The following is a 54731-nucleotide window of genomic DNA, read 5'->3' as shown; positions in this document are numbered from 1 at the left end:
CCCTAACTCCAGACTCTACGCCGCTAATCCCACCTGTCCGTATCTAATTGCCACCCCGGCCCACCGTGACCTTGGGGCCCGATCCTTCGGTTTTCCCCGACAGCTCTCTGTTTCCAATCTTCACTTTAGGGAGGTATAATGTTCCTTCACATACAGAGCAACTCCACAGGCAACTGGTAGGGGGTGCATGGGGGTGCCGTTCTTTCCAACGCAATCCTTCCTATACAGGGTGTATTCCTCTATGCTTGTGGTCCAGTCATGGGTGGAGTCCACCAGGTCTCTGTGATCCCTATGAGAACATATTGGTTGTTGGTTAGTAGGAGGGCCAGTTCCTCCTGCTTGTTTCCCATGCTTCTGGCAGGAGCGTATAGGCATCTAAGCCTGCCGTTGGAGGCCCTAGGCTTCCGAGTGAACAACCTGTCCATTGGATGGTGCCAGCGGCAGCTTCCTATTGTAGCCTGGGATACTGGTTTTGAGGCTGCCATTTCTTGGGTTTGTGCTAGCGGTTGATGGCCCATCCCTCAGCAATCTTAATTTAAAGCCCTATCCAGGAAGTCCACCATTCTAGCTGAGGGAAAGCTTCTTCCCCTTTGGTGTGAGGTTGATGCCATCCCTTCCCAACAGGCCACACGATGAAATTGATTCTTTTTGTGTTGGTTGATTTGTCATACTTAACTTCATTTAAAAGAAACTTGTTCCATTGTGCTATCTTGTACATATGTACTAGGTTTAAAAAAATGCTATTTAAAGCACTTTGGAATGGCTCTGACATTTGTTCCTTTTGGAAAACACACTCAGCATACTTCAAAAAAAGACTTTCAGTTTGTATGTCTTTCTGAACTATGAAACTCAAAAGGAGGAGACTGATTGGTACCCTAGACAAACTCAGAAATGAAGGAATTTGGTTTATAGGTACAGAAGATGGTCCTAAGTACTGCAAAGAAAGCTTTTGTAGTATTATTGCTTGAGTTATTTTCCTTTTACATGCTTCTCTTCAGGGCATCTCACACCCCAGCAGGAGATCAAATGATCCCTGAGTGACAGATAACTAGTTTCAATTTCCCAGTGGTTGAAAAGTGGGAGTGTAGTGAGACAGCCTTTGAAATGTTAATGCACATTTTTACATCTTCATTCTGCCTTGGATACTATAATAATTTTCATTAGCTTGTAACCATTCATTACAGCATCTTCTTCAGTCTTTGGCATATTGTTGGTGCCTGACCCAGACCAGAGAGTTAGCTCCTCCTTTGCTTTTTTTTTTTAATTTTCCAGTTGCCAGTCCTGATGTCAATATTCCAAAATTACCAGATGAAAAAGAAAATGCATATACTAGAGGTAAGTGGTTCCAGTCATGGTCTTTTGATTTGTCTTCTGCGTTATGAGCTGTTTTATGGTCACATTTTCAAGCTTTTCTGTTAAGTTACAAGGACCAGAAGCTAGAAGTCTCATATAATCGCATGACTTCAGGTACTGGAGCTCTAAGAGACACGACAAGTAGCATGAAAATTTCTGTAATGTGTTGAGTTTTGGTGGCATAGTACTGGCTTTTTCAGTTAGTCACATAGGTAAAATGTGTGCTAATGATCCCTGCAGAGCCATGGCACCCTGGGGTTCCTTGATGTCCTTTCAAGGATGCCACAGGTTGCCATGCGATATTAGCACCGTTGGGTATGAAAACATACTTCTGTTGCAAGGAACTCAGAAGAATTGTTCTATTATTTTTCTTTAGTGGAAAAATAAGCAGCAGCTAAGAGCTGGCATTTTTAGAGTGCCTCATGTCTAGTGAGGAGTTCATTGAGTCTATTAAAGAATGCTGGGTGTCTAAGAAGCTGGAGAGCCACTGCTTAGAGGGAGGTATCTAGTTAAGATTCAGTGTTCTTTCAGACTGATATGAAGTAATGTGTTCACCTGTTTTGCTTATGCCTTGTATGCGGTGCCGGAGATGAGTCCTGTATTGGCAGGCTTGAGAGCCTGACCCTTCCGAAGACCAGGTCTTATAGATTGATAGTTTGGCTCTGATGCATCCCATTGCTTACGAGCCACCCTCCCAGTCTCACCTGCCACGTCTTGGTCTTATTCAATGTGTGGAAGGCTCCTGGCTATCACGGGGCTCTGTGTGGGTGTTCTGTGGGTTCTTCCTACAGGGCTCCATAGGCAACTGGTAGGGGGTGCATGGGGGTGCACATGCCCCCCCAACGGCTGACACTGATGCTGTCAGTAGGGCTGGTGCCCCCCACCCCCCGACAGGGCCACCGCCATTGGTGGCTTCTGCAGGTGCCCCCTCAGATTCAGGAGGCACCAGTCACACATGCTGGGCTCCTTCCTCCCCTTCACCCCATCCACGCACCAGCTGGCACTTAGGCCTGCAGATTTGGCTTGGTTTGCAGGGTGAGCCGTCTGCACCCTTTGCCCAAGGCTTGCCTGCGAGGGCAGTCGAGAGAACAAGCCTCTACATTCTGCTGGCATTAACACTAAAATGCCTCCCAGGCTCGCACTGAAGGTCAAGCAAATGCGTTACAGTTCATTTTGCTTCAAAATGAATCTATGCCTCAAAGCCAGGCTCAGTAACGCCTCAATTGCTTGCAGTCAGTTTGGTCCCTGCTTTATGGACTTGGTGACTCTGGCCAATTATTGTCTCCTGTAGCCTTGTCAATCAATTACTCCTTAATGCAGTAGTCAAGCTCCACCTCCCACATTAATTAAACTTGCATACTGGTCCCTCGGACCTGCCCCTCCAAGCTTTTCCTTCCAAAAAGACAAAAAAGGCTTACTGGTGCCACTCACTCCTGAAGATCCAGTCCCCGGCACATCTACTGCTGCTATGAGTCTCTGCCTGTTTCCAGGTGGGGAGGGAGAAGCTTCCCACACTCCCTTTCCCTTGCTGCTCCTGGAATCACACGCCAAGGATCCCTCTGAGCTGTCGGGCCTCACTGGTGCAGAGGAGTATATCCCAGTGCTCCACGTATAGGGTATACCACCCTCCACCTCTGTGCTGCACCTGCTCCACACCACACTGCCCCTGGTGATTGCTGGCACCAGTTGTCCTGAGTGCCTCCAAATGTGCAGCAAGCACATGCTTACGAAGCATGCCTGCTGCCATGCCTGCTGCTCCTGCTCTGCTGCTGGCACTGCCCTCATTCCTACAAGTATGTAGGAAGTGCCTCCAGCCCTTACCAAGCCATACTGCTTTTCCCTGCTGTCCAGCAAAGGTTTCCCAGGGATTCCTAGGGGAGCTGTATACCAGATTCCCACATGCCTGTATCTCTGTTGCTTCCTGAGATACCCCAATCTTCTGTGTGTGCTCAGTAAATGGTGTCCAGCTTCTTGATGGAGGATTAATTCCTGCTCAGTGAAGCAGACCAGCAACATCTCCAGGAACTGTGGGGTGATGAGCTGAGTCAAATGGTGAGTACAACATCCAAGGTTCATTTACTTGCAAATCTACCAACCTTATATACACCATCGCTTGCTTACAATGCCCATTTGCTATATATGTTGGATAGACAGAGTAATCTCTGTATCTACGAATGAACACCAATCAGGCATCAACTGCAGAAAGAAACAAAACCCTGTGACACAATATTTCATCCTCACTGTCTCCAGGATTGCTATTCTTAGTCGGCAAAATTTTAAAAACCAGTTTGAGTAGGAAATTGTGGACCAAGAATTCATCCACAGACTGGACTGTGTTAAGTATGGTTTACAGGGACTATAGCTTCTTATCCCATTACCTGGATTAGTTTTTGTGACCTCTTTGTTCCTATGGGTTCTTTGTTTGTTTGCTTCTCATGGCACTCCCTGTCTCCCTCCCTCCTGCTCTGTGCTGTTCTTTCACAGCACCTGATAAAGTGAACTTGGGCTCAGAAAAGCTTGTACTCTCTCTATCTTATTTAGTTAGTCTATAAAGGTACATATCTACAGTATCTTTGGACTGATTTCAAACCAACTAACCTCTCTCAAGGTGAGTCATGTTTTGTCACAGAACAGATGACCTTGTGCGACAGACAGGCACCCTTGGTGGTGGTGAAGCAGATGACTTTGTGTGGCATCGTTAAGGGCCGTGCTGGCTGGCTTTTAAGGGTGCTGTACAAAGTTGGCTGCTCCTGCCTGGTGTCCGTAGAGCAGAAGAGCTTGTATGGCAACCTTGAGGCCGATAGAACAGATGACCCTGCGCAGCACTGTCAAAAGCCACATTAGCTGGTCCTTATGCATACCACACAGGGCCATCTGCTCTGTACGAGGAGTTGGCCCCAGGTAAAAGTCTGCTGTGATTTTTATAGTTCTTTCTGGGGGAGGGGAAGGATGATCTTGACAGTACAGGAATGTGCATGTCAAGCAATCCTGGTCTCTCTCAGTGGGGTTACCACCTGCGTGGCAGAAGTAGGGTCTGTGTGTCACGCAGAACACCAGGTCCTATTCCTGTGTAGAGCTCACTGCAGGATCAGATCCTAGTCTCTTTTAGTTAGGATTGCAGGCTGTGTAAGTGGCTTTAGAGGGCTACTGTCAGTTTAGAAATCATTGGGCCAAATCCTATAGATCTTTCCTATATTTTGTCAAAACTTCCAGTCAAGTCTGATGCTTTGGTACAGTGACTTGTTTATTTTTTTTAACAAGTTTTCCCTATTAAAAGGTCAACAAGAACCAGTATATTTTTGTTATAGTCTGGTTCTTATGCTGCACCCATTGCATTGACCCTTAACAAGTCATCTTTCAACACTGCATTAAATATAACTAACATCTGTTGTATATGATTCATTAATCCTTCCTCTTGCCTCAAGTAAATTTGTGTGCAGATTTAAAATTAAAAAAAGCATTAAAATCATTATTTGGTGGCTGATGTTCTACGTGCATGTCATTAATGAAAGCAAAGAAGAAGAAATGTATGTCGTAAAAGGGCATCAAACTCTATGTTTGTTCTTGAATCCTGATAGAGTATCCTGCCACTTTGGACCATGCCAAGATGTCTACCTTCTTCACAAACAAGATTTGTCATCTTGTTAATAATACCAGCAGATTAAAGCCGAGTGTTTTTTACCAATCTAGTTTACTTTTCATAGATCATGTTGCTTACTTGCTTGCTTTTGCATCACTTTTATTTTGGATGATAAAAATAACCCAGTAAATATATACACTCAGTTCCAATTTCAGATTCTCTTGCATTAGCACAAATGCTGGCATGTTAATTTGCAAACACTGTACAGATTTTTCTTTATATAAAAATGTTTCTGTTAGAAATTTTAAGAGTTCCTTGGTCATTGGAAGTAACATTTCTTTACTTGAACCCTAAAAGCAATAAAATTGCTCTGAGAAGCTTTTACAAATCCCAGTGGAAAGATTTTTGGCTAATAAACATTTATAAATCCTGATCTATGACCCAGATTTGACCTGACAGTACTGTGTCCTTTTGAGTAAAGCCTATTCACTGAGACGTGCAATTTGTTCTCAAGCAAATTATTCATGACTACACTTTGCATACACAAATACAAAGGCTGAGGGTAGTGTGAGAAGGTGCCTGCAGTGTTAAGATGCAGTTTAAACAGCTATTGGAAAATTCTTCTTGAAGAAAAAAATCACAGTATATGCAATTATTTAATGTATGTTGCTGCTGCCTTCTTTTTCTTTTTCTTTTTCTCCTTCCTTGAGAAAACATAAACTATTAGATGTTGCTTCAGCTGCTGGGTATAAAATTGACATTTTTGAGACGTGTCAAGCAAAGGAAGCTAAGATGTTTTGATCTGTCTAGGCAAGGTTGACGGCAATCTAAAGAAGATGTTTTTGTATGTGGTGAGATGTCATAGCAGTCAGTTGATGGACAGGAACACTACTAGTGAAGTAGCAATGTATAGTAAGAACTTTTCGTAGTATAAAAATGTCTCTGTAGGTAGAGTATAACTGTATCTACCTCTAATTAGGAGGTAAATAAAAAGCAGTCATTTAAATTATTATAATAAGTTAAGGAATAACTGTTAGGAGATATACTTGAGACTTTGAGAACCTGCCAAACTCTAGTTCGTTTCAACAGATTTCATTTAAGCTCAAGAACAACTGTTCTTGATCTTTAAATCCAGATACTTTTACTTTAAATGCTGATTAGTTGTAGGGTTTTTTGGGGATTTTTTTTGTTTTCAGTAAAACATTTTCTCTAGCAGTAGGGTAGCTGTACTTTGTAAACCTGGAAATGGAAAGCCTGGCTGGCCTATATATTTATATATAAAAACTGGTGCCTAGATCATTATAAATAGATTCTTCCTTTCTTTCACAAGAATAAACCTTGACTCCTTTCTGCCTTCTGCTATCTGGCCTAGTTGTTTCCTATGCAGAATGGTGACCCAGTAAATTGAGTTCTAGCTGCACTCTTGAACCCAGAGCAGATTTTAAAACTGGCAAGAGTTTCCACATCCTCAGCCCATAATGCTTTTTCATATATCTTACTGTACTACAGGCTCACTTCATTACATTCAGAACTAGTTATGTTAGACTGCAGTAACAAAGAGCCAACACTAGATAGCATTTTATGTTTATTTTGTGAAAGAGCCCTTTGTTCCTGCATTGAGATCTTCACTAATGTCCAAAATACAGTAGGCCAGAAATTTTATACCTGATTTGCAACTGACATCTTATTTGTCTCTCCTAAAACCAAAACTGTGAAGAATAAAATTTCATCTTTATCCATTTTGAGATGCATATAGTGCTGTATCAATATAGAATATATATGCATTCCTAATTTACTAGCCATGATACTCTGATGCTGATACAAGAGACTCGTATTTGCCCTCTATAGGGGCCCTGATTCAAAACCAGTTAACATCACTGCAAAGATTTCACTAGGCTTTGGGTTTGGCCTGAATATTCAGGTATTGTTTTGAGGTACGAGATGTAGGTTCATGTCCCTACTCCAAATCAGGCAGGGGAAGTATTTAAATCAGAGTTTCTATAATCCCAGGCAACTGCACTAGTTACTGCCATAGTAGAGGGACACTACATCTACCTGGTTGTGTTTTGTGACCCAATAGGCACATTATGGGAACACGGAGCATCAGGCAAGGCAGGCAGAGGAATGTCTAGTTTGTGAAGTTCATTAGGATCTTGCTACCAAGCAGTTTGGTACCAGAAGGACTTAGATTCTGGTTATGCAACATAGCTGGTAGTACAAATGTAGATGTATAGAGGCTTTTTGGGTAGAAATATAGGCCCATAGGGAAAGTAGGAACCTCTAGGGTTAGGTGGAGCCGAGTAAGATTTCTGGAGGCTTATATTTTGGATATAGGTGCCTGAAGTGAATCTAGCCCAAGGGTTAGTTAAGACCAAAGCCAAAATGTTCGGATTTGAGTTCTTAGAATTGGTTTTAGGGGCATAGGGTGTTTTTACACATGCCTTGGGGTGGGGGGGGCCAGGGGCATTTTAATTGGAGTGGCTTTCTGGAACCGCTCTAATTAAAAAGCTCAGTGTCTCATGCATTTATCATCCTGTGTTTCAAAATGGTGGTACAGGCGCGTTAAGTAAAGCCCATTACACAGGCAGCCCATTCTCCCCTCCTCAAGACAGGCAGCCTGGCTCTGGTCCCTGCCCCACTCTGCCATGTGCAGCCTGATTTTGCTTCCTGCAGCTGCATGGGGAGCTCAGATCCTCCAGCTGCCATAGCGCAAGAGTAATGGGAGGAACAGTGGCCAGGCAGGAGCCCATTGGCCATATATTAGCCCCTTGTGGCCTTAGAGCATTTTACAGGGAGGGCCTTATGTTACTGAGAAACTGGAAAATAACAGTAAAAGCATTCTGACCACACAGGGCCTTGAGACAGTCCTACCACCATCTCTGACAATAGTTAGTTGAGCAATACCATAGCTGTTCTGTTTGTGCACCTCTTCCTGTAAATCTAGATAGCAATTAAGAGCGTATAGAGTTCAGTTTCTTTGAGCACAAAACAAATGTTTGTTTCCTTGGCAAGGCTAGTAGAAAAACCAGTATGTCTAGGGAATAAGATACTGAAAGTGGGGTCACCATGGGAAAAGATTGAGAAGTGTTCACTTAAATAATTTGTTACTTACTGAGGGACACAAAGTAAGTGGCAAAGCCTGGAAAGAACTGCAGATTTTGGATTCTAATCTTGTGTTCAGCCTGCTAGTCCTTGCTGTCTTTCTAATGGTAAACCTGTGCATGCTTGCTGCACTTCTTTAAAAGGGTCTTTGTGCTCTGTTTATTCTCAAATGTAGTTAATAAATTGTGAGCTTAAAAGAGGTCAGCAGAATTGGTTCTAAAATGCATTTTGTTATTCTTTTAAACCAATTATATAATTCTGCATCAAGGTCATTAACAGGTTACAAAGACCTATACATTATCTAAAGAAAAAAACATTGATTTGATGAACAACTAATTGGACTCCGATACTTTTCCTTAACTTGTTTAACAAGTACTATGTTTAATAACAGTGGTTATACTTAAAGGTGTGGCTGCTTCAGTAGCCTGTATTGTAGTCTTGCAAGAGTACAATTTTACAGAAAGTGGGTACATCTACACAAGACACTTTACTGTGCAGTAGGCTAATTTGCTGCACAGTAAAGGCCTCACCATCTACATGTGCACAGCAGTTAGAGCACACTAAACTAATTTACTGCACTGCTGGATAGTCCCAGTCAGATACAAGTGGTATCCAGCGGTGCGCTTAAATTCACATGTCGATAGTGACATCAGGAGTAGTTTACTCTGGCTCAGATTGAGCTGAAGTATATTCAGTCTTATTAATTGTGCATGTAGATGTGCCCAGTGGGTTTACATTTCAGGTACACACTTATATTTGGCTAATGATTTCTATTACTTATAATATTTAACAGGTTTAGAATTTTGTTTTTGAAACCATAGTATTTTTTTAATTTGGACTGTTATTTTTATTTGTTTAATATTTGAAGACATTTTAAACTTCTCTCAATGTACAAACTCTGTGGACTTGCTTTATCGATACAACAATTTTACTTTCAAGTGTATACTATTTAAATTACAAGTATGTACTCATATATGCACTCAGGATCTTAGGATGAAAGCTTTAGGGCATCCATACACAAAATCTGAACTAAGCTTGCACTCAGCAGTGGGACCCTGTAGCAGGGGTCTCATTTTTGGAGCCTCTCTGCGCATGCGGCTCCGGACTCCTGCAATGGGTCCACCACCCGCCTATTCTCGCCTGCCACAACTTGGTCTTACTCATAAATAACTTATGATGAAATAAAGTGGGAAGCTGCCCATTTGTACACGCCCTGATGGCAGGGGGCGCTGTCTGCGGCTCCTGTACCTCCCCTGTACCGCAGCCCAAGCCTCGCCGATGGTGTTGGAATACTCTAACTAGGGACATGGCACTAGGTCCCGGCCCTTTGTGTGCTCTCAGGGCTCCTAGTCGCCCCTCCTCGCTCCCCGGGGTCTCTCACTGCCCCGCGCTCAGCCCCTTCTGGGGACTTACCCTCGCTTGACCCCGCTCACGCTCCTGGCACACTCTACGCCCCACTCTGGGGCCTTGCCCTCTCAGGGCCTCTACTGCGCTCTTCCCACTTGGGGCACAGGTGGCCACTGCCGTGCCCGGCCTCTTGACCCTTCTCTAGGTCCGTTGCCCCACCGGGCAAAACAGCACCCTTATGGGCTGGGGTCTGCAACCCCACACACCACGCCTCCCTGGCACACTACGGTGCCTCTCCAGCACCAACAATAGTGCCCTGCTGGCACTGCGCCCCTACTGGGCACCGGGAACCCCAAGCTGCTGGGGAGCCCCCCTGAGACCTCCTCACTCCCCTACAGCCTCACCCGTTCCTCCGGTGTAACTATAACCAAAACACCAGCCACCTGGCTTCAACATAAAACACAGAGCCTCCTGCTCATAACATAAACACTGAGCCCCCACCAGGGCTCTGAATCCTACCTCCCTTAAGGGTGTTCTTGTTCCCAGCATCATCACAGCCAGTCAGCGTGGTAAGGCTGCAACCACCCACCCAGGCTGCTCAGCTCTGCCGCAGAGCTCCTACTCCTGCAGCAGCCAGAAGGGAACTGCTGCTCTGGCTCAGGCCTGGGCGGTTTATAATGGCCCGGCCCTGCCCCCTTCCGGTCACCTGACCGGCTGGTTGCCTTAGCAACCAGCACCTGAGCTGCCCTGGTGACTGACAGTTCTGCCAATCTCACTTACTCCGTCACGGGGCACCTATGTGACTCCATGACAGACCCCAACCCTCAAAAAGTAAAGTCCCTGCAGACTTTGACTTACAGCCTGCAATGCAAATCATTCAGCTGATTCTTTATAGATTGGGCACTCTTACACTAAAAACAGAGACATCGCACTGATCTAACTACAGCAGTTTAAGGGTTTGTCCACATCAAGGGATCAAACATACCCTTAATACTTAAAATTGTTTGTCATATGCTGTTGATGTTTTTATGCAAGCCATGTTACACAAAATCTGTGACACGATCTAGTAATATTCTCTCATGCTGTTAGTTGGTATTATTACTTGGACAGTACTCTCAAAAATGCAGTGCTTGTGTTGCAATTGAGTATAATGTATTTTACTGTGGCTGGAATCCATAAGGGATGGCTGGATGCCACAAGCTGCAGTAAGGGCTGAACAGGGGATGAAAGTTTCTGAGTATGCCTTGTTCACCCCTCCTCCTTAGCATCTACTCTCTGCCACTGTGTAAGACGGGATACTAGGCTAGATGGACCTACATTTGACCCCCTAAATACCAGTTCTTTTGTTCTGCTCTTATATGACCTCCCTAATTTAATTAAGTTACAGCCAACATCATTCCCTGCTTTTAGTGTTATGATTCATATATTTCAGTGAGCCAATATATTTATTCATGACCATATTTGTCTTTGTTAAATATGCAAAACTTTGCCCCGTATTTTTTTTTTTTATTAATGAACTGCCTAGGAAACAGCTACCCCAGTATCACATATAATTATTATTGGGCATGTGAAACTTAATTGCATAACTGGATTTGTTATTAACAACTCCAGTCTTGCAACAATTATTCATTTAAATAGTTTCATCGTAGTCAGCAGGGATATTCGTCTTGTTAAGATGACTGGTATGAGAAGGGATTTTTAGGTTTGTTTCCATTGCCCCTATGATAAAGAGGTCATCTATCATTTCATTAAAGTCTGAATACCTTTAATGAAATTATATTGTTTTAGTGTGAGGTGCTAGGATAATGGACTCCTTAGCATTTCATGGCAATGCCCAGTCTCCACACAGGGATGTATTGATGCAACCAGCAGCGATCTTTCCAAATTGATTTATTTAAACTGGTACACCTTTGTGTGCGGGCATTCTTGTTCATTTAAGGTCTGTAATTCGAACCTCCATTTAGACACCAAGATAAAATAATGTCATCAAGCCTAATAATGTCATAAAACCTAAAGACTCTCCTCTACTAAACTAAGTGTCTCCACATGCAGACTTGCACTAAAATAGCTACAGATGTGACTCAGCTGATTTAGATAGTTTTGTTCCTGTTTCCTCCTAACTTTGAGGGAAGTTAGTACTTGTTCCACTTGCCAACCTACTAAGTATTCTGTAGCTTAATTTAGCTTAATATTTATTTTATTTTTAATAAGCTGTGTTCTTGAAAAATAGATGTAGTGTAGAGAATATAATCTATGAACAGGAACTATGTACATTCCTACATAGTAGATAACATAGTGTTATAGTCATAGGCTCCCTCTCTCCATCTGTGAAATGAAAGCATCAACAACTGATGTCTCAAATGAATCTGGCATTTACTGTCAAAGCTATTTATTTAAACTCCCTGAATGCAACATTATGGTTTAAATGTACTATGTCCTCTTCCCCTTGCAACTCTTCCCCACATTGTGCTGCTACATTAGCTAAATTTGGAGAGCTAGTTCCATAAGATGTGAATATCAGCATGGGCAAAACTGGTGTGTGGGTTTATAGAAAGTGTTCAGAAAACAGTACATAAACAATCGTGACACAACAGTGTTAGACTGGAGGAGATAAGAATCTGCAGTGCAGTGTGTCCCTTATGGTGTAAGGAAAGGAGACATTTTGATTGCTCAAGAGGCTCAAGTTATCGCTCCAGAGCTTTCAGTCAGCATAGAGCAGTTCATGTTATGAGTGGAGGAAGAACCATAAATATTACTTTAAAGGAAAGGTGCTCAACCCACTGTCATGGCCTGCATGTTCTGGCCTGCTCATTCAGAAATTTTATGGCAGGAGAGCTATGGCACCACTCCCATGCTGCCAGCTCTCCTGGGGAGCCCAGACTCTGTGCACTGGAGCGGGTACACCCAATCCCAGTGTGCAGAGCCAGGTAAGGGCTGCACTGGGCCCCAGGCCCCAACCTTTATGTGGGTGCCAGGCTTCTGGGACCCAATCCCAGGGTAAGGGGCATGGTAAGGGGTGGCACCAGTCCCCTTGAGACCCAATTCTGGCATGCAGGGGGCATGTGGGAGTGATGCCAGGGTCATTAATAAGGGGTTTGGAAATGGGGCTTCTATTGCTATCCTGCCCTACTCCAAAAGGCTTCATGTCTCACAGTAACAGACAAACATCCCAAAAGGTAAGAAAAACAGACATCCCAATTGACATCCTAAAATGTTAAATTTTCATCCTTCCCCATCTATTCATATTTCTGCCTACTACCTAGGAAAAATAAACCTTACTTCTCAACCCTCATTCACATGTAGGTATACAAAATCTCTTCCCACTTCCAAGTTCTCACTCCCCTGCCTTTGGAGTTGGGCAGGACAGGCCAGACCCAACACTGCTCTTTGGCACTCATGGGGATGCATGTAGGAATACTTGGGTCAGGTGGGGCTGAGAGAGTGCAGCCTAGTGGGTACTGTGGGCATTCACCAAGGGGAAAACTCAGAACAGAGCCCCCCCTGATACTGCACATCCTGGCAGAGTGTCTGTGGGCCCAGAGCGCATCAACAGGGGATTGGCAGCACTGCAATATTTGCGTAGGCATGGTGTGGCATGTCTCATGGTATTACCATACCTGGCTGTGCACTTGGATGAACAGAACCCAAACCAGAAAGCTGGCCCACCTGGAGGCACCTCTAACCTGTAGGTGGGTGAGCGAAGGGTGTGCCAAGCCCTGAGGCACCTATGCACATAAGAAGAGTGCTTTGTGTGGGGGCATCATTTCTATGCCCACCATACCACCCAAACTATTTAAGTTGGATTTTCTGTTGCATTGTAATTTTCAGAGCATATGGGACAGCAGCAAGACTCCCTGCAGCCATCATCTTTAGTTGGCCACAGCACAGGAGAAAACCTTGTCACCACGTCTGAGCATCACCCAAGCTGAACATAAAAACTTGAGTGGAAAGGGGTGGGTGTGGGGGAGAAGGAGCCCCAAAGACAACATGTCAGCAGAGTCACCCTGGGCCCTATGGGAACTACTGATTACCACCTCCATGGTGGGTGAATAGACCCAGGTACGACATAGCTCAAGGGGTAGGGCATGCCTGTTAGCTTGTATGATGGTCATGAGCCTGCCACACCCAGCTATATAAAGCTTTACCTGTGATGATCTCTTTGGGAACGGTCCTACTTTCAGCAGGGGTGTGGACTAGATGACCTCATGAGGTACCTTCCAACTTTAATTTTCTATGTTTCTATGAATCTGTGAGTAACAGCTTTCAGTCCCTACCTCCATCCCTGTTGAAGGGCAATGCCAAGTTATATAACAACCTAGAATTAAGCCAAGTTCCATGTGTAACTCTGGCATTTGCCGGCAATTTTGGAGGTACCGGGGCTTTTTTGAGTTCCTTTATCTTTGATCTTGTATGTTTCCTCTATTTTCACTTGCATACATAAAAGAATAAAACAGAACAAAAATCCTCAATTAAACCAAACTAAAAACCAAAATCAGGGTGAGGTGGCATATAAGACACCAAAGAAAAACAGTTAGCTGTGTTTGTCTGAAGTCAGACACCAGAAAAGGTAATTTGTACTTTATAGAGATATTCATGAGAAGTGGCTTGCTTGTTAGCATCTGATGAAGTAAGCTGTTGCTTATGAAAGCCTATGCATCTCTGATTTAGTTACTCTTTGAGGTGCAAATCTATCTACCTTTCTGCATGAGACAGTAGCCCAAGTCTTAGACTCAAAAGTACAATCTCTACCTATATACTGAATGTAAAAGTGCCCGTGATTTCAAGGTAGTCTTGTTTAACCAGTGTGGGATATAGAGTCCTTTTCACATTTTGGCTGCTTTGTACCAGCCTAGCAAAGGAAGCCAATGGCAAATCTGTTTAAAGGGCCTATTATGCGTGTCACTTCCATATGGAAAACTAACGAGGTCTGAATACATTTTCTTCCAAATGGCGAAGAAATAAAGAATTAATATACTTGATTATCAAGAGGTGTTACCTGTTGCCAAATAGTTTGCATCCCTCTCATAGTAACCTATGAAAGCAGCAAGGCAGTACAAAAATCACTGGTTATCCTGGTCCAAGAAGAATTTTCGGATGAACAGCTAACAGCTATATATAAGAAAAAAATCCTAACTAGTCAGTCAAGCCCACTGTGTACATCACATTTTTTCCAGAATATTATTTGTAGTAATTATTGTTTACGGGTTGGTGAGTTGACTCTCTCCATTTTGCTCCTTACAATGTTTTCTGTAGTTTAAAAGCAAAATAAGAGTTTATTTAGTAGCTTAAGCAAAACCAAGAACTTTACCCAAGGCTTAAAGACTGGGAACATATTGTTGAACTGTAGGGGGTAATGTTGCTACACACACTCTTCCTGCCAGCTGCAAAAGGGAGATAAAGCTATTGACTGTTTGTATTACAGTATTACTTGACAGAAGAGATCTCTGTGGAAAGAATAAAAAACAAGGTATTACTCTTAGCAACCTCCTCCCACTTCCATCGTGATCATTCATTTGCAAGGGCACTTCAGCTCCCCATTCCTCAGATACTAAACTGCCCTAACGTAAGTTGACTCATGATTTTTGTCCAGAACTTCTGTACACTTTTAGTTTTTAGGGTCATGCTTTGTAATATCCCTATAGTTATTGCTCACAACTGACACTGATTAATAGCAAGGTGCCTGATTTGTGTTATTTAGCAGGGGGCCAGAAGGCCTGGTGTAGGGCGAGGAAAAAGATGTATATGTAAATTTAGAGGCCCAGTGGGTTGGAAAGGGCCATCTTCTGGGACAAAAATGCTCATTGGGCAGGAAGGGTAAAGCAAAAAAGTTAAAAAGGGGAAGGGAGTGAGGGGCCAACTGGAGGGGTTAATAAAGTACCTTGATAAAGAAAACAGGAAAGCAGCAGGTGAGACTCTCCTGCCCTTTTCTCCAGTTGGATAGGGTGAGTTAAATCTTCAATTTCCCTTCAGATATTAGACAGCAGCGCAAGACTAACTGGAAGGGACCTCCTGGGTCACTAAGTGCAGTTCCCTGCTATCACAACAAGCCATGTCATAATTTCTTTCATCAATTAATTAAGTTTCATCTTCAAACCAGGTAGAAGGCACAGCTGGAAAAATGTCATGGCAAAGAGAGCAAAATCCAATAACAGAAAGAAACTGGAGCAAAGAATAACTAAAATAAAATTAAAAGTGCAAATTTCCATTCTGAAAATGAAGACCATGCTGCTTTTTGTAAGTCTGGGACCACTGAGAGAATCTAAGTAATTCCCAAGGATTTACTTGGAAAGGGATAAATGCTAATCAAAAAATAAATAAAGTATTTATATGGTGCACAGAACTATAACTGGAGCACTGCTGGTTTGCACTGGCTAAAGATTAGTCCATTAAGGCTGGTTAATAGATAGCATATGATTTGTGGAGCCCCACAAACACTTGCCGCAAGATATGAGTGGTGTATGTGGGGAGGGGAGTGCTGGAAGAGAGGAGAACAGACCCAGATCCCTGGTGGCTAGAGATGGGAGAAAAATCCCACCTCTGACTTCTTGCTGCCAGCCCCTCTCCCCAGTGAAGAAGAGTGGCCTTCTAGAGGAGGATAGCTCTACCCAAAAAAGGGACAAGGTTGCTTCTGGAGAGGAGAGAGGTAACAGTATATGTTGGTGCTGCTGTTGGATGGAGCAGGTGCAAATATAGCCTGAATTTGGGTTAAGGAATGAACCAGGAAACAAGCTGAGGGGCTGATCATAGCGAGGCCAAGGGAAAGCCTAGATCCAAAAGAGAAGTCCTACCGAGCATAGAGAAGGACACTGAATTCATAAAAGTTTGAACAAGAATCGTCCTTTCTCTGAAGTGAGCATGTATTGAACACAGCAATTTGCAACCTCAAGCAAACAATAAAAACAACCAAAAATCTTTGCCTAAGCTAAGATACAGCCCAGTAAAATGCAGAGCACACAGTTGAGTCTAGCTTAAAATGGGATGTAACAAGCCAAAAAGACAAGAGAAAGCCTTGCATAAGTCCTACATAATCCCAAAGGCAGGTATTCGGGAAGTCATTCTTGGGGAATCAGCAGGTGGTCTTAGGTGCTGGAAGATCCCACGGGCCTTACCTCTACTTGGGATTTTACAGGTGCACTTGCACCCCGTTCTCCCCCTTGACATGAGTATGCTTGTCACCTATAGCACCTTTGGCAGGACTCCCATGCGTTCAGTGTCTTTTGTCTCTGCTCTGGCGTTCCAGGCTCCCACCTTGTACAGGTTCTGTGTTATCATGTAAGTGTACTTCTCTGCTTTCTTTCATCACACCACCTCAAGCAGTCTGGGACCCCTTCTGTTCCCTTAGCTCTGTCTCCAGCACATGCATGTGATGATTGTGCCAGGTCTTCTGCTCATGTGGGGGAAAAGTCTGGCAGGGGCTGTCCCCTCATCCCCTAGGCAGACCTACCTGTGGTTCCCAGCCAGGTTACCACCCCCTACCTCCTTGTCAGCCAGCTCTCACTGCTTCAGCTAGCCAACCCTGCTGTCTGGTGCAGATAGCACAAGCCCAACCCAGGGCTTCAAGGCATCCTGGGATGCTTTGGGCCTGTGATTTAACTTGAACCAGGAAGGGATCTGGGACCGAAGTTTCATAAACCAGTTTGACCTCAATCAGTTAAGTCTGATACTACATTCAACCAAGTTTATCTTAAACCAGTTTCAGATCTGGTTTATACACATGGAACTTCTGTTCTGTTACAGGTTTAAACCAGTTTCTGATCACTTAAACCAGTTTGTGTAACTTCTGTCTTTAGCCAGGGCAGTGCAGCACAGAATAGGATTTATTTCTCTGCGCTGCACTGCATCCAGTGCAGGCTTCTGCAGGAAGCAAGAGGTTTGCCTGTTTGGGAAATAAGAGATTACAGCTAGGGAGGGCTCCTTGAATGAGTGTATGAAACCATATCTTTAGATGTTGGGGACTCAGTGCATTTTATTACCATATTTATATGCATATCACATACCCTGAAAAAAGACATGTGCCTTGTTAGGTACATACCACGTGCCCCAGAAAAACACATGTGCCTTGTTTTGGGAAGGCAGATTGTAAAGAAAGAGTTTTCCTTGAAAAAAAGTGGGGGGAGAGAAGGCAAGTGGGCAGAATATTTCTTGCCACTGCACATGCTACAGGCTTCCTCCATGAGGAGCAGAGGTGGGATCCGCTCATCAGCCTCACTCTCCTCTCTGTGAGTGAGACAGCTGCTGCAACAACTACAGTCACAGCCTAATAGTATGTTGAGAGATGCTGCAAAAGCCTTAAGTGGCTGTGAGAGGGTTAAACCATCTCACAGAAAGGGGAAGGAGAGTGAGACTGAGGAGGGGAATCCTGCCCCAGGTGTACTAAGCTACCTGGCCCTGTGGAAATCAGGTTCCTTCTTTAAGACGTGCCCCAATTTTGACATGCACCAGGTGTGTGCAGTATGGGAGTAAATACAGCATTGCTGGAGTGGACGTTAATGTAAGGCAGTGGTTCGCAGCTTTTGTAGGCTCCAGAAACTCATGGTTAGACTCAAGGCACCGCTTGGAAAGCTCCTAGCTTTTGCTTGTTTTTTGACTACAGAGAAATCCTAGACCAATTCTTCTGGTGCAGAGAGCTCAGAAAGACCACAACAAGTCAGGATGTTTTTTGACACTGCGGATTCCTATTTGAAATCTCTGGGTTTATCTTGCGAATCGTGTGTAGATGCTTGCACCCTGTGGCACTCTTAAAAGGATCTCCTAGGGACTTCTAAGAGTCCCCTTAGGCTAACAGAGAATGTGTCTATGCCCAGAAAAAAGTGCTGGCTTATATCTGAGTGTGGTATTTATGTCTGGATTTAAATCTACCTTTCTCAAAAAGCTGTAGTAGTGAACCAAGGGGTTTGGGCTGTATGGGAGGCAAGTAGGGTTTTCTCAGGCTTGGTTTCTGAGATCCACTTAAACTCAGCTGGCTCCTTTTACAGATAGATATATGTCTTAAAGATGAACACAGTTGTATAACTATGTACTTGTAAGGCATCAATCTTTTAAGATCCTATTTGAAGTGACAAGTTCAGTTGCTGCATCAAGAAGCTCATCTAGTATGGCATGTTCTAAAATCCCTAGAAGCACAAAATAGTGAAATATGACAGGCTATGCATGCAAGCAAACAAGAAGAGAAGCCTGAAGACATTTGATTTCACTGAATTCAAAATGCAAATTCCAACTCCTTTGTTTTATCCTGCAGTGTATTACAACGAGTTACAACAAATCTCTAGTACAGCTGCTATGACGTGACAGAAAGAGAGTTTACCATCATAAAATAATTTTAAAAAGTGATTTGCCTTATAGAAAAAGGGGATTTGCTGTAGGGGTGACTTCTGCACTTATATCCCTTTGGGCATCCTGGAAGGAATTGCTTGACACATCTGACAGCATCCATTGTAATTTGAAGGGATTGTTTTGTATTGCCAAGGACAGTCAGATTTCTAAAGTACAGTATTGTTGTTTGCATGGGGTTTTGACTGGCTTTACGCTATGTACTCTTGAGAGTTAGTGGGGTTACAGCCAGCCATAATTGCACTAACCCAAGGGCTCTCATGGATCTGAGCTTACTCATGAAGGCCGTTATCTTCAATACAGCCAGAGTTCAGTGCATACGGGGTATTGCTCTGGTTGTATCAGTGAGATAAAGGTGCATGAGGCTAAAATGGAAAATTGTATAATATAGACATTGTTTCCTCTCCTATACATCTTTTGCCTGATTCTCTTGGTTACACTGCCATACATACTGACGAATTGGATTGGAGCTAATGGAATTATACTGGGGTAAAATCAGTGGGAGTGTCTGTCTACATGTACTACTGATGTGCTTTAGGCTTACTGCGCAGTAGGGGCACTTTTACACATGCTCCGGGGGTGAGGTGTGGGTGGCACTTTAAACAGAGCAGCTCCAAAAGCTGCTCTAATTAAAGTACGGCAGCATCTTGTGTTTCAGCATCCCTGTGCTTGAACTAAAGCTGGTTGGACAACCCTTAGTTTAAGTGCCACCACCAGCATTTTGAAGCGAGGGAATGCTGATACATGAGACGTAAGAAGGCTACTGGAACGCTGTAATTACCCCGTACACCCTGTTGGGAGTGAGTGGGATGCTGGGGAAGCCAAGCAGGTCCTCTGCAGCTTGGAAGCCGCTGCAGCTGCCCTGGGGGGCCTGCTTGGCTTCCCCAGCATCCCACTCACTCCCAACAGGGTGTACGGGGTAATTACAGCGCTCCAGTAGCTCTAATTGGGAGTAATTCACTCCCAATGGGAGCAGCCTGGTACAGGGCTGCTCCTGTCCTGCTCTGTCCCCCTGGAGCAGGCAGAGGGAGCTCCAGGTACAAGTGGAGAAAAGCAGCATGGGATTACAGCACAGTGGAACTAATAAAACCCAACCCGTCATTTATGCCTTTCCAGTGTTGTTCTTTTCAAGGTACATTTTTTACTTTACAATGTCACCTGCATTATACGTGAGCCTGGCATTGTTTTTCTTGTATTGCTGACTAGAGCTGGCTGGACATTTTCTGATGAAACAAGGTCCTGTCCGAAAATGCCAGTTCATTAAAAAAAAGGTTTTGTTCAAAATACCTTGTGTTTGACAGACTTTTGAAAAATCTAAGGCCTGGTCTCCTGGCAGGTCCAGCCCAGGCCCGGACACACTGAAAGCTGTGGGAGCTCCTCTTGCAGTGGTTCTTCAGCACCACGTGCACCCGCAGGAGAGGCTCAGTGACTGTGTAGTAGCAGCCTGCTGTGTTCACAAAGCTGATAGACTGTAGGAAGAGGTAGTTCTCCCTGTTAGTCTGAAGTCAGCCAGAAAGCATGGTAGGTATGCACTTGTGTAGACTGACTAAATAAGCTATATAGAGAGAGCACAAGGTTTTGTAAAACCCAACTTCACTTCATCAGATGCTGTATCGGATGAAGGGAACTTGGCTTGTGAAAGTTCATGTTCTCTCTATATCTCTAATTTATATGTATCTAAGTTAATCTATAAAGGTGCATATCCACCTTTCCTTCAAACTCTAGGAAGATACCAGGAAAAGATACCAGAGTTAGCAGGGATGGTTGTGATTATATAGTCAATCCCCTGTCATTCATTGATTTAAAGGCCAGAAGGGACTGTTGTCATATTATCTGACCTTCTGTATAACACAGGTTGAAGAATTTCACCCACATGTCACTGTACTGAGGATCAGTAAATTGTTTGACTAAAGTATATCTTTTGGAAAGGCATCTACTCTTGAAGCTGTTAAGAGCTGAAGAATTCCCATGTCTTTTGACAGTTTCTTCTTCCTCCTTACAGTTACGTATTTATGCTTTATTTCTAAATTGAATGTGTCTGGTTTCAGTTTCTTGCTGTCGGTTCTTGTTATGCCCTTCTCTAATATGTTAGAGAGACCATTAGTACCTGCTGTTTTCATGAAGGTACTTATATACTGTAATCAAGTCACCGTCTGATTTTTTTTTTTACAAGCTAACTGTGGAGAGAGAGACTCGGGAGGAAGGGTGGAACCCGAAGACAGCCTGCCCTTGTCACTTACCTTAGATGAAGTGGAGGACACGGGCATGAAACAGGGCTCAGCGTAGCACTTCCCAAGTCGCTGTCTCCTCCGGATTGGCAGCTGGTAAACCTAGAAAGGTATCTCCGGCTCTGGGGAGGGGCCACCAGGGAGAGTCAGGAGCATCATGCTGGAAAAGATGCTGGAGGACTTTCCTGTGGGGAACGGCGTGCAGTCAGTGGCAGCGAAGGTACACGGGCTGCGCATTTGGCTGATTGGCATATCACCAGGAGAGACAGACACTGGGACCCAGGATGCTACAACGATGGTGCAAACTCTGCGGTACAGGCACCTGTAAAAAAGATTCAGGTCAGATGTGGCTGGGATGAGCCAAGAACAGGGGAAGGGCCTCTGGGGGTAGGAACCAGTCAAGTGAGGTTTGCCCTGCCCTTAAGGACTGTGTTGGGTGTGGGAAGGAGGCCTCTCAGAGAGGTTGGTCTCTCTCATACAGACAGGTATTTGAATCCTACAGGAAGCAGCCCAGAGGAGGCTAACTTTTTTCTGTTGAGGGTGCTAGATAAATTCAGGAGGGAAACTGCCTAGAGGGGGTTACCTTCCCTCTAGGGAAGATTTCCTAATACTGAACCAGTCCAGAGAGGCTGCTATCACCTACGGGACTGAAAAATTAATACCTGAAGGGGAACACTTAGATGTTTGCTATTTGTGTTTTGTGCAAGGTTGGACCTCTCATTTCTTGCTTTGTTTTCCCCATATTCTTGGTTCTTTTCAGTGACACTGGTAGAGGTGCCCTGACTGTCCTAATTTGCTTAGATGGGCAAGGGCGATCTAAAATAACAAGTGCAAGAGTTAATTCAACTTCAGGCATGTGGTGGCAGTAGAAGCAGGGGAGGGTTGGACTCTGCTCCCTCTCCTGTCAAGACCAAAATACTATCCAACATCAAGGAGGTGATAAGGGTGAGGTGTAGGGGAAGCAAACTCCAAAAAGAGACTTCGTTAGCTGACCTAAAGTGTCACTCAGAGAATTGGTTTCCTGGTAAAGGAAAAAAACAAAATCATAGCAGGTGAGAGGGAAACACCCCAGAGCATCTGAGTGATATGGTTGGTGCCCCCCACTCATCACTTAACAGAAGGACATCAGGCTGAAAAGGATCTAGGACCTATAATACCTACAGCTGACACTAACTCATCTTTCCTGCTCTCGGATCATTTTTATGCCTCTTGTTTGCACTCTCTCCAATTTGTTAATGTTTTAGAAAGTATATTGAAACAGAAATTTCATGCTGTATTCTAGGAAAAGTCTCACGAATGTCATATATTATCCCATGCCGCTATTCACCTGTTTATACATTCATGTTAGTTCACTCTGAGCCCAAATTCTTTTCTATGTCTACTGCTTTCTAAGTTGCAAAGCCTATCCTGCATTTTTTGCTTCTAGGTAAATAGCCTTGCACTTAGCCATATTAAAATACCCTTTGACTGCAAGTCACTTTTGTGCCCCCATAAAAAGATCTAAGAAGTTACTTTTGTGCCCCATAAAAATGTTTATGGGGGTGAAAGCAAAAGCAAACAAACATCCACACCCTTTGTTGAGCCACAAATGCCTGAATTTGTGGTCACAAAAAAAAGGTAATATAAACGTGTGCTATTTTTGCAGATCACATCTCTTTGTTTTCAAGTGGGATGCACAGGTTTGTACCCTTGAAGCCCTAGGAGTGCCTGCCCAAGTTTTCTGAGGTGCACCTCAGTTCCAATTCAGGATGCTCTTCTGCAAGCAGCAAAATATTGCAGACATTGGCTAGATCCAGTCCTCCAGGTACTTGCATCCGGGCCATAGGCACCCACCAATGAATTGTACCCCACCCAGCCCTTCTGCCCATGAGAGTGGGAGCAAGACACCCACATATACACCCCCACCCCTCACCAACAAACCCTATTGCACCTCACTCTCATCCTCGTGGGTGGAAGGGCCTGGCCCTACCAGGAGCAGCTTCCAGCCAGCTTCCAAGCAGCAGCTTTCAAGCTGCTGCAGCTGCCACAGGGGGACCTGCTTGGCTTCCCCAGCATCCCACTCACTCTGGGCAGCAGGTAGAAAAGCAATGAGGGTAGGGGCAGAGGCAGGGGTAGCTGCAGCTGCATGGGGGCAGGAAGTGTGGGGCTGGGGCTGGTGGCAGCACAGAGCTCACACCCAGGGGGGTGGCAGGAGTGTGGAGCTCTGCTGGGCAGGGTGTGGGTGTGAGGGAGGGTGGGGGGCGTGTAGGTAGGGTTTGAAATATGAGAGGGCTTAGGGGGACTGAGCCCCCCCATAAGATGAGAGCTCCCCCATAAGGAAAAAGAGTTCTCTATAAGCCCCCCAGCCTGTCCCATGCCTTTCTAAGCATCTCAGGTGGTGGTGGTTGCGGCAGTGGCTGCTTCCAGCTGCCACTGCTGCAGACCTCCCTAAGAGTCAGAGTGTCATTCAGACCCTGGGTGTGGGGACCCCCCTACACACTCCTCCACATGGTGCACAGCCCCTGCTACCAGTGGCAACAGCAGGCAAGGGCACTCAGGGTGCTTGTGCCTTGCGCAGACAATGATGCCTGGTGGTGCATATCTCTCACCAGTGCTTTGTGTGGAGGCAAGGAGCACAGCCTGCCTGGCCCACCTGTATTGCAGGGGCTCCACACAGTGCGTGTGCAGCTTTCGCACATGCATAACACCAAGGGAAGCCTTGTGCTGGAGCTAGATGCTTTCCCTGCCCCCTGCCACACAGATCCTAGGACTCCATTTGGAAGTGGGGGCTGGGGCCCCCTCCACTTCTGGAAGAGTCCTGGGACCTTCACGGCAGGGGGTGGGGAAGGCAGCTAGCTCCAGTGCAGGGCTTCCCCCAGTGCTGCACGAGTTCGGAAGCTGCACATGCACTGCACAGAGTCCCTGTGATAGAGGCATCCCGAATTATCATCCTGACAACCTTTACTCAGCTGCTGCCGAACCCCTATCTCTGATGTTCCCCTGACTCTTTGCATTCCTGGAACTTCCCCAGTCTTGGCAGAGCAAAGCAGCTCAGTGTCTAACTTATACCTAAGCCCACTGGGATTCAGCAATGAAGCCTTCTTCTGCCGAAGTCCTTTAATGAAGCAGTTCTCAGCCTTTTTGATCCTCCAACTGACCTCCAACTCTTTCTACAGCCCTACAGTTCCCTTCCCTCCACCCCAAACTGCAGCATATTGGCCCATGCCTCCCATGCTTCCTTCCATCTTTTCACTCCCAAAATCCTGTCTGCCTCCACCTTCATGGTCTGACTCCTTCCTTCCACCCGCCAAAGGTCAGCCAACTCTTCTACATTGTAGCCATCTTTGTGGCATGTCTATAGCTCCTCTGAACTCAGCAGTTGAGGACTACTGCTCTAATAGGCCCAATCTAGAGCGCCTTCTCAGAAACTGCCTAAAGTACTGTCAGGGTTGGGATCCTTTCTGAATGCAGTAGCTTCTGCTTACTTTTAAACCAAGGGTGTTAAACTCACCCCTATGCCCTGGACCAGATCCAGCAACAAGGCTCCTCACAGGCCAGATCCATGTGGCAAGCAGCTGCAGTGTGGTCAGGGGCAGCAGTAGTGATAGTGGAAGCAACAGTAGTGGGGCCAGTGGTGGAGGCAGTGGGGCAAGTGGCCACTTGCCATGGCAGGGGTGGTACAAGCAGTGTTGACAGCAGGGCAAGCAGCTGTGGGACAAGCAGAGTTGTGTCAAGAGCCCTTGCTTGCCCACTTGCTGCTGATGCCCGTGTCTAATGGGGCACTGGGGCCCCAGATTCTGTTGTATTCCTCACCCACTATGAGCCATACCCCCAAATTCCTTGACTTGCTAGTAGCCCAGTGGGCTGGATCCAGCCCATGGACTGTATATTTGACACCCATTTTAAACCATATTTGGAGGAGAAGCCACTATATAATTGCCTGGTGCCATATTTATTTACCTGCGTGTTTCCACCGAAAACAACCCTCCAAAATTGAGGTGTATGCCTGAAGTAGAGAAGCTGGCTTTCTTTGCTGGAATCGAAGAAGCATGTATAGTATGCTGTGCTCTAATGGTTGCCAAGATAGCAGCTGCATCCCTCAGCTTTGAGTTTAACGACGGGTGCCTTGAGTATAAAAATGTTGAGCACCGCTGCCCTATGGGCTATCTCCATGTGGAAGTGAAGCGGTCTCTAATAGAAGTACTTGCCAATTCTCAGTCCTTTCAGAATGATGAATTCTCAGTGCCTGCCCTTGCCCTGTGCACAGATCTGAGGGGCACATGCTCCCCCATGCTTGCCCAGGAGTGCACACAGCAGCTGGAGCTGCCTTCTCCCCATCCCTGTGTCCCCCAGAATGAGCCACTTGTGGCTCTGTCCTGCACCCCACCCAACTGGCCAGCACTTGTTGGCGTCCCTTCACTTTGGCACCCAGGGTGGTCAGCCCTCTTGCTCCCTCCTTGTTATGGCACTTGATGCAGAGGGAAGTGATGGAATGACAGTTTCCTATCCTGATGCTGCTGATGGGATGTGATATCCTTTCTGAGCAGCCAGGGGGGATTGGCAGTTTCTGCAAACTGATCAAGCTGGAGGGATCTGGTTGCCTGCAGGAGGAGCTCTCACACTTTTCCTGCAATTTTCAGGTGTGGGGACATGGACAGAACTCAGTGCAAGGGCTCTCATTCTGGCCCTAACAGCAAAATCCCCATGACTTCATTTGTTCAGTGGCTTCCCTTCTGCCTGGGATCTAGGCAGAGGAGAAGCCCTTTACGAGGAGGAGGCAGGGAAGAAGGGAGTTAGAGAACAAGTCCCAGGCTGTTGGTGGGGTGGATAATTAAAACTATTTTGGGGATGTCTAGTCAATTAATTATATTACTTAAAGAAGTAATTTTATTGTCATTATTGGATAATTCTATATTTAAATAGTGGATTAAACATATACAAAGAATTATATTTTGTAATATTTAGAACGTGAGGGGTTTTTTTTATATAAAGGTATATAAAGTATTATTAACGTACCAAGTTAGAGAGATCTGTGCTTGGTTTAGTGTTTCCAGCAAGTGGTCAAAGATGTAAAGATATTCTTGCATGTAAGGAAAGCCTTGTGCAGAAGAGGAATACTTTGTGTTTCTTGGAAATTCATTGTCCATTTCCACTTCCATTTTATAACTCTTAAACAGGAGAAAAATACTGGGGAGGTTGGGAAAGTGAAGGCGAGAGAGATAAGAGAGTACAAGGGAAGAAGGGCTAGTCCATTTTACTTAGTGGTGAGCAAAAAGGGGAAATGGAATCTCAATTTGAGTAGACAGGGAAAAGCATAAGTTGTGTGTGTGATAAGGGATGAGTTTTCTGCCTGACATTTTTGCACACAGAAAGGGAGTTAAAGCTAAGAGACAGGCTGAAAAGCATTTTCAGTACTTGTGTTTTTTTAAACATGATTTTGGGGTGCAATTTGATATCGTTATCTTTGATCTCCTGAGGTTGGGACTAACGGTACCTATATATACATTAAAGCAGTCTATGCTGTTATTATTTATTTCCATTCTGGTAATACTAAGGAAACTGATTCCTCAGCCAGGATCTCATGGGCCAGGATTGTGCTAGGTGCTGTGCAAACACAAAACAAAAAGTCCCTGCCTCAAGGAACTTAGAATCTAAGACACGTGCTTGGGCATGGGAGCAGGCATTTTAATTAGAGTCATTCTTGCAGAGCCTCTTTAATCAAAACACCATAGTGTCATGTGTATTAAGCCTCTGCACATTTAAAAACGGCTGCAGGATGCTTTAACTAAAGCTCACTCAACAAGCTTTAGTAAATGCACCTCAGTGGCCATTTTTAAACCTGAGGGGGTTTATACACATGATGCTGCGGTGATACTAGAAGAGTGTTCTAATTAGTTCTAATCAAGTCTATTCTGACACATTCTAACTAGAACATGTTGGAGCAGATGTATAGGCACCCTAAGACATTAAATGGGTATAGACTGATGAGGGAGTACAAGAAGGCAATACAGTACTTTAAAGATTTAGTGGATCTCAATATAAAGTCAAACCAGAGCTTTGATGTTGGTTTTATCTCCTTCTCATGGTCACTCCCATCTAGACAACATAATCCACTTGATTTACAAAGCCTGCTAAGGTGGTTTCATATCACCTAAAAGCTATACATAAGAACAAGATGATGAATAGTTAACAGCATCAACTTGTGTTCTTTATATAATAAATACATTAGTGCTACCACTAGATTCAGAGGGAGACATTCTTTACCACTCAACAGCCCCATCAATTCTTGATTTTGATATAGAAAAACTCAGACTGAGAGCCTTGCATCCACTCCAGTCCCTTTGTGCCCCCTTGGTATCCTGGGTGAACATTGCCGTGGTAGTATGTAGCGCTCTTGCCTCCTTGCTACCATGCTGTGACATTTCCCTGAAGGAGACGAAGGTTGGGAGGAATGGCAGATTCCTTTCTGTCCAGTTTTGCCACTCTATTGTCTTCACCACTTGGGCTGTTTCAGGCAAAACTCTTTCAGGGCCTGGACACGTGACACCTTTACACCTCTGTGCTTTTTTTCCTTGGTTTTATAGTTGCTCTAAATTATACCAGTAACAGTGATGACTTGCTGTTTCAGGATATCTGTTTGCTGCAGGTACTGTTACAGCACCGTGCCAATAGATGGCAGGGAACAAAGGGTGTGTGGACAAAATGACATTTCCTGTTTATGCTGATGCAGCTGCATTTGTGTTTGCATGACCTGGGATTTCCCACCATTCTAAAATCCATTTAGTGCCTTAAACTAACACCACTCAGAGATGTATTAATTTGCAGTGGTCTCCAGTTACGCTGCTCCAACTGTTGATTTGTTTGTGCAAACAGCCAAAGACTCCAAAGACTTCTAATTAATCCCCTTTGCCATGAGGAAGTGCTGTGTTCCAGCCTTCAGTCAGTAGGTGCTGCTGTGTGTTCTTTTTTTTTACCCTCCTTCACTCCTCCCTGCTCCCTCACAGCACGTAGTTCAGGTTGGGTTGGGTCTGCTTAGACAAATTATTATTTTAAAATGGGGGGAGGCAAATAATCGCCTAATTTTCTAACCCCTCTTAGTTCTTCCACCCCTCTGCCACTTATAGTGTATATCCTCCCCCCCTGCCCATGTACCTTCTGTGGCAGGGCACTGTAGGTGCCTGCCACTTTAAGGGCCTGAGCCAAGTTGCCAGCAGGTGCCTGATTATGGCAGCCATTTTGGATCCCTGGCTGCCTTTATAACCAGATCAACAACATTGCCTGGTTGCAAGGCTACTGGTATTATCCTGGAGGTAAGGGCGGGAGCTGTAGGGAATATGACCTGTGATTCCCCCCACACCCTCTGTCATGTGCTGCCATGACTGCGGACATCGCTCGTGACGACAGCTGCAGCATCACCATGGTGGTAAGTATTTTGCAAGTAGTCTGAAGCTTTGGAGTGGTTAGATGACTTCCTTCAGTATTGCAAACCTTCTGAACTTTATCATATTCCATTTCAGAACCACGACCAAAAGTCCAGGGGCAGCAGGATACTGCCTGCCAGACCCAATGCCCAGGATATGCAGCGTCCCAGGTGATATTTAGGTAATATGTGCCACTAATTTTGTGAGGAGGGACAAAAGTCCAGTTTTTCGACTGTGAACCATACCCTCCTCCTTTTCCTCTTCTTCCTTTTTTTCCCCTTGCTCACAGAAAACTTTTGAGGTGGAACTCTGTGAGGTGGCAAACAGCCCTCAGCCCAGTGAAGAGGAGAGTAGAGTGAAGATAGTGAACAGGAGTAGAGTGAAAATATCTTCAGATTTTTAATTTATTTTCCTTCCTTTCACAAGTCAGAGAAGAAACTCAAGGAGACAGAAACCTCCAGGAGACAGTGGTGGGTGGGTGTCAGAAGACATGTACCTCAGTCCAAATTTGCTGAGACACGGCCAGTAGCCAGGAGGAGGGCGAGAAGACTATATGAGGTGGGCCTGCCGAGCTTGTGCAAATTGAGCTGATGCTCAGACCGAAGCCAGCGAAGAAAGCTCAGCTTAGCTTCCTTAGTTGCCAGCAACAATTTGAAAGTTACTAGGGTGCAATGGAGCAGTATAAGGCAGAGGTGGGCAAGTGGGGCGAACAAGGGGTTATCTGGTTTGGAACATCTCAAGAAACTGATTAATAACCAGGAAAAACATAAGATTAAGGAGTAACCAGACACTTAGGAGTCAGCTTGAAATTCTTATGAATAGAAGATATACTGGATGGGATACCACACTGTTTCTTCTCAGATGGCTTGCAGCATCAGGGTTTTGTAGTTTACCTGTTGTGAATAAGCTTCAATTTAGCATGAGTGTTCATAAACTGTAGGGAGGACTTCTACCAGTCAGCCTGGAAAAAGTATGACAGCATTTGTGGTCAGGGCTCCAACAGACTGGACATTGTGATGAACCCTTAACCATTGTTCAGATGTTGCCCATGCCCCCTCTGACTCGGTCTTTTGCCTCAGCATTCCCTAACCCGGCACCCGAGTTTTGGTAGTCAATCAAGTTTAAATAGGCCTCCCATAGTGGGACTGGGGAATGTATGGCCCAAGATGCCTATTAAACTTTTCTTCTGCTTAGTTCTGGTTAAATGAGGTATGGGAGTGTGTGTGTGTGTGTGGGGGGGGGGGAGTGGGAATAGAAAAAGTCCTTTGTAAGTCCAGTAAGCTGGGTGCCAGGCCTCCCTCAGGAAGACAGAGCTGACAGGTAACAGCTTCCTTAATGGAAGGCCCAACGTGCATCCTGAGCCCTCTGCAGCAATGAAGGAAATGCACTTGCAGAACTTGTCCAGGTCATGCTGATACAGGACAGGGCCAGTAACCAGGAGGAGGGCAAGAAGACTATATGAAGTGGGCCTGCAGAGCTTGTGCAAATTGAGTTGATGCTTGGGCCAAAGCCAGTGAAGAAGCCTCAACTTCTGCCACTGCACAACTTCCTTTGTGGCCAGCAACAATGCAAAAGTTACAAGGGTGCAACAGAGAGGTGCAGAGGTGGGCAGATGGGGCAAAGAGCCCACAGGCTTGGTCCTGCTACCTGGACCCCAGGAGGGAATTTGCTGGAAGTCTTTGCCAGCAACCAAGAAGAAAGCCTCCACATTTGCGGCCAGCAACAATCCTCTAATTGCAATTCCATAATACATTCATTAGCGAACAGGACCAGCAACCAGGAGGAGGGCTAGAATAATAATAAATGGATCTGCAGAACTTGTGCAACTCTTACCAAACTTGAGCTGATGCTTGGGCCAAAGCCTGTGAAGAAAGGCTCCATAATTCAAATAGTACACTGAAGAAAAACCTTAGCAGTACTTGTGGCCAGCAACCAGGAGAAGGAAGTAAAGCAAGTTCAGTAATGGTAGTATCTAATGCAGAAGGGTATATATTTCTTTTCTATGGGAATAGAGGGACCTAGGGAGGAGCTTGAACCAGGAGGTGGGCATTTCCGCCCGCCCCCTCCCCGCCATGGGGAAAGAGGCAGGAAGGGCACATAATCACCTGCCTTACGTTCAGTATCTGCTTTCTCATCATAAGTAATCAAACATTAATTATAAGTCTATATAACATAAACTTGTCTCTATAACATAGACTTGATATAAAGTATATCATACATTGGCTGTATATACATGGTGGAGGCCCAGGATGTGTGTGATACGTGGAGGGTGATAAGGCAGATCTACCTGCTTTGAAATGCTGTGATAAGGAATTGAACTGTTACAATTATTATTGACCATTAATAATTGACCATTAACAAATCATCATTAATATTACTATTACTACAAACTCTTATTAATATCTTGCTATTGGAATTAATAGTATTATTGACTCCCATTATTAGTATTAGTTATTGACTCCTGTTATTATATTAGAAGTCTGTATAAGTCAGGATGAAAGTCAACTATATAATTATAATGCATCATAGTTCAGTCTTGACAGAATCCTGAAGGAACTGTTGTCATCCGCTTCATCTTTTTTTCTTTCTCTTTCTGCCTCTTGTTACACCAACACGGATCGATCAACTTATGGCTAGCAGTGGAAGGGGATCTAAAAACCGGAGTGAAGGGAGGATAAATTGAGCATCAGAATTTGATTGGTGCCTCTTGTATCTTCCTTCACACCCATAAAATTCCCCCAGCCCTGTTTATAATAAATTTAAACTAAACAGTGCACCCCGCCCCAAACAGAGATGACCCCATCAGGGTGTAGGGCAGTGGCGCACTGACAGCGGTGCAAAGAGGGTGCCACCACCCTGCGCTGCTCAACTCCTCTCCCTCCCCACCATCAAAACTGCCGCAGAAGGCATTTTGTCCTGGGTCCACATGGGAGGCCATGGGCAAATTAGCCCTCCCCCGTGCAGAACTGATCCTGTATGGCACGGCGGCAGCAGTGTGCAAGGGGAGTTTGTGAGCATCCAGATGTAAGGCCGACAGCAGTGCTGCGGAGTTTGTCTGCTCCACCTGTCTCTGCAAGGCCCCCAAAGCATTGTGCCCAGGGCAGTTACTTGTATTTGTGCCTGCCCTAGGGACAATTCTGACACCTTCAGGGCACAGACAAGTGTTAGGTGTCACTTACCAAAGTTGGTGTGTAGTACATTGTGCCAGGACAGGAAAAGGGCCATTGTGGTCCCTATTTTCAAGAAAGGGAGGAGGGATGAACCAAGAAACTATAGGCCAATTAGTCTCACCTCCATCCTTGGGAAAACCCTGGAAAAAATCATTAAGGATCCATTTGTGGGAGTCCAGAAGGGGGAATAATGGTGAAAGGAAATCAGAACAGGTTCATTGCAGGTAGATCCTGCCTGACTAACCTTGTTTCTTTCTATGACCAGGTCACAAAATGCTTAGATGCAGGAGTTGAGGTAGATGTCATCTACCTAGACTTTAAGAAGGCCTTTGATACAGTATTGCATTCTGTGATGTAAATGATTACACGGTCAGGTGGGTGGCAAATTGGCTTAAGGGTTAAACTGAGAGAGTGGTGGTGGACAGGTCGATATAAACCTAGAAAGATGTGGGCAGTGGAGTTCCACAAGGCTCAGTCCTTGGTGCTATTCAATGTCTTCATCAATGACTTGGGCAAGGACATGGAAAGCACCCTGTTCAAGTTTACAGATGATACCAAATTATCGGACAAAGTTAACACACCAGAGTGTAGGGAAAGGATCCAGGTGGATCTGGACAATTTGGAAATTTGGGCAGAACGAAATAGGATGTAGTTCAACAAAGACAAGTGCGAAGTGCTGCACCTGGGTAACACCAACATACTTACAGGCTGGGGGATGACCTTCTCAGTAGCACAACAGCGGAAAGGGACCTTGGAGTCATAGTGGACTCCAAGATGAACATGAGTCATCAATGTGACAAAACAATCAAAAAGGCTAACTGCACTTTATCATGCGTTAGCAGAGGCATGATGAACAGGTGCAAGGGGGTGACGCTTCCCCTCTATGTGGCACTGGTCAGGCTGCAGCTGGAGTACTGCGTCCAGTTTTGAGAGGGTTCAGAGGGGGCCACTCACGTGGTCAGAGGCCTGCAGGCAAGGCCCTATGAGACGAGACTGAGGGACCTAGATCTCTTCAGCTTTCACAAGAGAAGTCTGAGAGGTGATCTTGTAGCTGCCTATAAATTCATCAGGAAATGGCAGCAGAGAATAGGAGATACTCTATTTACTAGGGCACCCCCTAGAGTAACTAGGAACAATGGCCACAAACTGACAGACAGCAAATTTAGTTTGGACATTAAGAAGAACTTCTTTACAGTGAAGCTTGCCAGAATCTGGACTGGGCTCCCAAGGGAGGTGGTGCTGTTCCCTACCTTGGGGGGTCTTCAAGAGGAGACTGGACAAGCACCTAGCTAGGATTGTCTGACCCCAGTGCTCTTTCCTGTGCAGGGCAGGGGATTGGACTCCATGACCTACTGAGATCCCTTTGACCCCAATATCTATAAATCTATGTCCTCTTTCAAATTGCACATCACAGAGGTGCAGGCATCAAATAGCACTCAAAGCTTCACTGCACCCCACTTGATCAGCCTGCAGTCTTCTCAAACCCTGGATTTGCATTACTGTGCCCCCCAGGGGCAAGTTTCATGTCTGGGGCAAGTCATTTTCTGCCCCCACTGTGTTGTCACCCCTCATCTGCCTCCTCCCTCGATACAGCAAATATGCACCCCGACCTCTGCTCCCCCAATTTGTAGTGCTTGATCCCTCCCCCCTGCCCATCAGCAGCCTCATTTTGGTGAGGCAGCAGGCTTGTAAGGAGTGTGAAAAGAAGGTGGAAAAGATTGCAAAGTCCCTGGGTTTGTGTGCAAGCAAAGCAGGTCTTAAACCCCATGGTGCCCCTCCCGCCACCTCCCCCCCCATAGCCTTGCTTTGGTGTTCCAAAACATAGGAGACAGTGCCTGGCACCTGGCTGGAAAAGAGCATGAAAAGAATCTTGAAAAAGCGCATTTTCAAAGTTTCCATCTAGGGAAAATGCAAGGAAGAGTAGTGAAGGGCGAGCCTGGGGAAGCATGAGCCCCTGTGGGCAACTTTGCAAAGTGGCTGGTGGCTTGCAAAAAAGCAAGCCAGGCTGCTGGGGGGTGACACACCAGCCTGTGCAAAATGTTGGTGTGCAGGCCAACACTTGATTGTAGCAATCCATCCAGGCAGCCCTCCCGTTTACCACTAGAGCCCCCCGGTGTACCTGTGCAAGAGAGATTGCCAACCCCTATCCCCCAGCACTATGCAGCAAGCATCAGGAAAAACAAACAGAAAAATGAACTCAAGCAATGAATGAAATCCACCTTTGAAACGAAGCAGTGTAAGAGTGGATATGGAGGCAGACACAGGAAGCCAGGAAACCATGAGGTTTTATTGTTTGCAACACACTATGGTAGTTACTTGTGTTTCTTTGCCTTTACCTCACCATGATCCTGAACTGCCCCTGTCTCCCTGAAATGCAATGGCACCCTTCCGGCCCTGCTGGCAGTCATACAGCCATCCTGTGACCCCACTGAGTTAGGGGAAACAGGCTCAGCTGTAATTCTCCACTTGTCTTGCACAGAGGCAAGACAAGCGGACCGACTTTTCCCTTTCAGGCATCATGCCCATTTATTTAGGTACTTCTGCACACTCTGAAAGGCATCGTTGAAAGTGTCCTGTGACCTCTGTAATTCAACACAGGACTCGTCGACTGCATCTCTGAAATTCTGCATGGTGTCTCGCACTTGCTCAAGGGTGGCATCCTTACACAGTGACTTTCAGAGTTCGTCTTGCCAGGCATCTGCACATTCTGCTCTGCCTACTGAGTCCACCAAACCCTTGAGCAAGGTTTCATGGGACCATCTCTGCTTGCTGCAAAAATCTCTGCAGTGCTTTGCTGTAGTGCAAGTGGGGCGCCGTTCCAGGTGGCCATGGGTCATGGTGGCTGATAAACAAATAAAAGGTTGCCTTTGCTGCAAGAGGAAGAAAGTACATCCCACACCATGCAGTGCACAAAATGCCAGCAGGCACAGAAACAGACCTCGCAACAGTGGGGCACCACTTGTACTGCCCAAAACTTACAAGTACTCACTTCAGAAAGGTTCATGGCTGCCACTGCCCATGCTAACTGCAAAAAATTAATTAAAGCAAATAATTAGTTTGGCATCCGTTACATTACAAGCTATCAAACCTGTCATGCACCATCACCAAAAGAACATGGCGACCCACGTACAGCAACACATGAATTTCTCCCCCTGGCCCCCCAAACCCAACCAGCATGTACCCAGGTGTTGCCTGGCAGTGGCAAGAGGCACGTTACAAGAAACTTACCAGGTCCAGCATGTTCTTGGGTCTTGGTAACGGTAGATGTTGTATCAGCTGCATGGGTTTCTTCCTGACCCTCCACCTCCTCTGCTTCATCATCTGTGCTGGTCCATGGAACGGAGGGACTAAGTGGCACTAAGTGTATGGTGACCGACCGTTCTTCCTGCTACTCATCAGGAAGCAGGGAGTGGTCTCCATACAGCTAAGACATGCTCATGGTTTCACCCTCAGGAGAGGCTGCTACCACCTCCTCCTCCTCCTCCTTCTACCCAACCCCAGTGATGAAAGTTTCCATACCCAGATTGTCACCCATATCCTTGGAGAGAATGATAGACAGTTTGTCATAGAAGGGGGCAATTGTGCAACCTGCCTTAGAACAAGAGTTTGCACCTTTGACTCTGTAAAACACTGATCTCAGGGACTTGATCTTGCACGAGACCTGGGCCCAGTCCTGATTGTGCCCTTGTGCCTGCATGCCTTTTGCAATCTTGACATAAACAAGCTTATTCCACCTACTTTCCAGCCTGTCTATGATCCTTTGCTCCAACCAGATGTTGATTAAGCCCTCCAGTTCTTCCTGGGTCCATTTGGGTCCATGGGCGTTGGAGGTATCAGCCTCTGGGGCTGTCAGCTCCATACTGCTGGCCTTGGCTTTCTGAGACATGGTGAAGCAGTTTGTGGTCAACAGCCCAAGTGATTTGTGAAAGGAGGCTTGCAAATTATTTGGGCTGGGGTGCCTTTATACTCAGGCTGTGCTTGCATGACCCTATGGGAAAATTCCAAGGATTGTGAAGTCATTACCTATAAGTGTCAAAACACTCAAAGGTGATGAAGCACCCAGTTAACAACAAAAAAGACCTGGTGATGAGGTAAGCAAGGCCATTGTACTTTGGGATGGCTGCTCAGTGGCCTGGAATGTTGCAAAAGTTGATACCTCCCTGCCTGCCTCTGCAAAATAATGTTTTTACTGAAGCATAGTCTGCTTTCCCAAAAGTTGCAGAAGTTTTGAGTAGCCCACATTACCAGGAGAGGAGTAGGTAAAACATTTTTTGTTTGCAAGTTTGATTACATCAGAACACTAGTGGCTGCTAAGCTCAGGATGAAAGGATGTGCAAAAGCCCCACTGCCAAAGGGTGTCTGGGTGAAGTGTTGAAAAAGCAGCTACACCAAGCTCTGGACCACACAACACCCCACAGTCCCTGGTCCCTGCTTGGGGCAGACGAGTGAGAAGCTGCTCCTGACAGAGAAGGACAAAATGGAGAATGAGGATCAAATACGTGACGATGGAGAACAAAGCAGTGAAGAGTCCTCCGACACTGAGAGTATGGAGGACATGGGTGAGGAGGAGGAGGAGGTGGCAGTACTGCTTCTGCAAGTGCTGTTTACCTGGGGGTTACTGCTGGAATGCTTGAGAAGGACAGGAACTGTGCTACCGTGTTCAGTGGCAAGTTGTGTTTCTGTTTTAACAGCATTGATGACAATAAGAAAAAGAAGATACAGGTACCCAGAGGACTTGGAATACACAGAGGAAAGTGAAGAAGTGGAATTTGACCAGGCTCTGTTGAGAAACCTGAGGAGGACCAGAATCTACACGGTGTGGGCCCACGAGAGCAGCTTGGACTGGTGGAAGCGAATCGTACTGACGACTTGGAATGACCAGCCGTGGCTGGAGATGTTCCGAATGAAAAGGGAGACACTCTATCATAAATCTCAGTGCTGGGGCCCCATGTTGCAAGGCAAGACACTAACATGTCTTGGGCCATCCCACCAGACAAGAGGGTTGCAATGGCCATCATGAAACTGGGCAGCCCATCCAGCCTCCACTACATCGCAGACCAGTTCGGCATGGCTGCCTGCATGGTCTGGCTGGCAACTCATGAGGTATGCCAGCTGCTTAAGGAGATAGCTGCAAACAAAATTATCCACCTGGCACATCTGCAGAAAGCCAGAGATGGCTTTAACGAGAAGGGGTTCCCAAACGGCATGGGGGCTTTAGATAGCACTCATATCCCAGTGCTGTGTCCTGTGGGGAGAGGGAGGACTTTCACAAACAGGAAAGGATATGCCTCCATGATCCTGTAAGCTGTAGTAGACTGCCAGGGCTGTTTCATGAACATTTATACTGGGTGGGCTGGAAGTGCTCATGATGCACGCATGTTCAGAAACTCCCTTCTCCCTGGCCTTGTGGAGAAAGGACACTACGCACCAGGCATGGAGAAGACAGTGATCTGTGGTGTCATCATTTCCTCGGTTATATTAACAGACGCTGCCTACCCCTTAAAGCCTTGGCTCATGAAGCCTTATGGAGGGTGCGTCACCGACCCACAGAAGCTGATTTTTAACTACCATCTGAGCAGTTGCAGGATGGCCGTGGAATGTGTGTTTGGCTGACTCAAAGGACAATGGAGGCTGCTTACATGCCAGCTCAAGGTGGAGCGAGAAAATATCACGGCCCTGGTGGTTGCAACCTGCATGCTGCACAACATCTGTGAGAGCCAAGGAGATGTTTTCAAGGAGTTGTGGGAAGAAGAAGCACAACAGGCCGTGGCCAGACAACAGAGACATGTGCAGGCAGCAGCACAGGGAATGGCGATCCTTGCGCATAATTGTCTGGCAGGGTATATTGCTGACAACAACACCAAGGAGTGCTTTGTTCTTTTTCTTGGTTAAAATAAATCCATTTACACTTCGAATTTGTGTCTGTCTGCAGGGGCATGCAGTGTTGCGGACAGGGGGCAGAAGGGAGGACCGTCAGGGGAAGGGGGGAGGAAATCTGGACTGGACTAGGGGTTTGCTGCTTCCAGACTGTGAGTAGCTTGGGGGAGGGGGGCATTACATGCCATCACCCACATCTAAATTAGCTCCACCCCTCCCCATGTGGGTGAGAAGGTTAACTATAACTCTTGGCAGGCTAGGCAGGTCGGGGGGGAGGGGAGGGGAGACCAAGCCGAACAGCAACCCATATTTTCAAAAACGTTCCAAAAACACTTATAAAACAATTCATAACACACCTTCATAAGCTGTATGTGGCGCTACACAAACAGGTTGACGGTGTACCTGGGCAGGGAATGGGAGGGTTCCAATGGGTGCCGCCACTGGAAACAGTACTAAGATCGATGCGCTCAGGAATGCTGGGAAATGTAGTCCAAAAAAAACAGGGAAAACCTCCCCAGAAGAGCTCGGTATCACCGACATCAGCAATAGCAATCACCAATCAACCGGGCAGCAACAAACACCCACCCATCTGCTACTCTAAACCCCAAATATTTTATGATATCTTCGCAGTTATCATAGCAACTATAGTAAATGAAAGAAAAAACACATATATTTGTAATATAGTGGGATGGGAAGGAAGGGGAGGATTCAAGCGGCTTGTCTTTGGGATTGGGATGGGGTCTTTGGGATCATGTACTGACAGAGAGAGACCAGACCGATGAACATAGGCGGGTGCAAGTAACAAGAATTTTGGGATGACCATGGCCATGGCCAGGGGAGACTCCCAGTGAGAGTCCAGAGGCGGGGGACAGAGGAGCCTGGGTGGTTTACATGGCCCTCTTGCTGTAATACATTAGGAAAGACATTACAGGGGGTAAATTGGTATTTGACTCCCCCTATTAAAATCTGCGGGGAATGACACACGAGGCTTAACTTGCTCGAAAGTGCCGTTCACAAACACTATGTCATGCAAACAAAAATGCACTGCACCCAAAAAAAGCCGCATTAAAATTTTCAGGCAATCTACATTAACGCCCGTGTCATCTACACATACCCATATATAGCAAAGAGCTACCCAGGATAGCTTCAGCTACATGATGCTTATGCCAATGTGATGTACACTGTATAAGGAGGGGCTTGGCCCTTCCAGGACTGCGAACCCAGCTGCAGCTGGTTGGTGGGCAACAGTCTGCCTGGCTGGGATCTGGGGCCAGCTGGAAGTGATGGCCAGCTAATGAAAGTGGAGACACAAAGAAGGTTAGGAACTCAGGAGGAAGTGCTGAGGAGAGAGCGAGAGTAGTTTGCTGTGCTAAGGAGAAGCCAGACCTAATTTGCCCCTATCCTACCATCTGGAAAAGATAGAAGATTTGGGTTTGTTGTGAATTCAGGGTGGTATTCACAAATTCACAGAAGTTTAGGCCTGGAAGGGACCTTGTGAGATCATCGGGTCTAGTTCCCCTGCTCTGGGCAGGAAAGACTGCTGGGGTCAAATAACCCCAGCAAGGTGTGTAATCTGTGGTGATTCTCATTTGGGTTTCATGTCATTTCCCTTTGTACTGGCAAAGACTGGCCTGAAAAACTGCAAGCAGAGTTGGCTCACCTGTTGAGGCAGCAGGGTCAGCATCTCACTTATACACTGGTATGGTTTTGCCCCTGAATTTCTGCGGGGTATGCTGGATTCAAGTAAGTTACCATGGCCCAGCGCTGTTTGTGGTGTAGCCATTCCTTGTTTACACTGGTGTAAGGGCTTATTACCCTGGAATATGTCACATGTTCAAGCCTTCAGCCCTCAATGCTAGAATTTTCCATACAGCTATCATATACCACCATGACTCTTTGCCAGGCACCTTCCTCTGATATGTTTTAGGCACCTGACCCTCCCCATTCATTTCATTAGGGTTTCATATCCTAATCTTTGGTTACTTGTTTCCATGCAGACAGCCCAGCTGGTTTTCTTCTCAGCAAACTCACCATCTGCTGGCCCTTGCCTTCACCAACCTTTGCTGCCTTCAAATGTTCACAAGCAGAGTCTTCATCTCATCTCTTTCCATGACTTCTTACTCCTGCTCACGCTGTTAATCAGCCCTTTGGTCACCTCTTACTTGTGAAAATCCATTTCTCTCCCTTATACATCACCTTACACTCAGTTGTCCATTCCCTTCACTCCGTCTAAGAGTTAGGTGTAACTGAGGTTGCAGTCCAAAGCAGCTCAGTGGAAAATACTGACTGCAGTACTACTGAATACTGTTTTGCAATGTGACTTTGACGATCAGTTATTGGAAGTATTTTCCTTTTCTCTTTTCCAGATGGGAAGAGAGCCACCCAGAGACTTAGCAGAGAATAGCTGTCCACTCCGGTAGCAGCCAATTCCTGCAGGAGCTGTCCAGCTTCTGTAGGGATAATGTTTGAAGAAAGTATACAAAGTTCACATGTCCCAGGTAACTTTTGGAGTTGTGTTGTGAGTTTCTTACTGAACAGCTGACTGCAGTGTCCATTTTGCCCTGGAGCCTCTACAGCAGTCAGATGAACATAATGTACAACTACTTGCTCTTGAAAAAGAAACAGTTTCAAACCCATACCCGTCTGGCTGTTTGATAGTACAGCAGCGCCTGCTTAGACTTAAAAGCAGAACAGATGCTATATTGGCTTGCATACAACAATCCCAGAATAAAATATGCACCTTGTTTTTGAAAGGCAGGATGAAGAAACAAGGTCTTTCCTTGTAAATAACTGAGTAGCAGCAACCTGGCAGCTGAGCCTGGTCCTTGTTGTGCTCCCTACAAGTCCTTGCAGATTTTACTTTCACTTTTGCCCTGTAAGCAGCAGACCGGTTCTTACCATATTTCTCACATATAATGAGCACCACAACTTCCAGCAGCAGGTTTGTTCTGAAAAAAGAGAACGGGTTGTGCTGTATACAAGACAACAAAGTAAATGCATTTCTGGAATTTTTTTATCACCCATAGTGGTGGTGCTCAACCTCTGGCCCACAGAGCCATGTCATCCAACCCACAGCGCTCCCCATGGGTCCAGAAATGTGGCAGTGGGGAGCATCTATTAATGGTGCCTCTGCTTCTCCACTGCCAAATTTCTAAGCCCTCTGAGCCAGATGACATAGCCCTGCACACAAGGCCAGGGCTGGGGGCTGCAGGCATGATCTGGTGTGGCACCCAATTCTGTGCATAGGGCTGGGGCTTCAGACACAATTTGGTGCAGGGCCCAATTTGGTGTGTGGGGCTGAAGATGCAGGAGTGGAGCCCAGTCCAATCCCATGGACCAGATCTGACCTGGGGACCGACCCTGTGCCAGTCATCTGGCTTGTGGGGATTGGGGTAAATTACCCTGGCATAAGCACCTGGCTTGTGGGCCCAAAAAGGTTTTACAGTTATTGTAGCAGGTGGATCATGCAATGAATTTCAAAGCAGCTGAGAACATTGCCTCTTCATCCATTTGGATCTTTTATTTGGTGGAACATTGTGGTGCAGTCCTTTAGGTACCTTTTATTTATTTTTACAAACTATAAAAAGTTGCCTATCCCCTGCCCTGGGATCCTTGATAATAGTTTAAATATTCACTCATGAAAAAACAGCCCAGTTGGGTTCCCATACAAAAATCAAATAACTTGTGGCAACATAAATCACAATAAGTTTATGGGCCAAATATTGAGCTCCTTATGTAGCAAATTTCCCCTTATAATTTAAATGGGAGCTCCATTAAGTAAAAATATGACAGATGCTCTGAATTTGCACTAGAAATATTTATTTTACAGTGCACATTAGTGTGACAGAGAGACAGAAGTCTCGTGTTACTAGAGAGGAAACTGCAGCAGGGAAAGCTAGCAGCCAAGGAACTAGCTACCTGCTAGCTGGGTTGCAGCCAAAAGCCAGCAGTAACAAGCACAAGGGACAGACAACCAGGCTGCTTGGAGGCTAAGAGCTGCAAACAGCAGCTAAGCAGCCACAGAGACAGGCAGACAAGGCCTTAGGGTCAAAATTAAGACACATGTGAGGACTGCCAAGTCACCTGACCAGAAGCGGGCAGGGTTTTACATATATATAAGCTCAGGGCCTGAGCCCATGTAGTCAGTCTGGCTTGGAAGACCACAGATGCAAGAGCAGGTGGGTTGCAGGTGATGTCTTAGCTGGCAATGGGGCTGTCTTGAGGAAGGCAAGCATAGTGCTGTTGTCCGACAGGGGAATATTACCTGCAGTAAAGGAAAGCCTTGTTATGTGGGCAGGGAGCCATTGTTCATATTTGGACTCAGAGGCTGCATCTAGACAGGTGTGGACATTTGGTTCCCTGAGGACAATTAGCAGTGGCATACCTTGTGCCACTGCTAGTTGTCCCTGGGGAATGCCTGTGCCATGCGTGATCTGGTGTGCAGTAGGGTAGCCTGAGTGGGGTAGGAGCCACCACTGGGCTGGCCCCAGCAGCCTTACCTGGAGTCCTGGGAGCTTCCCGGGGCTGGAGCATCAGTGATCACGCTGCTCAGAGTCTGGCCAGCAGCTGTGGTGCAGCTCTGACTGGCTAGGCTCTGGTTTTGAGTGATGCACTCTCCTTTTTTTGCTTTTTTTTAGTTTTTCTTAACCAGGGGTCAACCCATTCCCCCCCTCCTCCCCCCCCAATGCTGCTCCCTTGCAGCATAGAGAACAGCTGAACTGCAGCACCCCATGCTGCATGGCCACACTCATCTGGACACAGCCAGAGGAGGTTTCATTTGTCTAAGCCACAGGGCTTAGTCCTTGGTTACAGTTTCAGTTGGTGGTTTGGGCATAGCTGGAAGGGAGGCTACAGTGGGGTGACAGGGGTGCATTATTGCCTAACCCATAGTGGGGTGCCAAGGGCACAGTGGCATTTTGACCCCGCTAGGGGCTTTAGTTCAGGACACTGTAGGCTCAGGCCTGAGGGACAGGCTAAAGGATAGAGGCAGTCTGAGGCGGGAGCTGAACCCTGGTACAAGCAGAAGCCAGACAGGGCTGGGGGCCCCAGTGCCCAAGAGGGGCAGAGCCAGGGCAAGGGGGGCTTGTGTATTTGAAGGACAGAGACAGGGCTAGAGGGTCCAACACTAAGAAGGACATAGTCAGGACCAGGAGGCCTGTGCACAGAAGGTCAGAAACTGGGACCAGGGGCCCAGCTGCTTAGAGAGAGGTGGAGATGGGGCCAGGGGCCCAGCAGCTCAGAAGGGTGGAGACAGGGTTGGTGCCCAAAAGCCAGATCCAGTACAATGGATCTGAGCTAAGCAGCCCAGCAAGGGGGGTGTGGGGGGTGTGTGGAGGCCAAGTAGACCAAGGTACCAACAAGGGAAACTGAGTGGGCAGGTGACATCTGCAAGGCTTGGGCATGGCTGAAAGGGGAGAGGAGGAGACCACAAAATTGCCCTTAAGACAGTGAACACAATTAGGGCATAGCCTGTGAGCAGGTGAGATCTCACTCAGAGATCCCTGGGGCAGCCCGTTTATTTACACCAAGGCATGGTAGGTGAATAAAAGGGGATGATGTAGTGAGAGAGAGGCTGAGTGGCCACCAGGAGGTGCCACAGTCACTCCTGGGGACAGCTATTTGTGACAATTAGTGTCTCAAGTGAGCTGTGGCCTTTGTCACTTGTTAGTTTAAAGCTGGGATGGATACAGCACTTGTAAATATATTGGTGGAAACAAACCTATGGTGGTGGTTAGAGAGACTTGATGACCAACTCAGTGGCTTCTTTAAACTTCCAAAGCTCCTCGTACATCATGTTGATAGTATAACCCTTCACCAGTCAGAGGCAAGAAACAAGATGTTTGTTACCTTTTTACAAAGTGAGTTGTGGCAGCTGAGCAGACCAGTCAACTCCAATCTCTTAGCGACTGGTTGAGCTAGTTGTATGGGTTTCTTTAGTAACTTTTCAATCTTTTTTAATAATCTTTTCAGTGTGGCACACTGGTTTGGTGCCAGCTTGCAGGTGCTCTGAAGAAAGAAATTTAAAAAAACCCAACAAACTTTTCATCTGTCTCCCTTCCCATTTTGTTGTGCAGGCCACTCCATCTCTCTTTGGCTGCTTGAATTGCCTGGCAGCAATCCCTAAATCAGGCCTCTCATATCATCACTCCTTGCTTTAGAGGCTAGTGCTTTGGTTTAAAGGTTTTTCATAGCAATTTAACCCATTCCAGATTCAGGAGGAAGTCTCAAAGTTTACTAGCTCATTAGTTGAGCATGTGAAACTCTTGAAGCCCTTTAGCTTTATTGCTTCTACTGCACCCAACTGTACCTGCAAAAGGTGAACACGTGTGATGGGAAACTCTTTAAGTGGTCAGTTGCTACAGCCTGCTTTATAAACATAACGTTGCACAAGTATAGGGCGATGGATTGTTTCCGTAATCTAACTCAGTGGTTTTCAACATTGATAGACTCGAGGCACCCCTTGGAATGTGTCACTAAAATAATAGAGCAATTCTGTTGCAAAAAATTCAGAAAGATGATAACAGGTCAATGTTTTTAAATGCTATGGATTCCTCTTTGAAATCTCTAGGATTATTTTGTGAATCATGTTTGCACAATCAACAGTGGTAACATTGTGTAACACCTGGTGGCACCCTTGAAAGATCACTGATCTACCTGAATTGAAAGGCTGGAGAAGAAGGGGACTGTGTTTTAATGAGCTAATTCTGTGACTATGTGCCTTCATAGCAAGCTTTTTTTTTTGATTAAGTTATCCTGTGACAAGACTAACTACTGATTAGTGTTCATAGGCTGGGTAATCAGAATGAGTGTGACTTAAAGTACCTTTTAAAAGCACAACACAGGGAATTATATATAGAAATCCTGATATTGTTGTGCATGGGGAGTTGTTAAAAGGATTTAGGCTTACAATTCCCTATGCAGTGCCTTGAAATCTTACCCGCAGACTGCCAGGGATTCTGCACAATAAAGAGATTAACAGTTGCCAACACTTTATTTTTGATGCTGTGATCAGAAAAAAAAAATCATATTTGCTCCCAAGCTCCAATGCATATCAATGGCATGCATTCCAGCAGTGCCTAGATGTGGAGATCCTTGTGGCACACTCATCCTGTCAGGCAGAGTAATGTGCCTGGAAATTTCATCTGACAGATAACAACACATCACAGCATCAGTAGCACCAGAAAAGAAATGACAAAACAACCAAAGTGTGAAACAGCTCTCAGACCGGATAGACTCGAATAGAAGAAGGGCAGTCTTGAAGTCTTGCTCTGGAAGAGACTTGTTTATTAGATGATAAAAGCCTCTACTTGCAATGAACCCTTTGTGGACAGATTTGTGAAAGTCGGTGAGGCAGAGTGGGTGGGTACAGACATTGTAGGATGCAGAGTTCATTGCAGACATATCTGGGATAAAATTTTTCCAACTGGGTATATGCAACTGTGTATGGACAGTTCAGTGCATACAGACAAATACCAGACTTAAACATGAAGCCACTTGGGCACTGACTTTATTCATTCAGTGTGTGTGTGTGTGTACATACTATATATATAGTGTGTGTATATTATATATACATATACACATGCACACACACGTATATTTATGTATGTGTATACACACAGTGTGTGTGTATATTATAATGTGTGTGTATACACATACATAAATATACATATGTGTGTGCATGTGTATATGTATATCTAATACAATCACACTATGTATATAAGGTGTACACACACACGTATGTATACACACAATACACACACCTGCAAATACATACACATATACACACAAGTCCTGAATCTTTCATTCTGAAGGCAGTCTAATTCAGTGAATTTCCAAAAAAAGTCACTTTTTTTATTTTTCAAAATATTCTGTGAAAAGTATTAGTCAGTCATTGTTTTGAAATTTGAGATAAAAAAAAAACTTGAAAACATATTTTTTGTTTCAATTCTCAAAATCTTTCTTTTAGAAAACTGTCAGGTTTAAGAACACTTTCAGGAATAAGACAGCCAGTCAAAATTAGCAGCCTCCAAACTGAAACGTAATTTTTGTTTAAAAAAAAAGAGGAAAATTTGAAGAAAGTGAAAGAATTTGCAAGTTATTTTACATATATTTTTTTAAAAGTCTGTTTGTTATTGAAAATCTTTCATGTTAAACATTGCAATCAATTTGGTTTTTCACTTTAAAAGCATATAATCTGTTTTGCATATTGATTACATAAGGACAACAAACTTTCTGAGCGCCTAGTCCTCAATGGGTATTACTTGTCATGTTCTGCAATTTTAAATGATCAGTTAGAGTGACTCAGACTATCTAATTATTCCCGCTGTGCTTGTCATTTTATTATCTAGGCACCAGAATATTTATATTTTTATAGCACTGATAGAACTATTGGCAGAGCTACAGGGTACTGTGACTCTGCAGTGTAGAAGTGCACATGTACACACAGACTAGCTGTCCTGAAGTAAAAGGGTGAGACTCTTCTGCTCTAACCTGCCAGGAAAGGAGAAATAACTACATCCGGTCAAAAGATAACTGAGCTTCCAGTCTGATGTACACATGCCCAAGTGCTGCACAGACATGTTCTCAAAACACTTCTCTCTAAACAGGGTAAAAAACCAAACACAACAGTAACCTAAAATACTCAGCATTGCAGCATTTGGATAGTAATCCAATATAATGTTTCTCTTCATGAGGGTGAATAATACCTTGAGGATCATAATGCTAATGGTTCCATTGAGCTGGTTTTCCACCAGCTAAGGATCAGTCCCTGCAGCATTTTTCTTTTAATTCCCTGACATCTATGATTAAATGTTCAGCCTTGCTGCGTTTATAGATATTATGGGTATGTAAAAGGTGAGAGGGGAATCTTTATGTTCATTGTTGACTGTTCTATAGTATATTGAGGGGAGAAAGCCCTCATTATTCTTTTCATATGCTGAGGTCTATCGATTTAAAATGAAAGCCTGAAATGGAACATAGGTGGGGTAGTGCTGGTAGAGCCTGCAGAGACGAGTGCAAGATGCTCTGACTATAAACCCTCAGAACTTGAAATCTAAAAGAGACTCGCAAACAGAGCAAAACGATCTGGTAAGCTGTTATTCTGAGCTGTTCCCACAATCTCTCTCTTTTATAGTAAGCTCTGACCATTTCTTAAAATGCACATAGCATAGAGCATACATACATAGTATTACTGCAATTTCACCCAGATTTGCAGTTGGTGCACAAGTGAGTGACCAGTTAGATGTTTGACAGCTTGCATGCACGCTATCCAGTTTTCTGCAGTTCTGGTGAATGGGGATCTTGAAAACTCTGTTCTTAGATAACAAGAGAGCAAAAATAGTCCTGCAGACTCTGCTGAGCACTGTGAAGTGCTTTGGAGGGGAAAACACTACGGCTGATGGCAAGATAAGGTCCAGAACTGAGCAGCCAGGCTTGCACTGTAACAGTTTATAGAGGCTTCTACCTAAGGCAGAGAAAAGGCATGGTCTGCCTCCAGTGGCAGCTCCAACCTGGTGCATACAAGGGAGGCAGGAGCCAATTTTGCTATCGGAAGACACTCCTGTTGCCACTCCATGAGTGTGTGAAAGAACATACAAGGGAGAAAAGGAAAAGGAAATACCAGCTTTAGGCAAAGACATGCTTCCACAGGTGTAATGAATCAGTATTTCTCAGGTCTGAATCAGCACAAGATGTGACAGGTGCACAGCAAACTCCATCCCCATACCTCTGATTACTTCACCCTTTTAGATCCTGAGTTATGAAATGCCATGCTCAGTTTAGCAGCCCCAAGAGTATCTCAGCATAGCAGCTCTGCAGGACTAAGAGGTTGGGTGATTTAATAACAAGAAAGGTTCTTAAAAGTGAACTATGCATGTCTCCTGAATATTGAATATCAGATAGCAACTCTTAATTTTAAATGCATATCATTAGACTGGTATTTCTGCATGGACTTCTATCCTCCAAGAAGAGTGCCTTTTCATACTATTATCACAGTTGGTTTTAAATTCACACCTTAATGCTAGGTGTGAATTTATATTGGTATAATAGTATAATCCATATAAATAAGCCTCTTTTCTATTAAAGAGGAGCTTCCCCCCACCCACTTAAGATTTTCTAATTAAGGAGAAAATAGGCAACCTTATTGTGAAATAAATGACAGGTGTTACTTTACCCTGTTGCTTTAAATTCACAGCCTGAGTTTTATTAAAAATGTTTGTCTATATGAATGAGGTCAAAGTAAATGCTGACAGATGCACATGATAGGCATGTTGAGCTTGTTCTTTAAGAACTGTAAATGTACAAGGGGATTTCTATGTCATGAGTCCTGCAATCCCGATCTGGGGTTATGTCCTCCCTCTCCTTCATGGAGGCCACCAAGGTCTCCAGCCAGGGGAGTGTTGGATCAGAAATGGTTGATTGTCTGGGGAATGGAAACAAAGCCACTGTCCCAAATCCCCACATAGGGGATACTGCTTGGAATGTCTCTTCCTTCTCCTGTGTCTGCGGCCCCGGTAGTGGTTGTGTGCTGGCACGACAAGATAAGGGGAGGATTTTATTCTCCGCTGCTTCCCCTGTGGCCCAGGCTTACAGCTCACTTATTCAGTCTGGATCTTTTGTTCTACGATCTGATCCTATTTGCTCAGCCTTCAATGGTCAGTCTGGGTACTGGCCAAAGGACTGGGCACTACAAGACAGAGCACAATTCTCCACAAAGAATCTGTCAAAGGATGTCCAGACAACGGGAGCAGAGATTTGATTGCAGATTATTCCTGGGAAGGAAGCAGAAACAGTAGGAGCTTAGAGGTTTTTTGGGGTTTTTTTGTTTTTGCATCCTGCTCACTGTTCTCTTAATATGCCTGAGATCCAGAAAGGATGAGGCCTCAAGTACCCTGGACTTTCAATCACCACATAGCTACACAGATAGCAACCCCAAGAAGGGGCTATGTTTCTCACTGGGGCTGTTTTGAAACTGTATTGAGGCAGCCACAGCTTACAAGGTGCAGCGCATCTGTGCTAAGACTTTGTTGCTATACTTGTAGCTATACCTTCCAGTATAGTTAAGGGTTGCCAAGCACACATCAACCACCCACTTGGACCACGGTCCTCACCCTGTCAAAGAGGATTCAAAAGAAGCAAACTCCCTTTGGAAGAAAGACTCCAAGCTAGAGATACAAAATGTGTGTTCACATTTGTTTAAAGTGTAAGAGAATAGCAGGACTGCTTGAAGACATGCAGTATCAATAACAGTACGGTGTGCCCCAAAGCATACCCAAACATGAGATTACAATAAATGAACTTCAGATCTACAAGCTTCTCATCCAGGACTATTTTTTTTATCTCCTAGCCAAAAAGAAAAGTTCTGCAGAGGAATGGCAGCTTGTAACTTCTGGGCAAAAGCCTTAACCACAACAGTGACATTGTACTAGAAGAAAAATTATGAGCTTTTGGGACATGCAGACTGTATGAATTATAGTGCCATACAGCAGCGACACTTTGTGATCCTTTTAGCTGTCACTGTTTTAGATCCAGTCTTCACCTCCACCAGCCTATCCCATAAAACATGCCCAGCGAAGAAAGACAGAAAAACCATAAGTCAAGTCTTGTACTTTTGTATTGAGACAGCTGCTATTTACCAAAGAACCATTGGGTTTTTTCTGAAGTGCTCAGCACTCCTGGCTCCAGTGGGAGCTGCAAGTAGAGCTTTCAGGCAAGTGTGGATCTTCATCTCTGTACTGGTCATGCTGCATGCAGAGGTTTGCACTACTGTCTCATGGAACTAGTCCTTTAGCTCAAGCAATATACCCTTACACTTTTAGATCCAGAGTTGGAGGGATTGTCCAAAGGCGATGAATCTACCAGAGCCTCATCACAAAAGCTCTTGATGCTTTTAAAAAATCATCCTGCATTCCCAGGACATCTCTTTGTTGTATGTCATAGCATGTAATTCCCAGTGCTTAGCACATAAATTCTTTAATACAGAGTCTCCTTCTAATAGTTTCCAATCTGGGAGCCAGTTTTTATGTTTAGTGTTACCAAACCACTCAGGGGCCCTAGTAAAGGACCAGGACACCGCAGTCTGTGCTCCAGAAAGTTTACAGTTTTAGAATCGAACAAGGCACGGCAGATGTCTGTGGGCTGATGGGGGAGTGCGAGGAGGTACCGAGACAATGCTGGTCAGCATGATGAGCGGTGTTTTAAGGATGCTGGAGGTCTCACCATTGGCAGTGTTTTTGGTGAGCATCAGAATGGAAGAGAGGTATTAAGGAGGGTTTGAAGGGGCATAATGAGGTGCTGATTCAATTCGGAGGAGATTTGGCCTGATTCGGTGGCCGAATCTGTAAATCTGAATTGAATCAGGGGACCAATTAAAAGGTCTGAATCGATTCGAAGCTCTCCGATTCTTAGGAAAAGATTCAGACAGCTTTGATGATTCAGGCAGTCCCCAGTGGCTGCAGCAGGGAGCCGCAGCCATACTTGGAGCTAGTAAATAGGGGGTGGGGAGGGGGGCTGGGACCATGGGGGACTCCTGTGATCCCTCATCCCTTCCCTGCTCCCCCAGCCACCTCCCCATGGCTGCCCCCCCGTCACAGCTCCCGGTGCTTTAAAAAAAGCCCCTACTGCATGGGGGGGCTCTGCTATGAGCCCCCCAACTCCCCCCGTCACTCCCCCAGCCCTGACCCACCACGGCTACCCTATCTGCCCCAGCTCCCAGTCTTTTAAAAAAAAAAAAAAACCTCCCACAACTCAATGCTCATGCAGTGGCCTTGGGGCTTCAGGGGGCTCATGGAAGAGCCCCCCACACAGTGTGGAGCAGCAGGGATTGCCCCTGCCCGGCAGCACCTGCTGAGTCAGGACTTTTTTTTCCCCAAATCCCAGGAGCTAGGGCGGGTAGGGCAGCCATTGCCAGGCTGTGGGGGACAGGCCTGGCCGATTTGGTGATTCGGCAGCAGCTGAACCTCCAAATCAGATTCAGCTGAATCGAATCGGGACAGTGATTTGAATCACCAAATTGAATCACTGTCCCTCAAATTGGCAGAATCCAAAGTGAATACTAACCACTTCGCACAAGCCTAGTGGCTGATGTTTATACATATTTTCTTTTAGCATCTCTTAGACTATAGTCATCAAACTATAATATCTGTAGTTTATGGAATGTGATAATTAAAAGCAAAGATAATAGGCCAGATTCAGCCCAGGCATCAGTAGGGCAGCTACAGTGAGATTCACCTTTCAGGGGTAGGTTTAATTCACTCACATTTAGGCCTTTCAGTCTCCTAAATTTAGTGCAAAGTCTTTCAAACCTGATATTTCTAAATGACATTGTCTCCTGCAGTGCTTCTAATTTTCTATTCTAAGCTGCTTTGCAGGATACAATTAAAATGAGAGTTTCTGAAAGTCATGCTCCTGAGAGGAACAGGCAAGGGGAAGATGCCCTAAGCAATAGTATCAGAGCTGTCTGGAGAGCTGAAGGAAAAATAAATAAATAACATTTAATTATCTGAGACTTATTTTTCAGATTTTATTTTTACTGCTTCTGGCTAAAGAACTTTCAAGTAGGAAATTATAAGTAAATCTGGCTAAACTAATTGAATGCACACCTTAAATGAGCATGATGTCATGCACAACTGACTCAAAACTATCTCGCACAAGTAGAGACGTTGGAAAATTAGAAGAGTTTTTGCTATTTGGGAGATCTGGAAAATACGAGTCTTCATAAATGCCTCCTTCTGGTGATTCTCTTCCATTATGCAATTCATTTTCAGGAATATATAGATTTTTTTGTATTCTTATCATAGTTTCTTGAAATCAGACTTGCACAAAAGGATACATGTAAACTATATTAATTCTGTCCTTTTGCTTGTTTCTGAGCTCTGGAACTTTGAACTACACAAAACCATAAACTCCCAGGTCCTAATAAGCCCCCAAACATAAAGTTTAAGTGTCAAATGTTATGACAAGAGGTGCCAAGAGAGAAGATATTATCAGACAATTGATGTATAAGTACTCAGGATGAAGCTTTTCATAACATGAACTAAATTACTTCAACTCGTAACTGTACTGAGGAATAACCAAGGGGTATGTAGGGAAAAGCATGCTTCTTTGTATGAGGGAGTCAGACCTTTTCTGGGATTGTTTTGTATTGCAGAGCCACTATGCAACAGGGTATCACCCTTTGAAACCATGAGGCCTTATATTAGGGTTTCCCAGTGTGGATGCAAGGGACTGACGTTATAAAAAGAGACCAGTGTGTTAAACCGGAGAGCCAGAGGGTGGTGTTTCTTGGTGACTTGCCTAACTGAAGTTTCTGTAAAAAGCTGCTTATGTGCAGTATTGACTGCTCCTCTTCTGGGAATGTAGGACGTGGGCAGGACATGAATGAAAATTTAATTTCATGAAAAAGTTGAGTTTTTCAACATTTGTTTTTAACATTGCTAGAATGAAAATCAGACCTTTCCAATGACTTGAAAGTGTGCAAGGGACATTCACCTGCTCACTGGTTGGGACCTTCACCAAGGAAGGGAGGAACCCAGATTTAGCCTCCAGGGTCTGCAAGAGTCGACAAGTGCTCTAAGCATGAGGCTTTTGCCAGGTCTGGTATCTCTGTCTCTTTCCTGAATCTAACAAACCTTCTTAACCTGAGTTTTGTTGAGGCAGATATATTTCCATGAAGAGTTTAAATATCAGCATAAAACGGGGGAGGAGGGGTGTAAAATGCAGCCTGTGGGCCAGATGTGGCCCACCAGGCTATTCTGTCTGGCCCATAGGGCCCCTAAAAATTTAGAAAATTAATATTTATCTGCCCCTGGCTGCCTGTCATGCAGTCCTCAATGGCTTGCCAAAACTCAGTAAGCGGCCCTCCGCCCAAAATAATTGCCCACCCCTGGCATAAAAGATTTGAAAAATACCCTATCAGCTCTACACAGGATTTATGTAGAGGTAAACAAACTTTGCTACAAAATACTCTGACTGCATCCTTGATTTGTCCCCTATCAGGAACCTGAGGTGTTGCTGCAGTTCCAAGATCTGCCACCACTCAGCAAAGGAGGAATTAAGTCTTTGCTATGTGCAGGTACAGCCCTCACTGAACTTTCAGCTAACTTTGGAAGTAAAAAAGTAAGGAAGCAGGGGAACAGATACTAAGCAAGGACCTCAAGCTTAATCACAATGTCAAGACACTAAATAGAAATGTTGGCAAGACCCATGCTGAGTACAAACTATGGAAGGTTCTGTACTACCGAGTGTTACCATACTGGCTATTTGCAAAATCTCATTGATTCCAATATTAATGCCACTGCTTAAGCCCATTTAAACATGTCTGCTATTTCATGCAGGAACAGCGTGCTCTCTGCTTTTCACATATCAATAACTTTCTTTACATTGTTATTCTGAGTGGTCAGCCTCTGCTTGGCAGTTTGCATTTAGTTACAGCCAGTTAAGTTATTAATCAGAGTCCCTTAGCCCTAATAACAAGCAAGACTTGCTCAGTTTTGGTGCAGCTAATAGCACAACATTGCTAATGTCTGAGATGGATTGATGCCTCCGCCTCCACACACACACACACACACACACACACACCATTTTCTGAGATGGATTGATGCCCCCGCCTCCACACACATACACACACACACACCATTTTCTTATTGTCAAATGAACCAGCTGTCTGTAGCTTAGGGTGTTGTTAGACATCATCTTTCCCACATGTTAAAGGCTCTTAAGACCAGAGTGCTCACAGGTTAAGACAGAAGAGGAGGAGCTAAGTGCCCTCTCGGTGTCTTAAAGTTGCGTCTCTTTGGGTGAGGATTAGCTGGTGTTAGGCAGCTCCATAGGGCTAATACCAGCAATTTGAAGTCCTCCAGTCTCAGGATACACCTCTCCCCACCCCTCTCACTTCCCCCATGTGGATGATCTATTATCCAGAACTGCTGCCCTGGACTGACAGAGATCTGGGGAGAACCAGGCACCTGCATGTGAGTGGTGAGTGGTGGGGAGGTAAGGGGATGCAGATGGACAGGGAGCTGCTGGGGAGCCACAGAGCCAAGCAGCCACAGGGCAGACTTGGCAGCTCCTAGCCAGGCTCCGACTTGCCAGCCCTCTAGCCAGAAGTCAGAGTGGTGCAGGTTAGTGCATTAACCCTTTAATGTACGACTTCTTGTAGAACACATTCACTTTAATACTGCCTAACCTTCCTGGGAGTGAGCATATCCAAATTGTAACATGCAACAATATCCTTAGACTTTCATCTGAGTTGTTTCTATAGAGCAGATCAAAGGTTTATAGCCATGGCAGGGCCTAATTGAAAACCTTGGGCCTTGACTACTTGAGGTAAACGAAGAAAGTTAGTAGTGCTGGAGGGCTCAAGTTTTCAAAAGAACTTCTCTGACATGCTGAGATTGCTTAAATCTGGAACTGACCGTGTGTGTAGGACTTGGAACATCAGGCCTCAGAATCTGTATAGATAGAAATAGATAGATGATTCTGAGGCCTGATGTTCCAAGTCATACACACAGTCAGTGCCATATATATATATATATACACACACATACATACACACACACATATATATATGTATTTGTTTTGTTCATATATATGTATTCAGGTGTGTGTTTATTGTATGAATGGAAGTTACAATTAATTCATAAATACAAAAATTGACCTCTGGTTTCTTTTACACTGTAAGCGGTGCTTGAAATACTGCTCTTCTAAGTGACTCACTCTGTCTCTTCCCCAATTTCACGTCATTAGTGGAATTAAAGGGAACACCAATAACCGTAACTAGAAAGAATGAGGAGGAGAAGAACATAGCTAACAAACAAGTAAAAAACATATTACAAATGTTCTGTAAAGCTAGCACATAATTAAAATGGAGAGGGTAAGAGTCATAAAATCAACACAGTGTTTGAACAAAAGCTGTAATATTTGCTCTTTGATCCTACTGAATGGTCAGGAAAAACAGATTGAGAGAGGGATGCAACAATATCCAGCATTGTTATCAAAAGCCAAATATGAGACTTATGTCAGGGAAGGAAACTAAACATGCATGGTCAAAACCAAAGGTGTTCTTTGTACAAAATATTTACAGAGTTGAATTTACCTCCCCTCTTTACAGCTAAAATTTAAATGTTAGTAGAGTTCTTTTGAGGTACATGCCAAAAGATGGTGAGTTCATGGAAGAAAACAAGTGTGAAAATCAAGGTTGAATGATTTCATAGATTTCATAGACATTAGGGCTGGAAGGGACCTCGGAAGCTCATCAAGTCCAGCCCCCCGCCCGAAGAGCAGGAAGTCAGCTGGGGTCATAGGATCCCAGCAAGATAAGCATCCAATTTACTCTTGAAGGTGTTCA

At 45.1% G+C, this 54731-nt stretch overlaps 1 long non-coding RNA gene across 1 annotated transcript; it reads left to right on the top strand.

Annotated features, from left to right (window-relative positions):
• The first annotated feature begins 28309 nt into the window (after positions 1-28309).
• On the top strand, positions 28310-28521 carry LOC109319407. Its single transcript, XR_002103503.1, has 2 exons — positions 28310-28342; positions 28437-28521. It is a non-coding gene; the product is annotated as an uncharacterized LOC109319407 (long non-coding RNA).
• Positions 28522-54731: the final 26210 nt, after the last annotated feature.

This window comes from Crocodylus porosus, unplaced genomic scaffold, assembly GCF_001723895.1.
Source record: "Crocodylus porosus isolate Cpor-Errol unplaced genomic scaffold, CroPor_comp1, whole genome shotgun sequence".
NCBI lineage: Eukaryota > Metazoa > Chordata > Crocodylia > Crocodylidae > Crocodylus > Crocodylus porosus.
Note: the sequence above shows the minus strand (reverse complement) of the source record. Positions and strands in the feature narration are given on the sequence as shown.